Raw genomic sequence first — 72,089 nt, forward strand, 5'->3', positions numbered from 1 at the left:
CAATGAAATGAGCTTACTCAAAACACCCAAGATCTCCTTTAGAAAAAAACAAGGGAAAAATAAAGAGATCAGAAACTTCTAGCCTCAAACATGTATCCAGAATAATCCGGTTCTTACTGATGTTTTCATACCAGAATAGTAGCAATAGTTCAGATTTTCTTTACAGCAAGAAGAGTTCAGTTATTTGAGGCAGTTAGGGAAAATCACAGATCTCATAAGCACTCTGAGTGCTACCGCTGAAAAAGAGAGCAGAAAGCAATATTACTTCGTCACAGCTATTGCAGTGCTGCACATAAAAAAATGTCTGTAGTATAAACGTTATGCTTTGGAGTGGAATTTTCTCCATTAATCATCTGATTATTTTATAATTTTATTAATTATAACTCATCTCAATACAGTGCCTCATTAGAAGAACAGACAATTTGGTGTTATTGACAAACAGTTGTGTGATACATATGGATAATCAATTACAGTAACATCCCATGAAATGACACTGAAGTTAAATGGATTGAAAATACCACCCTTCATGGGCTCCTGCAATCTTCTGCTTTTGAATGCCAACCGCGAAAGAAAACCCTGCCTTCTGACAGGAGCAGTGCTGGGCTTCCACTCCGTCCTGGAGAAGGCAGCGAGAAACGCGTGAGGCAGACAGATGTGTGGCATCCACTTTTAACTTCCTCTATATAAACCAGTCCCCAGGTGATTATATCTACACTCCTGTTGGATTCTTGTCCTATAAATGAGAGACTGTATTGCCTAATGCGAGCTTCCCACCTCAAGGATTTAGCTAACAAACCCCAGGAAACTTATCTATACTTTTTACTATCCCTTTCTTAATTTATTTACTAGTAATTAATTTAATATATTTATTAATTACTATATAGCATTACTAATACTAACAACCTAGAAAAATATGAGAGACAATTAATCACTGTTTTTCTTTAAAAAACAGTACTTATTGATTACATTCTGTGTGACAAAACTTGTTCTGAGCTTGCAATTGAAGGAGCTACTCCAGCATGCGATTTAATATCCTGTGGCCCACAGAGCTCGCTTGGTGCCATGGCAGGGGATGATTTATTTTACAGGGAACTGAAAAACTACATGGTATGATACTGATGTACTTTGAAAATACTTGGAAAACAAAATAATAAGAATGGAAGGGGAAAATACTGGTAAGTTATTAAATCCTGACAAGCTGTTTTTATGAAGGCTTAGTCCTAAGAATGCCACTATATTAAATATGGATATGTATGCATATATACGTTCAATTATAAATTAATAAATGTACTGTTTTAAAAGATACGACTTCTTCCTTTGTAATTCTGCAGATTCTTCTGTGAAATTTGAATCTAAGGAAGGAGCTGTGAGGTTATTTTAAGAATCTTTTTTAGAGATCAGAAAGGAGTAATATTAAAGGGAAGCATGTATACATACAGTGGGTCTGATCCTCCTCTGAGAGGAAATGAGAAAGAACTACAGTGTAAAGCCAGTGTAAATGAGGGGGAGTATCAGGTACTTGAAATCAGAGCCAGACTACTTCCAGAAATGTTAAGACTGGGGGGGAGACAAATACAGATATCACTACTGTATACAACTGAATCTATTATTAATAATGGCTGAAGTAATTTGTATTATTATTTGTGTGCATTACAGTAGTGCCATGAGGCAGTGCACAACATACAGCAACAGATTGTCTTTCATCCCAGCCATGTCCAATCTAAACAAAAGGCCCTTAGCGCAACGGAAGGTAGCGTTGTTACCATCTATCATTTGATGCAGAGGAACGTAAGAAAACAGAGAAGATGATAGTTTGCCAAAGTAGCGCAGGAGATCTGGGGAAGGGCCACGTGGCTCTCTTTCGTTACTGGATACTGTGCTTATCTATAGGCCCTCACTTACGTACGATGTTCAAACTCAGGCTGTATACGGAGCCGTGCCTTCAGTCACGCGCCGTGCACCAGTCAGATAACAGCAGTTGTTTTACTGCTTGGTCAGAGAAGAAATAATTCCATCAATGATTGAATTCTTGCAGCATGAACTGGCAGAAAGACCATATTACAGGAGAGCACACTCATCAGGCGCAGATAGGAGGTCATTATGGACAAGGCTACCTGGTCTTTTGTATAAACGTATATTTTTCTTTTCAGAAGAGAAATGAAAACTGTTGAAAGATTCAATGTTGTCCTGTCTTTTAAGTCTGGATCTCCTTTCAGCCAAAATAATTTATTCCAATTGTCAAAGCTCATCAGACTCTCAGCGTGAGTCTTGCATAAATGGATTTATTCCTGGCTGTTTCATTTGCACACTCCATGAAAATTTTTTCCACCTATTTAATTTCATCAAGGATTTCTTCATAGAGACTAGTAAACTTGCTGCAAGAGCACTGTAATGTAAAAGACACTCTTTCTTTCCTATATTCCTGTGGAAAAAAATAGGAGAAACCACAATATACTTTAATAATTAATATATTTGGAAAAATTCCCATTTTAAGATTCTGTTCCTGAAATGGGAACAATAAGGAAGCATATGATAAATAAAGCAATAAAGCCATGCTTATGGGTAATGGATAATAAAGTGCTGCCAACTTGGATACACAGTTTCTGTTTAAAATCTCCCATGGTAAAATTCATAATAGTCTGTAATCTACAGTAGTGGTGTAAAATCCTCCCATGAAACTGCAGCATCTGTGAATATTACTATGGCATCGTTGTTGTTATTTTTCTAAATAAAGTGCCTCTTTGTTGCAAGAAAACTCATCAAGTGGAGAATGTGATGAACACGTTATTGCAAAGGCAAAGGGTCTGGGGAACCTTGTTGTGTTTTCCTTTGCCTAGTTTGCATTGAACGCAGCCGTATAGGGCAGGTCCTACACAGGGAGTCTTGTCTTTGTCCGTGTTTCTGTAGGGCAGCCATACCAACTTCAGCAGCAGTAGATCCTCCAAAGCCTTCCTGGCTTTAAGACCACAGCAAGGGAAGAGCTTTAAGTCCAGAGAAAACAAGCAGGGCCAATGCGATCCTCTCCTGCTGTTACGCACATTTGTTTATTCATTTAAGAAATTTATTTATTTGAGAAGTTTTCACCTCAGGGAAACAACCAACTAGAAAATATGAAGAATTAATAAATGAAGACTAAAGTTTAATTCCACGAAGTAGATTACAGCCCACGGCGCATGCTGTATATCATTTGTATTTGCTTGAAAAAAAGAAGATTGTTTCTGTAATAGCCTGATCCTGAAGCACATGCAGGAGGGGGATGGAAGCAGAGCTGCCTCAGAAGCTGACACAGTCAGACAGATATTTTAAAAAGCCTACAAAGATTTTACACCCTCTGGTAGGCTGAGGCTAAACAGGATTTGTCAGAAGCGGGAGCAGGTAGCAAGATAGGCTTTGTCGACAGGAGCAACTGATGGTGTAGTGGTATTGGTCAAAAACATTAGTCTTTAGTCAGTTCCTGTCAGTATTACGCCTTTGAAATAGCCAGACTTCAAATTAATGTTTTCCAACGAGCTGGCCTTTGGGAGTCAAAGAAACAAACAAATTAATCTGAAAGAACGAGACACTGCCTGAGACACTGATAAATCTGTTATGACAATGTAAGGCTTATTAAACACTGAGAAATGTATTTCCCTAGCCTCTGGGTCAGATGCAAGTTTTAAGGTTAATAGAGAAAATCAACATTTAAAAAAATGTCACATGAACTACTTTTTTCATATTCTGCTTTTGACAAGAAATACATGATTCAATACACTTAACTCAAAAATACAATGCATGTAGCAAGGTGCTATCCAAATAACACAATATTCTGAGTTGTATGGACATAACTAAAATGGGATAATGTAGATGGTGTTAAAATATGAGAAACAAGGGAGTCCCAGGTCTTCTCATGTATTACCGTTCATCTGTTCTTGGACATCAGTGCTGGCTTGCCTTCATGAACTCCGTCAGAGTCACACACATGATCTTTGCTCTGACTGTATGGAGGTGAAATTTAGGTTAGCTGAAGCGTATTGCCGAGGAAATAACTCAGTCTTGATAAAAGGAGTGCTTTGCAGAACAGAAACGCTGAACAGTGCTATTGATTATCATCACGTATGCTACAGCGAAAGAGGGTGGAAACACAGGGGCTGCCTACACACAGCTTTTCCTCTCAGTAGCAGTCACAGTTTCAGTAGGGATTTTTCTTGCAATTTATAGTGTTAGAGAAGCATTCCTCTGAGTTGAAAGGTTTTTGCAGGGGGCAGTGGTACAGCAACTTGACATGCTATACCCAGGATGGATTCTTGGGCCCAAAAAGCTCTTGAGTTTTCTTCCTCAAGTGAAAAATGACCCCCGCTGTGGATATTCATAGAATAGAAAGAAACAGGCACACACAGATATATATGAAAAACCAATACTATCCACTGCCACAGCCTGAAGGACTCATCAGGTGGAAAACAGTTATCCAAAACCTTTTCCTTTCTACTCCACAGTCCCCATACTTCTTCCTTTCAAAGTATGTCATGTGGCTTAACCAACTGCCTAGTGGGATAGAAACTCTTAGCAACCCCCATTGCCTTACAGGTTGTTTTCCATCACTGTATAAATCATACTTTCAAGCAATAAGGGGAAAGACCATTAATTTTCTTGTACTAAAAGACGTGTGCTTAATGTACTTGCTGTCTCTGCATGATAGCTAATGGTGCCAGACAGACTTGAGATTTACCTCAATACTCCAAAGAAGAGTTGCCTAACAAGCTTGAAGGTCCTTCAAATACCTTCCCTGTTTGGAGGGAGTCAGTCAATGCTGTTCTCCAGAACCCTGATAAGCACTGACATGTTGAGAAACACTATGCTGAAAAGCAATCAGTGCCCCTCAAAACTAGGACTGATGTCTGTGGACAATCTGGAAGCCAAAAAAGACTTTTGTAGTCTTAGTCTCATTAGTCTCACTGGTTTCTTTAGTCTCATTATTCATTTAAAAATTTACGATCTACTATCCACTATTAAGAGTTAGAGACTTTAAACAGAATGGCTATTTTAAAATGTAAAAGGGATAGTCTTATGACCTAGACTCAGAGGCAACTTCATTCTTGTTCAGGTGGGCGAATCCAGCTTATTCTTTTACACGTGCATTGGTTTGGGAAAACGAGTTTCATTTTTGGCACTACTGGTGAACGCTCTTGTCAGTACACAAAATTAAATATGGCAGAAGTGCTGCATGTCATGAAGACCCAAAGAGAGAACATTTTACAGTGGCATCTTTCACATCACCAGTGGGAAAAAAAATAATGCAGTTCTAGCACACAGTGTGTCATACAGCGTACATCAACATTTTGCAGACACGGGCTGATAAACACCCACATGAGCTAACTTTAAACCAACTATCTGAGCGTAATAGCCAAGGCAGCATAAAGCTTTGTGGGGGTTAACGCCAAAGTACATTTTCTCGTTTCCTACGCCAGCAGGTAGGCTTCCCAGCCGGAGCTCGCCGTTACCATGGCTACCTTGCCAGCCCTCCCCAAGTCAGCTAGTTTAAAGCTAATTTGGATAAACCTGCATTAGCTGCAGACATTTTAGTGAACGCAGTGTAGACATATTCATAGCAATGGAGGGTTTTCACAAAGATTTCAAAATAGCCATGCAATTTTTTTTTTAAATATCTGCTGACACTATTACCACTGATGGAATGAGTACAGGTGCTGGGAGGTAGAGGGGCAGACAACTTTCCTGAGTAAGTCAAAATGCCAGGGAGTGCTGCAAGCAGCCCAGATTCATTGGGATTTATTTGATACAATGGTATAGACAAAACCACAACAATGAGAACTTTATGTCTTTAAAACTGTATTTTGTTTTCTGTATGTTCCATTGTTTATTCAAGTGTAGAGCCTCCTATGCAAAGAACTAGTTTCTGTATTTTTCTGGCACCACAGATGAGCTTAATTTTTCTTTTTTTTTAGTAATTCTTTATATTTATATAAAAAGCAGCTAACTGTCATAGCATATTATTACTATACAGAGCAATTAAATATTTAGACACAATTAAATTGAATTGTACACAAACCCAAAACTATTATTCAATCTCTGTGTATCTGAATTTCTTTTTCTTTTCTCATTATCTTTCCTAATCCCAGAATTAGTACACCAAAGCATCAAGTGATGGTGTCCTATCATTCCCTTATCTGCTACACACCGCATTTGTACTCATTTCAGCACTGAACGATCTCTATAGCCTGAAAAATCACTTGACATTGCATATACTCAGGTTGCACTCCCTTGGAAATAAATAATTTATTGTTATCTATTCTAGGAATATCCTCAGCACAAGTCATCCAGTAACCATAACAGTAAGCTGCTTTCATTGAAGAAGAGACCAATGGTCTTAGCTGTATTATAATGTCTCTTTAATAGATTGCCTTAAAAGCTATGACAGACTGCTTAAGTAAGTTACTGTCTCTCTTCAGAGTGAAATATTTTGAAATAAAGATTACTTGTAAGTGCATTTCCTTCAAAATGATGATACAGTCAGATCAATCTCTGTGGGTCATGCTCACTGAAACTACCCCAAAATGCAGTGTTACTTCTTTGCCTTTAATGGGTAATAGGGCACTGAAGATGCTCTCCCTTTACCCACACATTTCCCTTTACTAAGTCCAAATTAATTTGAGGACTCTGAAGAATGAACGCTGCTCGGCAATGTTTCCAAGTGGTCAATCTTCTGTACATTGCTCTTACAGAAATAAACTCTCTTCCTTACTCAAAAGACAGACTGCTCACATGCACCATCTCAGCTAGAATTAATGTGAGACTGAAAAAAAGAGGTGCCCAAGAAACACTACAGAGCTGCTCCTAACACTGACTGTCAAATATGAGTCGAACTAGCATGAGAAAGTAAGGTGTGGACTACTCCACACCATCCATTTCACACATCCTAACAGAGAATTAGCACATAGCAGCTGCTACACTTTTCAAGTCACATCCTTGCTTATTGCGTAGCTTAAATTTTCAGATGCAGTTAAGCAATGAATTAATTTGTCTCCATGGAAATCCCTGCTGCAGTGTTTGAATAGAAAGATATCTAAAGGGCCACAACACTTTGAAAGAAAGGAATGAACTATTTGAATGCTACCCCTCGATGCTTAAGACCCCAGAAAATACTGAGGGTTTTTAAGGGTAAAACAAAAATTTGTAACTCTCCTGCCAGTAGAGAGGAGAACTTAAAGTAAATGTCAGCTGAAACACAGATGGTCTCTCCCTCAGAAACAGATTTTGCTGTCATGCAGTTTGTTCAGACATCATGACTAATTAATCTGGTTACTAATGTGTACTTCATGTGCCTCACCTTTGCTAGTATTGGAATGTCCTTATTTCTACCATTTTAAATTCATACTGCATGGCAAGTTTCTATAGCTGTCCATTGATTCTATGTCCATTTATTTTTAATTTATTAATATTTTTCCCTTCATATTATCACTATCAAATAATATCCTATACTGCCTATACAGTTTTATATTTGCACCTTGTTCTGGAAGCAAGTCAAGAGGCAAAGTTTTACAACTAGAGGGTGCTGGAGGACCATAATGTGATATGGTACACAAAACTCTCACTGACCTTTAGTGGAAAGAAGAAAAATAAAATAAATCAATTATTACTGCTCAGTCAGACAAGTTAATATATTCTGAGGTAATACAAACACCGCAATATTATCTAGTCTAAGTAAAAACAAAATTAATACTTTATAGCTGATACTGGTTTGTTTTAAATTTTGTTTCAAATTTGCTGTTAAACTTTGCTTCTGTCCTTAGTTTTTGTGCTGTAATGAATGAAAAGCCTTTATCTTAACAACACACATTCTTTTTGCTTCCTTTTGTGTGAGTGGGAAAGCAATTACAGTGTATTATTGATTACATGTTTTATGATAAAACACAAAAGCCATCAAGTAAGCAGGAAAGCAAGAAGGAACAAAGATTAATTTAACAATAAAATCTATAATTGAGATTATACAGATAGAATGTGGACATTAATTACAGATAAATCATTTAATAACAGTTCTAACAAGAAAATTATCTTCCAAAATTCAAATAATTTCTAACACAGGGTAATTATTTTCTTGCCTTCCAGTACTGTAAGAAAAAATAGAAGTATGAGAATAAATATTATCTATAAATATAGCGCTCTGATTGTACATAGAAAAATTACTCCTCCCTTCCTTCCCCTCTTTGACTTATCCTTATTGCTTCTTAGAGTCTCTGACAATTCCGTAAATACCTTCAACAGACAGAAATACTGAAACTTTGAACTAAACCTTAAAGATATCATTTCTTCCCACCCCGGTTCAACACAGTTCAGTAACATCTGGAATTTCCCTTCCATTTCCTCAGATGACAACGAAATCCAAAGGACAAACTGTGGCCGCTTGGTAAATTGGCTCCCTGAAATCTCCACGAGAAAGTGGCCAGGAAGATGGCAAAAAGCGCATGACCATATTCTGAAGAGCAGATCTCTTCAACCCCAACACAAATTGTAGCAACCAGGCTGTTGATCACAAAGTGGCAGTGGTTAGAAAAAAAACCCTGGGCATGTGCAGATCAGTCAGATACCCAGTGAAGCCAGCGTGGTGGGCTTCACTCTTTTCATATTCCCACTTTTGACCTTCTGGTTGTGCAGGCTGGATGTACGTGGATGACATTCATGTGGTGGGCAATACCCAAGTGATTTGACAGTCCACTTGTGGCCTGCATTGGCTCAACATATCCTGGATGAGCTAGAAATGTAGCACAACAAGTGGGATTGTGTCTGTTTCTGTGTTATGGAAGGTTTCACAAGTTTAATTCAGTCCCTCCCTAGCCTGCAAGGAGCCAATAATCCGTACTTCCTTTTATGAATTGCCAGTTAGTGAGAACTATCTTATTTTCACATTTTAACTAACTGTGGTGTCCCAGCTTTACAAGTGGAGACATGTTTCTCTACAGCACGCTCCCAAGGTCTGAGGCCCAGTCCCTATGCGTTCCCAGGGAACACACGCTACTCGGATGCCTACATACAAGCAGCTTTCTTTTGGCTGCATTTCATCTCATGACTTGCCCTTACTAAGGGATGTGCCCTGGCACTCACAGGGGACCACAGGTCCTGCCCTATGCACCCCGAGGAGATCGTGTTTAGGTAGTCTCCATGTCATAGGGTTTCCTCTGGAAATGGAGAGCAGTCTCCTATCAGAACTGTTTCACATGTAGGACCTTATTCTCCAAAAAGTAGCAGCCAAATCAATGAGTTGGTGAGTGAAGCCATTAATTAACACATAGGCACAAAGGCTCATGATATATTTAAGAGTCTCAGCCCCTTAGATCTTTGGACACGTCTTCACTTCTACCGGTGGCTAGGTGTTAGCTTTGGTCATCTGTGCTATGAAAGGCAAACAAAAAAAAATGGAATAAGACGTATTCCATGCAACAACAAAAAATTGTGACTTACCGCAGGCTTGCCAGATGCTACAGAGTAATATAAAAAAGTGTAACATAACCTGATACTGAACTGTATCTTGTGATGTTTCCCCAAAACTCCTGATATCTTTAGTCTAGAAAGTGGCCTGTTTGTTTTTGACATATTGTACCTAGTTTGTGCCTCAAGAAACAGCAGTCGAAATTTGGCCCAATGTTTTATTGTCAGCATATTCTCACACACTTAAGTGTGCCTGCTTGATGGATACAATTGTTTTTTTTCCTAAATGAGCTGAATTTACAAAATTAGTAATCCTCTGATCTTTATTTTTCCACATAGACCAGATCAGCTTATTCAGCGCTGCCTTCACTTACAAAGTGCAAATAATATGAATTACATCTTAGCTTTTTCTTCAACAGTGCCATCTAAAATTATACAAGAACAAGATGTTTGGGTTTTTTTTTCCTCTGGAAGTCAGCAGAAAAGCTGTTAAATACTACATATACTAGAATACTGATTTTAATAATACTCAACGTGCACATCGGTTTCATTGTCAGAAACACTTTAAATCTCTGTACGTTACTAATAACTGAAGAGCGTTATTCAGCTTTATAATGTAGTATGCATTGTCCTTCATATATATTCCTAAAGCAGGATGTATGCTGTACATTTATATACAATGTTGGCTGGAGCACAGACATTGCAGTGTCATGCTTTCATTCAGATTTCAGATGCCATAAATTCAGTACAATCGCATGGCATCAAAATGCAACGTATCGCTTTGCAAATACGCAAATAATTTCACACAGTGGCCTTCATGACTGGGAAAGGTTAATGAAATGGGATATATTTTACACATATGAAAAAAATAAATAAAAGATTTATCATAAGTATATGGACCAGTATATGACATTGAAGAACAAGAAGCAAAAAGGGAACAGTGCTCTTGCATAGAGATCAATCCTCTTTGCTGCTGATGGAATGACAGGCTTGGGAGGAGGAGGCTTCTTGTTGTTCTTGGCTTGAGATTTCCCGAGCCCATTGTTGACTTCAATGGGCTTCCCATAACAGTCATAATTTGATAATTCAAAATCCCTTGGCAAGCTTCCAACGATGCTGAAATCATTGGATCTCAGATCAGATTTCGAAGTGCAAACTTTTTTGCATCTGGTCTCACCAACCTATGAAATAAAGAGTGAGGGGAATCATGAATACTCACCATATTTCATTTACAAACTTAATGCAGCTGCTAGAGAACACTGCAAACAAACATATAGGAAATTACTTGTTGATAGGGATACACTACATCAGCCTAATTTGCTGAATGGTTGCATTATAAAGTACTTAAGGATGATCAGTCAATTATATAAACTAATCCAAACATTCATAATTGTGTAATTTTTCATGCACAAGGTGCCTCATGCTGTGCAACCCGCTATAGTTAGACTCCTTCATTTTAAGATGATAGAAGGGGAGAGAATATTTCTGTAGAGAGTATCTTCGGAAATTGGTTCTGTGCTGATGAACCTGCAGGACAGATACTATTCAATACTTATATTTTTCGGAGGCCTGGAAGCTATAGTCAGAGTTCACCCTAAAATTCAGTGTTTGATGAAACAATTAAAATCTGTTCTGGTTCTACAGAGTAGCCAGCTCAAGATCCTATATCTCATTCTAGGGTGACCACCTTCCATGATGGGAAGGCACTTTCTTTGTACCTGCAGTCCTTGGTGCCTCTCTAAAGACAGGTAACAAAGATGCGACACTGTTCTCAGCACTTCCCATCCGTATACTGGACAACTGTATAACTGGGAAATACAAATCCAGCAACTGAATACTTGTCTTTCCTACAGCTCTGTTAGTGCTCTTAGGGATCAAGTACTACTGTGCTATGGGGTAACCCCAGGTGAATCATTCTCTTTTACAGACCAGACAATCGTACTGGCACAGACAATGAACATTTAAAAGAAAAAAGTATTTTTTCTTTTACTGAAGTGTTTTGGGGTGTGGGGGGGAAGTTCCTATACTCCCTTCCTTGGATTTTATAAAGTTTATATTTCAGGTACAACAAATCTCTAGAACAACCATCCTCACACTGTTCAGGGAGCTTGAAGGGATTTGGAGACTACTTGCAAGGCACTGTGCTTTGCGACTCAGGTAAATCTCTCCCAAGGTTTCATTTCAACCGGACTACACAGTAAAGCAGGGAAAAAAAAAAACAACAAAAAAGAAGGAAAAAGAATACAGGTTATGAAACTTAACTGCATTATCAATAATGCTCTTTTTTCACATATATAACCTGAGAGTGAGTTGGAAAAAATGCTGGTTCACAAATCAGGTTATACACATGGGCAACTGACATTAACATAATTTTCCCTAGGGCTTCCTGGAGCCACCGATCCACTAAAACTTGGTTCTTCCAAAAGCTGATTGTCCCCACTTCCCAGTAGCCTCTCTCTCCTCCACAACACCTTCAGGCACTTTACTCTCAGCCCTCGGCACCTCTGGTCTTCTGCAGTCTTAGGCTGATAATTCGGGATATTTGCATCATCACATTTTGGAACTAAAATAAAAATAGTGAAATACAGTACCAGCCTTACAGATGAATCAAAAACATTCTGGAGAATATTATTAGTTTCTCTGTGACAACTGACAAGGTATCCTGGATGAAATGAACTGAGGTAGTCAGGAAGAGACCTAAACTTTGACTGGGGCTTTTATTGACATTACTGACAATGCAGATTGTGGCACAAGGTGGAAGAGAAGCAGAGCACTATTCCCTCAGCAAAGACTGGATACACCTCCCCAGATCTGTCAGACTTACATTTCTCAGGAAAACAGTACATTTTGAAACCAATGCACTACAACTGAGGTGCAAGTTACACAGCAAAATCAAGATTACAGCTTATAAAAAAGAAAAGCAACATAGGTATTCCATGATGGTAAGGCAAAACTATACACACAAATTTCCTGCAACTGTTTCCCAGTCATCAAAGAGCTGACAGCCTGGGATAGTGTTCATTATTGGAGTAGCAGGGGTAAACTGTCAAGTAAGGTGGTGACTGAGACACGTATGAACATGATTATGTGACCCTGCGTGACATGGGGACTGTCAGTCAGTGATCCAAGAGGTTCCTTCCAACCGGATCATACCCAGTGATATGGGACATAAAGATATAAAGCAGACCCTTGTGCAATGAAAGGGTAACTTGCATGACTGGGGAGCATGTTAACTGAAGAGTCACAGGAATATTACTTTTTTTCCATGGTCAAGACGGTAAGATTTAGTAAGGCCATTATAAGAAATAGAATCATGTATGAAATTACAAGCCTCCTTTTGGATTTGCAAACTTGTAGTCCATTCCTCATACTACCAGGGATATATTGTAAAACTCAGTGACACTAATTGTAGCCTAAGTGCTCTCATTTACAATACAGAATATTCCTGTTCCAACTGCATTATCTAGAGAGTTCTCCCCTAAAGGCTGCTACAAGTTGATTCTCATTCACTTGCAGGACACAGAACTGAGAGAATGGCTTCTAGGTCACCTGTGCCTTATAAGCAGAGGACTGTTTGTAGCATGTTCACACAGAACTCTGCTTAGTTTAGTGTCAGCTGTAGTACTGATTTATCAGGGTGACACAATTTCCATTGTAAGAACAACCTGGCCCAAATTTTTCTTTAGTAAGTTTATGTTACTTTTAAAAATAATTTCTTTCATTTCCCTGGCTTTACAAATATAATGTGTTTCTATTTTCTACATTCAGTTGCTGCCTAGACATATTTTTAAATTTATTTTCATGCTTCTCTTCGACTCTTCAATATTTCTGTTGTTTTAACCTAAATTTGCTTCAGTTGACCTACAGCTTTCCCTAAACAAAGTGAGATAATATATATTAAAAGTAGTTTATCTGCTTTTTATTCATCCTGTCTTGGTTTCTGCTAGAAGTGTAATGATATTCCTGACACCACAGGCTACAGGAACCATTTCTGTGGAAAATGATACCACAGGACTTTATTTTAGAGCACTACACTGAAGACTTGTAAAAAAAAGTAAAACATCGTTAGATGTTATACACTTTTGACTTCACCCTGACACAGAACTTCATCCTGGAAAATTTTTGATGTCTTTTGCCTTATCTTGCCCCAGCATCATGATCCGTGGGCCAGATCCAGCCTGCAGGATGCTTCCACCAGATCTATGGCTTTGCCCCCACAGGGGATGGAGAGCAGCTGTTTGGGAAGGGAAGGCTGCTGGAATAGTGCAGGGCCTCCCCACGTCCCTGATGGAGCCAGGCAGCTGCTCCTTGTCCCTCCAGCACGGAGGCGGGGGGGCTGAAGAGGGCATGGGAAGGTGACATGGCTCTGGGGGCTTGGCTGAAAACACAGACCTAGTTCCTGTTTCTCCCAGGACTGGGCCACCTTGGCTAGGTTTGGTATGTCGGACAGGACACCTGCCTTTTGATGAACAGCTCAGAAATATCTAAAAATTACTCCTAGAAGCCAGAAGGCCGCTTGTGATGATCCTTTCTCACCTTTTACAAAATTCAGGCTGCTGGGTGCCCACTGCCAAGCTCAGCACCTGCCGCTACCCTGGATGCCACAGCGTCTGGAGCTGCGCCGTGCGTGCCGCTGTGGCAGAGCCATACCTGGCTCAAAAAGCCTTTGTTTGCAGAGTTAGGGGAATAATGTGATAAGAAAGTGGGGAAAGAGAAGACGAAATAAGTGCTACCTGTGCACACAGACCAGCAGGGAGGGGGAACCAGTTCCCCATCGCTGCCTCTGCTGCTTCTGGTGGTCCTCATTACTCTCACATTCACTGCCCAAACTACTTATACCAGATTTTCCTTTAAAAACATCCAGAATGAAGAATTTTTTCCATGACCTTGCTCCTCACAAACATATGTACCTTATTTCTAACCTGAATTTATTTGGCTTCAATTTTCAGTCACGAGGCATGACTATAGTTAGTCTGATTAACTGCTGGTACTTACAGGCGGTAAGAAATCTAACCTTGATTTTGCATAATTCAGATGATGTAACCAGGCCAACATATGAAGCCAAGTCAAATGTTCTTCAGAGTTTCTTACCTCCATATCATTACTTCTGTCAACCTAATTGAAAATCTTTTAAAAAATTATATTCAGTTTGATTAAATCAATAAACAGACAGATCAGCTATAATTTCACTGACCCATTTAAATTTATTAGCTAACATGGGGCTGAATTATGAATAATATTAATGATAATTAATACTTATGAATAATAATTATCAGTCAGCCCTCTGTTAGGGCTGCAATATTTTCCCCTGATTGACGTCAGGCTTATAATTATTCCTGTTATGCCACTTAGCCTTTAAACGTATTGGCACGATGTTAGCTTCTTGCTGTCTTTTGGAACCCTCCCAGTTTTAAAGGATTTATTAAAAAATAAACATTAATGTTCCACAGCACTCATGGACCAGCTCTTTAAAAAATCCTAAATGCAACTTAAGCTGAAATCTCGATTGTAAAATGTCTAACTTTAATAGCTACTGTTTAACATCCTCATTAGCTGCTGTCAATGAAAGCTATTTCATCATCTGATTGAATATATCTGGCTTTTCCTCAAACACAGAGCAGAATATTTGTTCAACACTTTCGCCTTTTGTGCTGATTCTTGATACTTACAGCATCTCTGTCTAGTATTGGACCAATAGTCCTGTTACTGGTTTTTGTATTTTTGCTATACATGCAAAGTAACTTCCTATTGCCCTCAGTTATGCTAACCATATATCCCTTTTGTTACCTACACCTGTTATCTACACCTGTTTTCTGGATTTCAGCTTATATTAATTGCTATCAACTTCTCCATTTGCCAGCTAGAAGAAAAGAGAAATGCTTGAGGCTGAGTTAGTTTTCAGTCTTTGGGGAGTTTGTTTTAAATTGTGCTGTTTGTTGTTTTTTTAAAAAATTAGTATAGCTTCCCTTCTGCTCTGTAGCTGTTTTGAACATTGTTAGATAGCTCACCAGCATCATTCATATTTTTTGTTAAAATTCTTCAACCTAGATGAGAAAAAATAGTTTTCAAATTTATGCAATCTGTCCTTTCACAGCACTAAAAATACCAGGACTCGACTAGATTTGTTTTGTGCAAATAGAATGAAGATCCTTTTCAATTGACTGTTCATCCTGTGATCAAGTCCTCTTTATCCATCTGGATGAAGTGTAATATAAAATGCCATCATTTTGGATTCAAGAATTTTTGAGAGCAGAAATGTATTGTCCATAATTTCTAGCAAAGCTTTGAACATGCTACAGCACTGGCAGCCTCTCAAGCTCAGCATGCATCCCTCAGGCTGAAGTGCCTCCCTACTGTAATGCAGCATTCTCTGCCCTACACAGCACCTTTTCTCTGCCATAAAATCATTTCTTCTGCTGCATCCAACCTCTTTTGGCATGCAGATCTGTCACTCATGCTGCCAGTTGTGTAAGAGTCTTCCATGCAAGATGGAGTAGTTCTAACAAACTCTGTTATTAATCTTTCTTCCACTTGTTTTGTGCTCTTCTCTTGCTCTTGCCATAATGATAGATGTAGACCATCAATAAAGTAATGGTTGTTTAGCATTTGTGTGTATTCAGACTGAATATGTTTTCTGGTGCAGCTCAGCAGGAATTTGCTATCACATTCCAAATATATTCCTTGCAAATTCTTATCACCCCACTAACTGTAAAGTACAGCATAAAAAATATTCATACATAAAATATCACAGAATCACAGCATAGCTGAGGTTGGCAGGGACGTCTGGAGATCATCTAGTCCAACCCCCTGCTCAAAGCAGATTGCTTGGGGCCTTTTTACAGTCGTGTTCTGAATTATCTCCAAGGATGGATACGTGAGTCACTAGAGCAGAAAGTACCTACCCTGTACCTGAAATGCTGTCAGGAACTATTAAAACAGATTGCAGTCTGTGGTTTTGTGTACAAGATAAAATGTAAGCTGGGTTTCTGGTGGTTCTATAAGAAAAATCGGAGTCTGGAGTGCCACTTGAGGGGAAAAGACAATATGGGAAGATCAGGTCACCACAAGTCACCACCAGTGATCAGGTATATTATAAATCAGCAGAGATGAACATAACCCATACCAGGTTTCAGAGTTTAGATGCAGCTCTGACAAGATAAGGCAAGCAATAGCACCACTTCTCTTCAAAAATAACTGCGTTTAGAGCTGTTACCACCACTTGCATAGCAGTATTCATCATCTGCCAGAGCCATTCTTCTAGCAAATGTTCTCTCCAGTCATCAGCACATTATCTGTGGGGGACAGCTTCTATAAATGGGCTGGATGAAAATGCGAGTTTTCAAATCGAGGGGTGTTGTTATAGTTAACAGTGCAATCTCCCTGTAATCACGTCACCAGTGAAAGCAAAAAGAAACTGATTCATCTTCAAAACATCTCCCTTGTTGCTTGTTTTTCTCACTGTATGATATTACATTGCTAGGAAACACACGCAAACTCCTGCTGAGGATTCCCAATAAAAAGCCAGTGCCAGCAGTTACTACCGGGTTGCATAATTTTCTCCTCTGCTTAGAATAGCATCTACTTGCAGCCACTATGAGCTAAAGGAGCCAAACTGTTCTTTCTCATGGCTTCTTGCCTGTAAATGCATAGCCATTGCAGGTCCTAGCAAACACAGCAGTGCTTGTGTTGAATTGTCTCTTTTTCCTACAGATTCAGGCTGATCTTGCCAGATGCACTGCTTGGCTTTAATCAGACAGTCATATTGATAAACCTGGGGGCTTAAAATGGCGCTGACCTTTCAAGGGGTTTTGTCAGAGGGGTCATGAGTCATAAAGCATGGACCCGGGGGTTTGGCATATGCTGACAACATACAGCTTTTACATCAGCCAGTACCCAGGATTTGGTGGAAAGGAGAAGCAGCTGTGCATCCATGGAAGGCTTTCTCCATCTTTGGCTGATTCTCAGATTGTGAGCATTGTTTTCATCCTGCCATCTTCACTGTTGCTGTTGGTGACTATCAGCTGTGAGCACTGACTTTACTGACACAGGTGTGCTTTCTACTGAAAACTTCCAGGTGGACCCTTACAGGTTCTGCTACAGGGGATCTCTTCTCCTCACCTTCAATTATGAATGGCATCAAGCTTTTAATTTTTAGGATATATTGAAAAGTTTATCCCTTTACCCAATTTCTTGTCATAAAAAATGAACAATAGCCTCTTGTATTTTTAAGTATGATCATGTGTTTTTGTTATGGCTTGTTTTGTACTAACATCAAACATGCCATATCTCCAGACCAGATGCCATTTTTATCTTTCACAAACGGAGCAAGCACAGGAAAGCAAGTTGTTCCATGAGGGCTGGAACCAGGGATGCCTGACCACCCCACCTGCTTCCCTGTGCTCCCTCCGATCCTCCCCACGGCTGGGACGTTCTCCCCCAACAACCCTGCTGTACCTTACTTACTGGCCTCTTACCCAAATCTCCTGCAGAGACATCACTGCTGCAATGTGCACTGCTGCAAGAGGCAGCAAGAGTGCAACTTGCTGCTCGGGTAAAGCTGGCAAACTGGCCTGGCATCGGGATCAGGGGCATTTTAAAGTGAAATAAAGCAATTTCTCTTTTTAAACTTGATTCCCCTCTAATAACTTACAGATATGTATCAGCACCATTCAGTTAATGTCTCATAATAAAGAATTGCTTCATTTAAGCTGGAGAAAGATTTATAAATGCAATTATTCATCTGCTCTCTTTTTCCCCACTTGGAATCTTCTGCTTCCAGGTCTTTCCTGTTGGCTTTACCTTTGAGACCCATCTGGTCTATCCACTGCTTCAAGCCTAGCTATGGAGAGATTTCCAGCTATACCGTCAGTCACTTTTGCCTGTATCACCTCCTATGTGGAAAGAGAACATCCTCGAACATTTCTGTATTTCTATGACGCACACTCATGTCAGGGATGCAGCTCCAAGTTGTCCTCCTTTTCTCCTAAAGCTATACATTGGTTTGCCTAAGTCTTTCCAGACATTTAGCACAGTATTTGCTCTCTCTTCACACACAATCCTACACAACCCTGATGAGAAACAGCTCCTGAAGTTTTGGGACAGCACTCTGGCCTCTTTTTGTTTCATATTCTTTATGCCTTTCAACATACAGTTTTTTTCCATTACCTGTTTCTTTAATGTTTCCCTCCCTCGCATATTTGCCATATGAGAAATGCATTCCCTACTTGATCATTATTAGGTCTGTATGGGAGCGATTTTGTGGGGCAGGCCTAGTTTTGGATTAGGAGCCAGAGCTACCGAAAGATTTAGACCTGTTCTGATTTAGGAGTTTAGTACAGGCTTCTCCAAGGCTGAGAACTTTAAAAGTACTCCTGTGCGGTAGATGGTTCAGAAAGGGAGTTTTCAGCTAGGCAGATTTATAGCATTCAAATATATAGAATCTAGCATCACTGTCCTACCACATCCTTATGTCAAATGATTAATCAGTCTGGGACCTTTTTCTGTTTCAGCCTGCTGATCTTCCCATAAATTACCAGCCCAGGACACCCTTCCTCAGGTAGACTATATTTCAAAGCAGGTGGCTGGATACAAGCTGGATCACAAGCCAGGAGGGGAGATGACCACTCAGGCACAGCACGAGCTTTTACAGCAATGAATACGTATTTCCAATATGTCTTGGTAAACGAATGTTTTGTAACTCCGTGTATAAAGATCATCAGAAGATACTCATGTCTAAGACTCCATATAAATCCAATACAGATTATTGTTGCAGAGATTACAGATATTGGAATGTTAAAGGTCTCTGATAACAAATTGGGAAGACCCTGAAAAGTGCAGGTCAAACATGAGATGCTGGATCTGACATTGCAAGATTGTGGAGAGGAGATACTGCAAGATCTTGGAGGGTAGACTGAGGTCTGAATCCTAAAAACCTTCAGCCTACTGCTAGATACCATTGATGGGGAATGTTGCTTAATTTTTGTGGACAATGACTCTCCGTCCTTTAACTCTTAAAATGCACTGTGCACCCAAACTTGCCTTCTTGAAAAAATTTATTAAGAGATTAAAGGATAGCATAGGTGATAAAATTTATTATATTATTCTCCTTATGGCTATGGCAAGCACCTTAAAGGGTGTACACACCGAGGAGAGTCAGTAATTTAGCAATTTGGTTTTGTTCACACTACTGGAAAAATGTAGTTTTTTGTTAATCTTGTCGTTGATCAAGTGGTACACTTACACTTGTTAAATACTTGAAATAGGAATAAATAGATTTTATGCTGCTTTGCTGGACTGTTGCAACTATTTTTTCACAAGAAACAGCTGAATTTGGGACCTGCAAATTGCTGAACACAAAAATATCCCGTTCAGTTCAGGGGAAGAAAAACTGTAGCAGAGCCATCTTTCTTTCTACTCAGCTCCCACGTTGCCTGTGCTTCGGGAATTACTTGTGACACAAGTCAAAGCAGACATGGGGTTGCTCTAAGCTGAGTCTGGTTGCCTGCCAAAAGAGTTCCCAGGAGACTTCTACCGGGTGAGAATTATGGTAGTCAAATGCACTGCTCTGCGATATCTACAGCTCCTCTGGGCTGGGGGTAATTAGTTATGGGGCAATGCCAGCTTGATACTAGGACAGGGTTTCTGCCTTTCTGGCATAAACTACTCCCTCCTTAAAGCAGCTTTACGGTCATATTGTACTCTCCCGATGTTATCACTTGGTTCTGGCCTAATAGCTTTATTTTACACATCTAAACTGCCAAGTCATTGAAAACTACAAGCCAAATTCGTATTCCATATATTGTAGCATAATGTATTTTCTTCTGTGGAATAAATGTCATTTAAATATCACTCAGGACTGAGGGCAGTTGGCCTGGGATGTCTGATAACTCTGGGAGCACAAAGTGAGAGTTATACAACACCAGGAAGCTACCATCATGATGGAAAACTTTGGCCTAAGCTGAGAGGTACATCTCATCTTTATCCATATAATGAGATCTGACCAATTTACCCATAAACTCTATCTGGCAACACAGGAAATGCGGAACTGTTTGACAGACAAACAGACTTATCTTTTGTTTACAAATGCCAAGACTTCTGGATCCCTGGCTTCAGAGATGCTTGACATGCAATGTGGTGCAGCTGTGGCCACCCCGGGGAAAGCAATGAGATGGGTGTTATTTGAATACGCTCTCAGCAAATACTGACTGAGAGTCCTGTCCTCTGAATAGTTACAGCTTGACAGCTGCTATTTATAAGGAGAAAAATAGCAACTGTAAAGCTGCTTGCTACTTTATTTACCTGAAGCTCAGCAGCAGGCATGGCGCTAGGATATTAAAAGACAAATTTTTCATTTAGTACCTCTGACCCCAAATCACTAGGGACCAACTGGTCAGATTGCTAGCCATTAATTACCAGCATGTTTTTAATGACTTGGCTACTTCTAAGATTAAGTACTATCCAAAACTATTACAACAGTATATTCCTGGAATTGCGTTAAGAGAGAATAATGCTGATTTTGCGTACACAGCTTCGCAGCTCCTACCTGTAAAGTGCTGATGTGGACAGGAGTCCCTGTGCCATTCACTGTGTTCTTCTTGGCAGCATTTCCACCCTTCCCTTCCGCTTGCTCTGCCTTGGCAATCTTTGCTTTTTCAGCTTCAATTCTCTTTGGATTGTTTAGCATTACCTGAACCACCGCATACTCCACCAGGGATGCAAACCCAAAGAGAAGGCAAACAATCAGCCAGACATCTAAGGCCTTCACGTAAGACACTTTGGGAAGTTCAGCGGCAAGAGTGGTACATTCAGATGCCAAGCTGAGCACTGAGAAAATACCTACGGAAAGAAGAACAATATATTAATTACAGAAAACTTACCCTTATTGACACTGGCTGCGCTCTTCCTCTGAAACAGGCAACACTGAATGATGTTTTGTAACAGCGAATGGGACTTCACAATGCGGTCGGTGTGTTTTGCAGCAGGTAGACAAAGTGCACATGCCTTCGGTTAATGAACAGGTTAAACTGAATACTCATGTAGGATACTGCAGTTAGTGATGAATTATTAATAATGAGTACCTTCATTTTAAAAATGGAGAAAGAAATAAGTGAGGCTAGACTGGTTGCTGTGGTTTTCCTGCTTCATCACACATCACACAACTGGGAAATGGGCTTTCCAGAGGCTTATGCTACAATGTGCATCTAAGTCTGGCAAAATGGAAGCAAAACATATGATACTTAAATCAAAAGACTCCAAGTCCTTTAAATTAGACTTGAAGAGTTACTGTTGCCCTGAAATCTGAATTGTGCTACAGCAGGGGCAATTCTCTGAATGACTTGTCCACAAGTGTGATATGCAAAACCTCTTAGGTGAATATTTTGCTAAAAAGCAAAACTGTACCAGCACATTAAAAAGGCTGTATTCCCAATTCACCGTGAATATGAAAACACTGAGGTGATTGAGGGTCTACAATCATTCTCTATTTCATCTTCCGATCTAGGGGAAGCTTTCTAGATAACGGGCTTTTCAGGAAGCCCTTATCATGAAAAAAGAATACATCTGCAAAGGCTGTTGAAAGGTCACACTCATTGTCAAAATAGGTTTCAACAAGCACTGCTCCTTACAAGGCTTCCAAATGTCACCATCAACACAGGGCTCCTTACTAGGCTTCCAAATGTCACCATCAACACAGGGCTCACGTTGCAAGAAACAATATACAAGCCTGATCCCAAAGATGCTCCTATGAAATGGTAAAAGTAGCAAGAACAGCTACATTTGGAAAAAGATAACTTTAGAAGTGGCTGTCATGTGGGGAAAACTTGTTTCACCCTCCCAGTTCAGAATGTCCCATTTTGTTTTTGTGAACGCTAATGACAAAAATATTTTTTAGTTATGAGTGGGTGGCTTCATTAAATGTAATTGATGTCTATAGAAAAGCTGGCCAAAAGGAGATACTCAGTCTTAACTATGTTTCTTATATTGGTCATGTGTGCTATTCAAAGCATGAAAAACATTGTAATTCATAGAGAGATCATTTTCTTCAGATCCATTTTAAGTAACTGAGGATGTGAAGACTGATAAAACTGGAAGTACCTGTATTGGCCTATGAAAGTATTACATTCTAGTTGATTATAAATAACATATCATTATTTTGCTGCTGTTCCCATTTGGATTTCAATAAGATTGATAAGATAATTTATTTGGTATTAATCTCAAATGGGCAAATTATTAGCTGCTAAAACAGTGAAGAACAACTATAAAGAAATCATTACAGTTATATGATTTTAAAATACTAAATCTTATGGTGTTTTATTTTGAAATGTGTAATAACAACGTATCACTGCAGAGCTGGATTTTTTTGTCCACTGGGTTAATACAGAATGGCTAGATGTGCTATGTCAGATCATAATGACATGGCAAATACTGAACAAACAAACCTCAGTGTCCACTCTGGCTTATTTTCGATCTAGTGTATCTGAAACATTCCAGTATAAACAGGCCCATAAGGATAGCAAGTCAGCATAGAATAGTCTCCTTTTTTGTAAATTTATTTTCACTGACCAACACTGTCTTGGGCTGAACACTAATTATGGATCATAATGTACTGAAATAACAAGTACCAATAAGGCTGTATTGCCTCTTAACTTATAAAGGACACCCCTGCCTATGCCCAGCTTTCTGTTTGTTCTCTAACAGTGTACCATATCAAGTACTGTGCCATATCTGTGCTAGACTTCTGAAAGGCAGGCTCTACCCTTACCGTGAATAACCAAATTAGCCAATGACATGGACTGGCTCAACATCTTGGATATTGTCATTTTTTTCCTACTAACTTCAAAAGTGTTTACTATCTTAGTATGCGAGTATTATTATCATACCTGGTGTTTAAAACATTTGTATAACCACTTTATAGAGCTTAAAATACTAGATCTTTCAATCTTAGATTTAATTCTACAAAACTAACTTATAAATTCCACTAGCTGAAAAGATTTTAGTGGCGCTTTTATCAATTTGTTCAGTAGAGCAATTGAGGTCATGGTGACCCACTGCTAATTTTCATTTGCCTCCATTCCTAGGATGAAAAGTTAATTCTCAGAGTCTGAGAAACTTCTAGGTTTTCAAGGTAACAATAAAATGAGATCAAAGCACAGAAATATTCCATTAAGCAACTCTTTGCTGCCAGATCAGAGTTGGCATGGCCTTGGAGACCCTAGGACCAGAGCTGTAAGTTGCACCTCTGGCAGCGGCTGCACTGGGTACCTACCTAACACAGTCCAAAGCCTAGGGCTCAAACTGAGTGAGGAGAATGAATAAATAAACTGCAAAAAAAAATCCCCTTTTCTTCTCAGGGAGCACTAAAGAGAAGGGATAGAGCTCCTTCCTCTACAGTTGCAAAGTAAAGGGAAAGTTGGCATTTTCGCCCCCACTGTGGCAACCCTCTTGATGGCGAAGTTTAGTTTATCAGTAAGGTTAGTTAGCTCCCAGCCTAAAGCATGATTGTAGAACTGCCTAAGGTTACATGTGGATAATATTAGAAAGTGCCAACCCAGCCAAGCACTTCAGCACGTGCTGCCAGATACATAAATCTCCCTTTTTTGAATCCATCAAAATTACTGGCCTCAACACTATCTCCTGGCAGTGCATTCCACAGGTTAATCATATGCTGCATAAAACAGTATTTTCTGGTTTATATTACTGCTTTAAAAATGTCTGGCTTCATCTCACTAGTGTTGTTGGAAAAGGTAATATTCTGTCTTCCTTTCCTTTTAATTTGATATCTCTAATACATTCTCTTCTCTCATTAAACTTCATAAACTAAAAGACATACTCTTGCCAATCCTTCCTCATACTACAGTTCTAACATATATCTTTATGTCTTCCTCTGAGGCTCTACATTTGTTACGATTTTATGACTAGAACTAAGACAGATCTGAGGACAGGAGTGGTGGGGCAGGGGCATGCCTGTTCTCAGATGTAGCTGTCCTTTGTATGTGTGGAATATATAATCACTGCCCCAAGCCTTCAGTTACCCTGTTGCACCCCAACCTGCACTCTGCACTAATGCTCCATGCTGTCAGGCTGCTGTGTGTGTACAGAAGTCCAATGTCGCTCAGATCCCTACGGCTCCAGGAAAGACCTTACTCCCTTTGGGAATCACATGGCAGTGAAGGAAAGGAATTTCTTAAACCGATGCTGGCACACTGTCCACCTGTAAAGAACTGGAAAGTCCTCTGTTGGGCTCATTAAAAGGTGAAACACCAGCATTTAATTAGAAAGAAGCATTCAGTAATATCAGTCTTTACGTCACTTAGCCACAGCTGTCCAGGTACCAGTCCTTTGTGGACTTCCCTACCACCAGATGATCTAACTGGGTCCTGCACGTGGGTCGGGGCAATCCCGAGCACAAATACAGGCTGGGTGGACAATGGATCAAGAGCAGCCCTGAGGAGAAGGACTTGGGGGTGATGGTTGACAAGAAGCTCAATGTGAGCCGGCAGTGCATGCTTGCAGCCCAGAAAGCCAACCATATCCTGGGCTGCATCAAAAGAAGCGTGGCCAGCAGGTCAAGGGAGGTGATTCTGCCCCTTTACTCCGCTCTCTTGAGACCCCACCTGGAGTACTGAGTCCAGCTCTGGGGCCCCAACATAAGAAGGACATGGAGCTGTTGGAATAAGTCCAGAGGAGGGCCACGAAGATGATCAGAGGGCTGGAGCACCTCTCCTATGAAGACAGGCTGAGAGAATTGGAGCTGTTCAGCCTGGAGAAAAGAAGGCTCCAGGGAGACCTTCTAGCAGCCTTCCAGTACCTGAAGGGGGCCTACAGGGAAGCAGGAGAGGGACTTTTTACAAGGGCATGTAGTGATAGGACAAGGGGTAATGGTTTTAAACTGAAAGAGGGTAGATTTAGATTAGATCTTAGGAAACAGGTTTCCCAGAGAAGTTGTGGATGCCCCCTCCCTAGCAGTGTTTAATGTCAGATTGGATGGGACTTTGAGCAACCTGGTCTAGTGGAAGGTGTCCCTGCCCATGGCAGGGGGCTTGGAACTAGATGATCTTTAAGGTCCTTTCCAACTCAAACCATTCAATGATGATTCTATGATACTATGAAATGTTACAGGGCTTGCAACTTTTTTAGTTCCTACATGGACAAAGGCTTTTTCTTCAAACAAACATACATTCTTCTCCCAGAACATTAATCAGTCTAGAAAAACATATTGTGCTTACTGGTTTGCAAAGTATCTTGTACCCCTACATCACCTGGAAACTTCTGAGATGCCTAGCCATGGGGAGCAGTAGCCAACCATACTTAATTCTAAGGATGACTGTATTAAGATATTCGTAAGTAAATCTGAAATGGCTTCTCATCTGATGAGATCTGTATCTAGTCATTGAGAGTGTAGTGGCCACTGGTAACACTTTTTTGGGATTAGATATCGTCCACTTGACATAGAAATATTAATCTTGTTAGATTTCCAGGTCAACTATCTTCAAGGATGTAGCTAGAAGAGTTAGTTTGTCTCCCCTTTGCAAACTAGAGAAAAACTTACCCCAGTGACAGTGCTATCAACTTGTGTTACTAAGTGCTGACTCATGACTAAAGGATGGTCAGATTAGTGATTTTTGCTTCTCTGGGGAGTCAGCAAAGGTCACATAACCAGGCCAATGGTTAGTATCTTTGAAAATGCACTATTTCAGAAATGCTAATACATAAAAGGAGCCAATAAACACTTGTAATAAATGAAAACAAATATACAATAAATCAGTATGCATGTTTAGTCACAAAGACATCCATGTAACATAAAACAGCACTATACTTCTTATAAATCTAATATACAATTAATAAGGCCTTCTGGTCAGCTATTTGAAGCGTAGGATTAAAAAGGAGAAATACAGCTCAGGTTTTGATCATATTGGAGCTCACTACATGAAAAATATTTCCAGTTCTTGTTTCTGTCTTTTTAATTTAAGGCATGCTACATTTTCCCCACACTTTTTTTTTTTTTTCTTAAAATGTCTTATGTTTCACATAGGGAATGCATCCTTGCTACTTTTCAAGGTAAGAGCTTACATTTGTTACTTGCTATCAAAGTGATTGTGACTCCTCCCCAAGTAACTATTAATATTTTTAAAGGTCAAGAAAAAGAAGCTGATTTGTATTCTGAAACAGATCCCTAGGAAAAAAGATACAATAAATATAATTAAATAGTGGCTTTGTTACATTTAATTGGAGCAATGTAGCCAACACTGACTAGGAGGCCAAAAGTAGTACTCCAGTCATTGTTCTCCAGACTTTTTACAGCTCTTAGTTTATTTTGCCCATCATATCACTGGAGGAGGAAAAGGCATGGTAGATGACCTGAGATGAGAGCAGTGGGGCTCAGGCCAGGGGGTATGTGAACACTTTTCAACATAACAAAATTCAGCAGGCCCCCTTCCTGCTCCAGATGGCTCTTAACACAGGGATTTCAGCTGCCCACTACTGCAAGACTCTACTGATCACAGACATGGACTGGTATGGTGATGTGGCAGGTCCTGACTCCAAGGGTCTCCAGTGCTTATTGACACATGTGAGGCTGCACAGGACTCATGTGCTGTGGAGATGTGGAGGTTCAAGTGTGGGTGAGAGGTTTCCGAGGAAGGCAGGGGAATGGAGGGATTCTGCAATTGCACCCCTGGGGTCTTGAAAACAGGTGTGCTGAACCTCCTGGGACGTGGAAAAGATTTGGAAAATAAAGGGTATGGACTTGTGGAGGAGTGCCAGGGAAAAGGAGAGCATGGGGAGGCCAGAGCATGGGGAAGGAGAGGTCATGGCATGGAGATGGGAATCCAAATAGGAGAAGTGTCAGGGTGCAAGAGCCTGGCTCTGCATTTCATTGAGCTCCTGGTGTCAGCAGGCTTGGCCACCTCAGAGCTGGAGTCCCATGTACAATCCAATTAGTCAAGTTAATGTTGTTTTGATTAACTCTGTGTCCTACTATCTCATAATAAGTGAAGGGCCTGCCTACTACACTGTGCCGAGCAGCATGAAAGCATGAGCCTGAGGTACTCTCATGAACTGAGCCTCTAATGAGACAAAACCAATCAGGTAACAAGGATGCTCATTCTCTTCCAGATACCATTCTGTTTCTATTACTCTTCAGAAAAACTGCTCCAAGAGGTAGCTATTTAGAGCCTTACTCATCTTCCTGCTTTCTTAATGATTATTCAGATGTTCAAATTCCTATAAACTGCATATTGCCCCAATGTCTGCAGTGTAACCTGTACATGGATAATATCAGATTTGTCTGGGTTAAGAGGAACAGAGACAGTGTGCTTATCACATAAGTGCTGGAACCATTATCAAGCAAAGTCTCAACGTGGAGGTGGACTTTACAGACTAGGAATGAGGAGGTTTCAATGAAAATGATGAGCAGGTAATGGAAGTGAAGTTGCTTTCAGTGTCCACTGTCATGTTGTCAAAGCAACTGAGAATGGCTCAATGGCGTTAAAGTGGATTGTGACAGTACGTGTAAATGCAGGTTACCCAGCGGGACTCTTGCAGCACTTGCATCAGGATTGATCCAAAATGACAGCCAGGATAGAACAACAATTAGCAGTGTAGGAGCATAAACACCCATCATGTAAAATCCAACTTGTCTTCTTAAAGTGAAGATTACTTCTACACAAGTGTAATAGCCTTTAAAGAAATAAATGTATTTATTAATGTTTAGTGTGCTTTGCATGTCAACCTCTTCAGATCCGTATCTTCTAGGCCTTTTTCTATTTAAGTTAAGAGCAAAAGTTCAATGATTTGATTGTCTTTATAAAGGCAAAGACTTCACTTCTTTCTTTGAAAAAAAAAAATGCTCAAAACACAGAACTATATAACCACCAAGTGTGGTCAGGCATGTGGTACTCTGTGTGCTCTATAAGGCACCCTCTGTCTTTTCACAGTGCATCAGTAACAGGCAGTTAAAGTGACTCTCACCTTGATGCTGGCTTCAAGCTGCAGTCCAGCTAAAATCAATGTGGTCTAGCAGTCATACTAGCGTAAGCTCATCTGCAAATCCTACTTAGCACTAATGTGTGCAAAAGATTGAATTAAGAAATATTAGTGTAGAAATTTTAGAATGGAAAGAGGTTATCATCTGAATGTGGCTCTAAGCAGAGATTCCCCCAGTACTGAAAGGTGGTACAGGTGACTTCTAAAATTGGTATAGACTTTTTAAAAAAGACTCTAAAAAACACTGTAAATTTTGAAAACAAGGCATACTGCCTCAAATCTTTTAAAATGAGGATCTAAGTCACCCAAACATTTAAGATATCTGTTAAGATGAATTCAATAAAAAAACAAAGCTGCAGATACTAGAGGTTTTTCTGGAGATAACAGGTGGATCAGGAAGTCCAATAACCAGAAACCAAACTCTGTTCATATTTTCACTCAATTAGCAGAACTGGCATTTTTATGTTAATAGTAACACAATAGCATTGTAAAAACAACTTCATAAACTATGCTATCACAAGGAAAATGCATTCCTACATTATATTACAGCAATTTCAAAATTCAGATCAGTCTATATCTATAAATAAAGTTGGTGCAAAGCTTATTTAGAAGATAGATAGAAACTGTCAAAAATATATGTAATTCTCTTCTATATTTTATCAATTAAGTGTTGTAGAATGATAAGTCACCTTAAAAGTGCTGTTTGGGCATGCAATAACCAAAACAACAAAACAATAAAACATTAAGGAAAAATTTCCTTGTGTAGAAGACACTATACAGTATTTCATAGTTCATTCTATCCTCTTCAGTGACCTTTTGCCTGACAAATTTTCCCTCTATAATTTCTGAATAGTTTCCAGATACTTTTAGGTTTTATTTTCAAATGAGGAATGACCAGCAAAATCATTATTTGTTTGCTTTGTGCCAGAAATGCATTCTGTATGGCTTTGTATCATCTTTCATCAGGCAGAGAATAGTATCTATTGCCCTCACCATGCAGCTCTCGAGGACCTATTTGGATCTGTCATACATTTTGATAAACAAAGAATAGGCAATTTGCAAATTTAAGTATTCAATTTATTGCCACAGAAAGTCACCCCAAATTTGTTGACCCTCTTTCTACTTAGGTAGGTATGATAAAACATCAGTTGACGTAAATAGTCAGTAAAGATTAAGTTCTTTGCAATTGGCAAGAATCTCCTACATAAGACATAATTTTGAAAATTTGCTTACGTGCAACACTGCCTCTTGATTACCTGACAAAATCCTTAACTAAATTAATTTTAACTATGTGTGCAAAATCTGCTTTTTTAAATACCTTCAATATAAGAATTTAAAGTAAATCAAACAACTAGTGATTACTGAAAACACCCTTTAAAAATACTTCAGAGTACTAAAATATTCCATTCACGTTAATGAAGTATTAATTCTAGTCTTGATTATGAGATCAACATATATGTTCTTAATTTTTAAACAAAAAGGATTTGGAATAAAAGAATTAGGAAAACTTTTAAAAGTTTCATGTTATCACTCCACCCACTCTGATGGTTCTCTCCTGTTCTTTCTTTAATATTCAAATCACATACATATACACAAAATGTGACCATTATACTGAGCATTTTGCACAGTGTCATTTCAACTTGTGATCACAAGGTGCTGAAACTTGAGAGAACACTACTGATTTTCTTTCCTGTTTAATGGTAAAGTGTACCATTCTTAGATTTTTCTTTAAGGTTCCTAAAAATACCGAAAATATCTAAAGATTTTAGATTTAGGGCAAAACTCAAAATGATCATGATAACTTCAATAACAAGATAGCAATCTTGAGTAAGTATTTCCTTTTTCCCTCAATTAGAATGTAAGTTTTCCGATTTTCCCATTTGTATGATTTGCAAGATTCATTCCTTTAATTTTTCACTACTTTATAGCTTTTTTTTTAAATAAGTTCATTGTTTAATTAAAAATAAAATATTTTTCTCACTGCTAAGTAAGCTTCTACCATATCCTGACTTAGATTTGAATGCAATCACAGCCAGTTATTGGTTGTGCTTTCACAAATGCAGAATTTTCCTGAGGAGAGCTAATTTCGTATTATTTAAAAATGGTAAATCACCTGAGATGTTGAATTATGTAGTCAGGCTAAGAGCTCACTCATTTTATAGTTAAAATCAAACACCATTTCAATTTTCATTATCTTTTTCAAGTTAAATTCCTTAACTCTGAGATCTACTAAGGTTACCTGAGATCTCTCCAGACTTGGGATCTAGCTCAGGAGGAACTGCAAGTAACACATAGTCAACAAGTTACTTGCAGAGGATCCTCAGAAGCTGCAGCACCACATCCGTCCTCATTGAGTTTTAATGGGAGATTTATTCATATAATGCAAGAGCACTGACTAAAACACACCCTGCTGACTTCTGTTGTTGTAGAAAGTCTTGCGGTTGCCACCATATGTGAGTAGTTTGGATATAATTGTAGGCAGGAATCAATCAAGGTAGAAAAGATAAATCATGAAAAGCCAGAGTACAGAAACCATTGGATAAATTTGTGCCCACACTCAGAAAATAATCATAGGATTAAATAAATACAGGGCTGAGGATTGTAAGCAGCTTTTTACAATGACAGACTTTCCAGAACACTTACAGAAAGGAAGAACCTGCAGGGCGAAGCATTCAAAGTTACACTCAAATACTATTCACTTCTGGAACAAGAGTCGAACCAGAAAACCAAAATTATCCTACTTTGCTGAAACTGGAATAATTCTACGTGAACATCCTTTCAGAAAAGTTAAGACACTTAAAGCATAAATGGGTATTAGGACTATAGAAACAAAATGGTGACAGTAAGATCACAAAACATGTAAGCAAAACCAAGACAAACATTTAATCTCATCATCAACCTAGATGTTTCTATATTTGAATTAGTTTGCAGTAATCACATATGATAGTTACTATTATATGAACTACTTATTAGTTAAAAGTAATCTATTTTATCCCATGAAATGTAAGACACGAACTGGAATATTAACCACTAACTATGAACTGTAATTGAAGGAAGCTTAAAGTTTTTCACCAAAGAAATGACTTACATTACCTACCTGTGCCTTTATAATACTTGGTACAGTTACCATACTCGATATCCTCCTTTTTAATATCAAATTGAGGCAGAGCAATTTTCTCTAGCTGTACAGGATCTCCAGACTGCCAGATAAACCGTAAGTCATCAGTTGTGTAACCAACTACAAGAAGAAAATAATAATAATCATTTAAAGAACCACCTCAATCAGAGAAAACTCTGCAAGAAAATCTAGCATATATGTATTGTATTTCTTTCACTCTTTTTCTTTCTATTTCCTGTTCAAAGAATTAAATACAAAAATGAAATAATCCACAACTGAATTTTTATGTAGGCCTAAATTAGGACTTGGTGGGTGGAACATTACATTATCAGCAATATTACACTGATTAAGAGGTGTTTGTTATGGTGCTTACTGTTTAAACAAAGAAAGCAAAGCTGTATTCTCCACAGCTTTGAAGCCTCCATATTCATTCATATTCTACTTCAGCATGAAAAATATACTGAAATTTAACAGCAGTCACAAGTCCTAGTAACTTCAAAAGAATTTAACAACTCAGTTACTGTGATGAATCTTGGTTTTTATGTAAAACAACCTTTCTGCTTAGTTGTTCAGATTAAAGGCCCTGATTCCTGAAAGCACTGCCATTCAGGAAATACTTGACCAGGAATTTAAGTAGATGTGTAGTCCTACTGAAATCATTCAGTGCCTTCATGATCTCCTGAGTATGGACAGACTTCAGCATACACCTGAGTGTCTAAATCATGATATATACAACACCACCAAGTGAGGGGCAGTGGAAGTTAGGCTCACGATATTCATGCATAAAGCCATATTCGTTAAATATGCATAATCATAATCATGATTTTACATGCCATTTTTCTGCCACCTTCTGTTTATTAAGGATTAACTTAATTCAAGCAGAGGTAATGTGTGTTAAATGGGAACAGAGACGGTGAAACATAAAAAAGATGGAGTTGGAATGCAGTGTTTTGCAATTTAAAGCCTCTGGAAAATGTTTAAAGAACCATTATTTTTCTGAAGGCATTAGACAGATTTATTTTATCATTGAAAAACAGCTGTGATTAAAAAAACGTAAACTGTTCATAAGCTAACTTCTCTAAGATTCACAACAACTAAATAAAAATCACAATGTCTCAAAGCTCCATGATAGGAGACAATATGAAAAAAAAATTAGTTGTTTTAATGCTTCATTCATAAAATCAGTCTCACCCCCTTACAACATACAGCAAATCACAAAACTGCCAAGATCCTTTATGATAACAATTACTGAACAGTGAAAATTTTGTCTATAGGGAATTCGTAGAACTGGGGATTATAACTGCAGATATGAGAACAGCTTAGTAAAAACTGGTGCCCTTTTTAGTTTTGGAAATCTAGCAACTAAAAACAAAATATTGATTCGAAAATAACTTAAGTGGAATAAAACTATCAATGGCTAACAGGGAAAGCAAGCCCACTGTTGGAACTGGATGGACAGACAGGAGATCATGGGTACCATTCTTACTTTTGACAACTGAATTAAAAGGTAGAAGAAAGTTTAATGCACACTGTCTTTCCAAAGGAGCAAATTCCTCCTGCATTTGAATATATCAGCTTAGCATGGAGAGAGACAATAAGGTTGTTTAAATAAAGTTATTGAGAATTTATTTATGAGTAGTTCTTCCTTGAATAACTATAGCTTGCAATGCTTGTAAAGCAACCCAGACTGAGAAAGCTTGAGCAAACTTCCACTAATATTACTGTCTAATTCCAGTTTAACCTCAAACTGATTTGTGTTTACCATAAGAGTTTACTTGAGTTAATGTATATACATACTAGTGATGGGCAAGACTATATGGACATACTACAATCCTAAAGATAAATGCTGGCAATCAAACACTAAATTGTAAAGCTCTGATATCTTTATTATTATTACCCTTGCCCCCCCCGGGATGCCCTGCTCAACTTTGATTAACCTTGCTCTTTCTTCGCTTTTGTCTTCCCCCTCCTAACCTCACATTTCCCACCAGACCTGGTGGAGTAATAACTGAACAAAATTTTTGTATTATAGCAGGAACAGGCTGGAGCAAGCCACATTCCTTCTCTCTGCTTCACACTTGTCCTTACTCAAGAAAAAAGATTATCATGAAAGTGGGATCACCAGGGATCGGAGTATTGGGAAAAGGCTGTAGTTGAGTAGGCACCCTTGTACTTGGGGAGCAGGAAAGAAGAGGGTTTCAGAAATGTTTTGGCTGCAACTTCCAGCATGGCATGAAGCCCTTCAGAGATGAGACCTGGCTGCCTCTTGATAAGATAAAATCACCTAGAGACCAGGGAAGGATTGGTAAGGGAGAGATGCCTGACTACATCCACAACACATCTTGAAACCACTTTCAAAAGTTTTCATACTAAATGCTCTCAATGTATTGGCATCAAATACTATATCAAAAGAGTTCCAAACAATACCATGCATCATCAATGCAAGGGGATAAATTGGACCCCCGCAACCTACGAAGCAGCATAGGTTGTGGAAGTCAAAACTACCTGCGGAAACCATGGATTCTTTTTTCCAAATGATATGTGTTTCTATTTTACTAAGTTTATTTTAAATGTTGTTGTAAAACTCATCAATTGTCATTATGTTTGACAGCAAAAGCTAAAAACACCGTGCATGGTGCCATAACCGTAAGAAACATTTTTGATAGGAAATGTACGTTAGTAGGAACCAGCGAATATTAATTTTGAGTCTCATTAAAAATGTTGACATGAACAATACAGAATTGATAAGTTTTTGTTTGATTCTCAGGCATGCCTAGAAAGCAACTGCTTTTATGCACAGATTGATTTACATACAGCTTTCCAATTGCATCTTGCAGCGCTGTGTATCCATAGGAAACAAGGTCAAGTCCAAAGGGCATGACAGAGTAATAGACAATCTGAAAATACAGAAATTAAATTTAAAAACAGTGTGAGCTGCCATGGAAGTAGTAGATGTCAATAAGAAAAAAAAATCACAAGTATTTGATTTTCAGCATCTAAAATAGCAGAAAAATTTAATTAAAGTTATAAGTAGTAGTTTGAAATTGAGCTATCTCTAGTAGTCCGAGAATAAAATTTTACAGAGTTTTACACATATAATAGTTCACAAATTAGAGACCTACTAATACATGACAAAATACATACAAGTCATAAGAATAATTAAACCAAAGGTTCATACAGAACAGGATCCTGGCTCCAGCAGTAGATAATAGCAGACTCCTGAAGAAGAATATGAGACTACAGCAATCAGGAAATGATATTTTGCTGGATATCCAGCAGCCTCACAAAAGTTGCACTTCAAGGACTTCCTAAACCAGAAGTGATACTTCAGTATTTAAGGGCCCCCGACAGATGTTTTTTCCCTCCAAGAAGCTACTTTGCCTCCAGTTGCTTTCTGGAATCCATGTAAACTTTAATCATGCACAGCATCCTGCAGCAAGGAATGCCATAGCTAAGCTGCACACACTGTAATCATCTCCTTTTATCTATCTTGAGCCTGTCTCACAGTTCTTTCACTGGAAAAGAAGGTGAAAAATCAGTGTCCATCCATTCTCTCTGTGCCATTCATGATTTAGAGACCTCTATGCCACCACCTTAATTATCTTGTTTTTTCCAGTGTGAAAAGTTCTCCCTTGCTTAGCTGTTCTTTATAAAGGATGCTGTTCCATGCCTTTGACCATCCTTGACTCCCTTCTTGCAGTGGGAAGACCAGAACTGAACCTTGTATTCAAGATGCAACTATAGCATGAATTTTTACAGTGGTATGATGTTCTCTTTAATCTTTAATACTTCCTAGAATACAATTCACTTTCTCAATCAGTACTGAGCCGTTAGCTGACATTTTCAGAGAACTAGCCGTTATTACCCAAAGTTTGTTTTCCTAGCTGGTAATAACCACCTCAAAACCAATCAGTTTTTATGTAAAGTTAAAATATTTCTTTTCCACGTGCATCATTTTCAGTTATTTACATTGAATTTCATCTCATACTTTGTTGCCTAGTCATTAGATTAATTCGTAATTCTCAGTGTTGTCTCTTATCTTCACTATCCTGAATATTTTGGCATCAGCAAAAGCGCCTGCCAATTCACAGTTTTCCAGAAGATTTATGTTGAACAGCGCAGGACCCAGAAGTGATTTTTCTGAGGGACTCTATTGCTTACTTCCCCTCATGTGAGCACTAGCTGTTCATTCCTACATTCAGTTTCCTAATTCTTAACTACTTATGCAGGCAAGAGCTTTTTCTCACATGCATTTCATCATACGTATTTTGATAACTGGAGATTCATTCATTTATATGTGACAATATCTCTGTAATCTAAACATACGCAGCATAGCAATTCTATATTTTAAAAAATGAAAAACTTAGTGGCATGTCACCAAACTACAGTGCCTCAAAAAATTAATCCTACCTGCATACATATCATTTATGAACATAGTGTATTATTAAAATCAACAGAAAATTTTTAGAAGATGACATTAATTTCAAACTTTATTGAATTTTGTTTTGTTATTTGGAAGTTTTCAGAGAAGAATTTTTCTATCATCAGAAACACTTCTGTTAGTATTCACTCAATATTCACTATTTGCTAACCTAATCTATTGACTAAAATAAGCACATTTATGAAGAGCTGCAACCTGGAAAAATATTTGAAAAAAGTTTTGATGTTTCATTTAACATTTGCTATTTCAAATGGGAAGCTTCTTTTATAGCTGAAAGTGATTTTCTATTTTGAAATATTAATTTCTACAGACTTCAAAACCTGCTACAGAAACAACTGAAATTAGAACCAGGACCTTCAGAGTTATCCAAATGGAATGCCTTGATTGCCCAACATATTTTCTTTTCTGATCACTGTCGGCAAAAGCCTTGAGATTGAGTTTTCTCATCCTGATTTGGAATGTGCAAAAAAAAAATCCAGACTCTCCCATCTTCTTTCTTTTTTCTAGCCACTTCTACTTCAGGAAGAAATAGCTCATGTGACCATAATTTCAGAAGTGATTCCCTCTTAATGGTAAAGTTGCAGTATATTCAGGTAATCGTTTTTTCCTCTATCAGGGCAGTATGTCACCGTTCACACCAGAAGAAAATTCACTCACTGTTAAGAAATTGAGCCTAATCTCTACAAATCATTGTGTCTATAAACTCTCCAGATCTGTAATTCACTATGAGATCCTTTTTAATCAACCAATTTGCCATTTTCAGTGGATGGTTATTTTTATGGCATGGTGTATACACTTGATAAACCAAATCAAACCACAAAAAAGCATTTATTAATTGCAATGAAATTAAACAATATTTTTGTGTCTTCTGAAAAAATCTGTATCCAGTAAGGCATAGAACTTAATCGGGAGTATGTCTCAGTACTTTTACAAAACACTTATATGCATAAATTTTGTAACTTCTACTTTTCCCTATATCATTAATAAGTAATCATAATTTTCTTTAGTTGATGTAGAAATTCAAGTGGTGTGCAAATTATATTGTTTCGCTGAAGGCTTTACTTCAGATATCTTATCTGTTTCATTATGCTTCCAGGAATCTAAGCAGCTATCAAAAGGGTTTAAATTTTGTTTCCAATAATACTAGTTTACTTAATGTGTTAGCTTAACATGACATACAAACATACATACACCTCCAATTTCTCGTACCTGCTGTGCTATCAACTGACATGCTTTAAAACATCTTCATCTGATCTCCTTACACACATTTAATTTATTATAGTATTGTTTACAAAATGTCATATAAATTTAAATATTAGTCATAAACTGTATTACGTTACTAAGTCTAACACAGCATATATATTTCTTATCAAGTCATTTTGAAAAAGAGCAGACATATATCAATAAAATACCTCATGCTGACTAGGACATCTCCATCCCGAAATATAAAAAGAAGGATATTTTCTTGTGTGACGTCATGGAAGTTAGCATTTTTTTCATTTGCAAAGAATAAGTCCGGCTTCCAAAGACATTTAAACATAGTTGGGTCCACTGTCAGCGTATCTGAACCTCTCCAGTCATTGGGCAGTTTGAGTCTGGGGTCGTTCCACTTCTGTCTTAGAAAGATGTTGACTCTATAATCCTGATGGGAAGAATACATAAATATTAGACTAGCCAAAAGTCTAGCCAAAAACCCACAGAGAAAGAAAACCATTCTATCAGACTCTGAAGAGAAAAACAATTTATGCCCTGATTTTTCTATCACAAAGATAGTAATCACTATTCAAATAACATTAATGTGTTAAGTTTAATAGACTTTACTACAAATAGGTAGATTATACTTTGAATATAGTAACTTTCTTTAAAAAAGAACCAAATTGTTCCCCCTTGAATTTTTTTTGCATCCCCTTGATAGTAGCCCCCTGTTACCTAGGCACAGAGAAAAGCATGCAGCAGGGCAGAGGGAGGCCATAGCTTGACTACACTAAATTGCTGCAGGCAGCAGGCACGATATCACTTCTATCAGGATATCCTGTGAGTGTAAATTCCAGCTTATTCTCCTTTTGGTTAAGTGGCACACTGATGGCAAAATATCACACTATAAAAGCAGAAAACAGACCAGGTTGATAATAGATTTTACACTACACACCCAGAACACAGCCTCAGACCTTGTAACAGTGATTTGGGCCTATTTTGGTAACTGAGGAAAACTGATGCCAGCTTGCAACACAAGTACTGAGGTAGAATGTACAAAAGTGGAAACAGAGTAGGTCTCAAAGAGACAAAATCAAGACTTTACACAGGGGAAACTTCCCTCTGAATTCAGCAGGTCTCTTGCTCAAGGATGGACAGTAGTAGAGCCATGCTCAATGAGAATTTAATTTCGCCTTCGGGAATTGGAGTAGCATGTGTCTCAGGGCAAAATGATACCCACACGCATTCTGTCTTTAGTGAAAGCTGTGTGCATCCAAAGGAAAAATCTGAACCAGTATGTCAGTTATGATTTTTCAGTCTCCCCTCTAAGTCTTTTTGCTTTTTACATTTACATTTAAGCCAGTGCCTCTTTTTTACATATATTTAAAATGGGCAGATCACATACAGACAAAGAATAAAAGTATTGTTGAAATAAAGCTTAGAAAAACTCAAAACAAACCAAAATTCTATATGTAAGATAACTTCTATCTCCAATCTTCCTATTTTTCTTCTATTGTGTGTTTTGTTTTTTCATAATTGTCTATTAGGTACAAAGCATCCTGAGATAAGGGCTGCGCCTTTTACAGCAGTGAAAACACTGCTACTGCTTTACAATTATAGCAAAATGCTAGAAATCTGTGACTGAAGGTTCTCAACATATTTTTGGTTTGTCAATGTATTCTGCATAACAAGCTAATTTTATAAAGTTGGTTTTTTTACACCTTAATGCCCTCTCACACATATTTCTGTTGACACAGCGTGAGTTCTCTTCTGTTTTACTTACTAAGTGTACATTTACAGTCCAAAGCAAGTGCCATGTTGAGACAGTCGTGCTAACTCCAACAGGAAGGAGTTCACTTGGCTAAGACCTCATGCCGAAGACCACAATTTACCTGTTGATTTACCCTGTTAGGTGGAATACAGTGCCCACTTTCCCATGTCCAGTCCACCAGTCAGATCAGCCCAGGTATTTCTTTATTACACTATACTGTGCAATATTTTTTCTTACTGCATTGTAAGGAAAAGCAAAGCATCAAAACTAAGTAGAAAGAGCTGAGGCAATATTTATTAATATGCATAGCTCTGAGAGATATGTTACTTGTTTGCAGTCTGTTTTTGAAAAAATATATGTAGTTTGACTCTTATTTATACAAAGACCTATATTATCTTGTCAAAGTAAAGAAATAATATAAAATAATAGTTGATATGAAGTGACTTTTTACTGGAAGGCTCTCATAGCGAAGCTTCAGAACAGGAGGGAATTCAGGTCATTATCTCAGAAAGCATCTTTTCAATTATATGTATATAATTGAAAATTTACTTTACTTGTTTCCTCCCGAAGTTCCCATTCCATATGCACTTCTTGTCTCAGTGAAAACAATTACTTTAAACCATATGAGATAAATACTGCATACCGTTCATGCTCACAAGCATTAGACTATTCATTATACCAAAATTAATTGCCCCATAAACAAGTGCATTACCCTAACTCTAACAAAATCAAATGCCTTCTCAAAGCCATAGGCAAATGATAAGCAGTGTCAACGCTTACATTCAGCTTACCCTTTCAGAAGATGATGTTTACATCACTGAAAAGCAGAATGCACTGGCAAAATAAGAATTGGAAGTAAGATCAGGTGGATGCTATTTTATTTCCCTCCCTGCCCTAGTACAAATGAACTTAAATATAACAACAACAGGATGTTGTGACGTTTTAAGAACTTGATTCTGTTCCCATTTAAGTCAATGGGAGAAAAATCCCATTAGCCTAAAATAGGTAGGTTCAGACCTACCTAAATGACTAGAAACTTGTGACAGGGGGTACGTGGAGGGGAAGACCACCAACATACTTGAGGCAATATAGAAAATGCAGAAGGAAGCAAAGAGATGTCAGGATAAAAAAAACTGTGGCTAGACAGAAAATGATGTGCAGAAGGGCTTCTTTTTAGAAGAATATGGTCTGTTACAGCATCTGGCAGCAGTATACAATATGATCTGGTATAAATCTATTTTGTAAGAAGTCTGCAACCAGTCGTCTCAAATTTGGACAACAAATTTTAAGATTCAGTATGTGCACTACAAGTAGGTTCAATAGGGGCTGAAGAAGTGGTCGGCCTGAAGCACAGGGTCTTCCTCCTATACATTTTACAAGCATTCTTTAAATATTGCAGAATGATAGTCATTTTATAAAAAAGGAGAGTCAAATAGCAATTAAAAAGCTTGAAACTAGGGGAAGGTGTAAGAGATATTCATCAGCATTAGAGCTAGGAGGACCTAGTAGGTAAAAGTAAACACAGAAGTATTCTACAGGGCTTTGTTTTCCCATGAAACTTCAACAGAAGGCAAGCTGTTTTCAGGGAGGTTGAAAGGGGAAGCATTCTAGGAAATATTTCAAATGCAACCTACTAAACAGTGGGCATCTGGCCAGAAAAACTCCCCAGGCCAGAAACCAGGCATAGCCAATACATCTCCTTCTGCAAACTGGAGCACATAGAAGATCTTGAAAGGCTTCTTCTGTATGAACTGCACTCATATAAGGAAAGGAAGCATAATAGCACTGTCTGTTAATAAAGTAGAAAATGTCATTTTTAAGATTAAAATAAGGAAACCGAATATTCCTTTGTATACATACATATTAAAAAGACCTTTCTGCAAGGTTTTAAAGTAAAGGAGGAGAAGGAAGTGGTATTTTGCCATTTCAATCACACTGCAAGTACAAACCTTGAATATAGATTCTATAGACAAAGGGTCAGATCATCAGCACATCTAAAATATTATAGACCTACGGGTATTTGTACTAGAAAGGATCTGTCCCTAGGAATCCTTGACTGGTCATCCAGTCTATAACAGTTTCTAAATGTGACATAATCACCGTATTATCCCACAAATCTCCAGTCTAAAAATAATCTGAAAAATCAGAAGCAGAGTTAGCATGGGGATCCCAGAAAAGTAATCTAATGAGCTAGAAGGAAACAAGTTACAGGATTCAAGATAAAGGGAACTTACTGGAACATAGCAGTTCTGGTATAAGCTCTGCTCCATTTTAGCTGTACAAATTCTTATTCACTCTGTAGTTAACTAATTTTTTTGTTTAGTTTTTCCAGGTATCTTGTTTGATACATGTGTGAAAACGTCACAATTCTCTCAAATATTCAACAACACAACATGAACACTACTCTTTCTACATACAGAGCAAACATTTGCCCTTCAGTTTCTTCACAAGAGCTCGATTAAAGCAATGCAGGCTTCTGGGTATAGGGTCCACACTATGGGTCCCGTCTTGATTCAAACCACTATTACTTCAAACCTGTCAATGCTTTTCTATAAAGAAATTCCCTTCTCTCTTAAAACTAGGTAGGCTCTGTCTCAGAGGGTGGTAATCTATTCTTTTTTGTTGAGGTTGAGCCAACTGCATATCTAAGAATGCAATCATCATGGGACCAGAAAGACAGCAAGGAAACAAAGAATGAAAATAATTTTGTGGGATTCCTGAAATATATAAGGAACCATCAGAACTAGCCACCATGATGTCAAGGTGAGGGACACTGTGGGAGCCTGTTGACTAGTTAGAAGTTCCAGACATTAATCCCAGAGTTGGCTATTTCAGAGAGGGGTCTAAGAGTGGGATACAGGACATCTTGTTGAAGATATTTCCTTCTGCATCTCTTTTCACATCCTTCTAAATTAAAGGAGATCAGCATGCCAAATGGCTTTTTCTCACTGGCAATTTGTTTGTTGAGCCTTCTACCACTTCCAATTACCTGGTACCCATGGTTATTTTTGTCTCCCTTGCATCACCCAAAAGAAGGCACTGCCCCTTTAGCACGGCTAAAGCAGGACTCTTTACCCCCACACAGATTTTGTGAAAACCTATGAATTCAGCTATTACAGCCAGAAGTGGCTACAGAGCCAAGAATCATCATGATACTTCATCTACTGAAATACTCAAAAGTACATTATTTCACAGATTTTGGCATCAGTAATGATACCACTCTGGTTTAGTAGCTTCTGGTAACTTTAGAGAGTCAAGAAATCAATATTCCTCGTGATTCACACCAATGCCTGAGGCAGTAGAGATGCAGACAGCCACTCGCTTCTCCAATACTGAGGAACCTTTTTCAGCAGTTCTGTTACTTCCTGTGAATGTGTCTCCTTTCTGAATGCAAGATGACCCTTTGGTCCTTCACAGACTTGGTGCCTCAGGTCCAGAAACACTTTTCCTGTGATTCTGGAGTTACAAGTTTTTTCCTAGTCTAAGAGACTTGCTTCTACTGCCTGGGGCATTACCCAAAGCATCTGAAGACAAGTACCAGCCTATCCCCAAGAGACCAGTGGCTCCTGAAAGTCTACAGGACCCAATGCCCACTGCAGCAGGAAGAGTTTCCCAAGTGACATATGGAAGAACAGATTGACTGTTTCTTTTGTCAGTGCTTCCTGTGATACATTAAGGCAACCAAGAAGTAATCCAAACTTCACATACACATGCTTAGCTATCATGGTGATCGGCTGGATGCAGAAATCTAAATAAAAGCATAAATTAAAGTAAGGATGGTGTCTGAAATTCTGAAATATGCAGGAGAGCATGAGTTATCTTACAGAACATCCTAGTAAACTTGTGAGTGACCATATCAGGAATTCAAAAGCATACTTAATTTTTTTGGGGGGAGCACATCCCTTACATTCATGTTTTGTTACTATTTGGATCTGGGTGAATTGTAAAAAAGCCTCTGTAAAAGTCACTTTTTAAAGCATGCAATAAATTTCAGAAACTTGAAAGGGCCATCTGGCCTAATATACCTGCCATCTTAGACACTTATCTCACTCCTACTTTCCTGCTCTTCCTCCTTGTTCCTCTCTAAACTTCAGTCCCCTTTTTGTTTTCAGAAATAAATCTCGAGGTATCTTCAGCATACTTACATTCTTTGTTTTAATATCACTTCCCACTAATGCCATTAGTTGACTTACTATTATCTGCAATCAAATCTAAATCTTTATTCACTCCTAGTTAAAGAAACAAAAATTTCTGGCCAAGCTGTTCAAAAGCTGTTTCAGCCATCACATACGTTTAACTTTTAGTGGCTCTGCAGTCCTACTGAAATGTCATTAGGGTATCGTGTAAGCTGGTTCTGAATTTTAAGTGGGTACTTACTTCTACCAACAACAAAAGGTGTTTTATTATTTATTAATTAGCTGTATTAATGTTTATTGCCTCTGTGCCATTATGAGTAGGAATGCTGCCTTAGTCACAGCATTAAAAAGCGCAGCCTGGTTTTGGGAACTGTCTCAATGCTTTGGGTGCAGCAGACCACCAAAGTTACTTCTAAATGGGATGCTTGGGGAGCACCTCAGAACTCCCACGCTGAGTGTATGCCCTGGCTGTGGCTTCCCACATACTGGTAAGACACGGTGTGCCCCCCTCTTTTTTACATTAAAAAAACCCCTGATCATGTCAGAACGTTTTCAACAATTAAATGTCGTATTTTTTGCAATATTTTTGACAGTATGTATTTTGAAATACCATTGCAAAAAAGATCTTCAAGTCCCAAAACATTTGGAATGGCTTTGCTGAAATTACTTTTTATTTTGAAATTGATATTATTTCCTATAGAAACAAAATAGTCAAAATTGTAATGAGGATTATTTGGTGGTGTTATTGACATGTTGAAGTTTTCTGACTGAACTGGAAACACATTTTTAGAAACTTCACTCCTCAGTTTCTCTCTCTCACACAGTAAATAAACAGGAGTAAGAGTATGGTCATTGATGATCTACTCCTTTACTCCTTCTCATTTTATTCCTCCATGATTTAGTCCTGTCCTCAGAACTACATTAAACAGAGAACCTGTATGCTTCAGTCTTATGCATGTATTTTCTTTTTCTCTCATATACAGTCCTAGTATTTTCTTTAGTAATACACCAATCAACCTATATATTAACTGTCAGGAAGATTACTTAATTACCCTGAACTTAATAGCTTATGGAAATAAGTGTAATTCTTGCATCTTAGAAACCACGGATTTCCTTTCACGTACATCAGATTCTAAAAGCTATGACAATGTGTGGACAAATATGCAGTGAAACAGGGTAATAGGTTTATGACATAAAGCACAGTGAGTCTGCCACTAACCCCATTAACCCAGTTCTCAGTGCCTACAATCATCAACAATTATTTCTACTTTATAGTTCGTAATCCTCAGCCTGAAATTTAATTTAATAATAAGAAAATTTCCATGTATCCTACGTTAATTTCATTTCAGTCTTACCATAGTTGTCTCTTGAATTGACCCAAAGCTGTTAATAAAGATGTTGACTGCTACATCGACTGGAATTCCTTTAAAAAACAAAAAAGATTTCTAGTGAACTGCACAATCCAGTAAAGGTACATTATCCTTCATTTAAAGTTCCTTTATACTGGTATCACAATGTGAAATGTTTTTTTACAGGGTCATACAACTTTATCTTTTCAAGTTAGTATACACACAGTTTTCAAAAGCTGTGGTTTAATATATTTATTTCCATTGAAAGCCAATAGAAATCACAAAAACTCTTTTCAACCTAATGATAAGAAAGCAGAAAAAAAATTCCTTAGTCCAGAGTGCTAAGCTTAAAGCATTTCACAGATCATAAATATGAATGATTTTCAAATTCCATGATTTTCTTTTATCACAGAATGCACAATCCAGTATTACTTTTGCACACAGTGTAATTGTAATGTATAGAGGTGATTCCCATTTCTAGTGGCGGACACTTTTAACTGTCAAGGTCATAATGATGATCTATCATTCCAAATTACCTGTTTATGATTTACGTTGACACATCTATTTACATTGTAAGAAGATACTTTGTGCAAATCAAGTACATAACTGTAAAGTATAAATACAGGCAGATAAAAATTGTTGCATGCAGCTTTCACAGCTACCTAGCCTTGGTGCAAGAGAAAGCTGCTCCATTTTCCAATGGTTATCAATTTGCCAAGAAAAATTTCTAGAAGATGGACTGGATTTTTTTTCCTTTTTTCCACAGCCAGGATTCCTGTAGTTGAAGAGGGATGGTGTGACAGCTGCTACATCTGCCCTCTGTCACCCTGCGGGAACTGATTGGCAGTCATCTAATCTGGTGTTAACAGGGAGTTATCGCGAAGCAGGGAGAAGTGGCCTGATGGTTGTGAGAACTAATTATGGTCCACTGGTTTTATTTAGCACCTATATGTTGAGAGTGTCAGTATGTACACTAGATGCATGTATCTGATCTTCTTTAGAGTGTTACAAATATTTAATTCAGTGGAATTCTTCCTATTTTCGGCAGTAAGAGATATAACAATATATAAAGACTATTTTGACAAAGTAAGCAAATACAAAGTAATGTATGCCCATCTAATAGTTTGCTTGTCTGCATATAATATTTCAGTGTACATTTAATACATAAATTCAAACTTGTTCTCTTGGTTCACCAGAAAATCACTACGATAAAATTTCACTTTTTTCAGTTAAACCAGTTTGTCGGGATTTTTAAAAAATCAGACCAGTTAAACGAGCTGCTTTGGTTTATGCAATAAGCATAATATTTTGTTTAGCCCCTGACACATGTGACAGAGCACCCACCACACCACTAGTAGCCAAGAGCATCCTATTTCTTCCAGATTTGAACAGGAAGTGCCGTCCAAGAAAATCACTCATATATGAGGAATGTTTGACATGGGCAAACAACTTGCCAGAAAACATTCGTTTTTTCCACCTCCCTGTGAGTTAACGTTGCGTGTCCTCCCTTTTTCTTCCATCCTGATTCTTACCAAACTGCCAGCAGGGTTATCAAAAATACAAAGAAAACTGCAATATGCCTTGTGATTTATCATGCTGAAGAACAGGTAGAACAGAGGCTGGACATTTATTCTTTGTGACAAGGCTCAGTGCTGAAAACATATAAATAAGATTCTACCGAGAATGAGAAAAAAAGCAGGTCACTTGCTGAGAACTGAGTATAATACATTTATAAAACTTACTTAAACAGAACATCTGAAAATGTTCTCTTCAAAAGCATGATAAAGATTATAGATTTCCAAATTTATCATACTATTGAAATGCATGTTGAAGTATCTCTTAATGTACATATAATCAAATATAAGTTTTAAAAAGAAAGAACTGACTTATGTCAACTGCAGTGTCTGTAATGTAATAAAATTGTCTATGTGTTTTTCCAGCAGGGAAATAATCTAATTCCTAGAAAGTGTAATTTACAGCTGCATGATTCGTTAGAGGTTTTGCAGAGAATATGTATTCCAATCTTTTCCGCATATGTAAGGAAATCACATTTGCCTATATGGAAGACTACTACATTTGACTACCAGGCAGATGTTTTAAAGTCAGAGAATGTATTTAAATTCATTACCTAGTTGAAATCCCAAAGTGTGTAAGCTGTGTTACTAACATATCTTTAAAGGGTTTAATAACTGTATGGTTTCCAAATAGTGATACTGCGGATCCCAAGTTTTATAAAGTCATCTTAAAGGATCTCTATAGAGAATTTTGGTGTTTTAAAATACTGTAAAGCGGAGATACTACTAAAGACTAAGTAAAATGTAGGGATAAAAAGACATTTAAAAAACTTATTCTATAAAATCTAATTCTACTTAAAAAAACTCTTATAAAGTAATAATAATAATAATGGTAATAATAATTATAAAACATCACATACTATTATGATCATGAAATCCTAACATACATATTATCTTACAGCTCAAAAAGGTAAGTATCTTCTGTGGTTTCACACTATCTAGGGAAATTTCCATTTGAGAAAAAAAAACAACCCACAACAGAAATTTAGGTTGTGCATATTATCTCTATATAAATTTCCTATGTGTGAAAAGACCAGAAGTTAAATTCCAAGGATTAAAAAAAAGGTTGAAATATCTGACGAACCTTTGAAATTAGGCCTTATCCTGGGATCATAACTGAGCAATAGCCTATTCAATATATTGCTGGTAGAATTAACTGGCACTCTTGCAAGGTCTTCAGCTGATTGTTGGCTGTAAGAAAAAGTGCATCAGTTACTATTAAGACAGAAATAACTGTGTGCTTAAACTTAAGTCATTTTAAAGTTACGCCATAAATGTCATTTCACAAGCAAATTATGTTCAGTACTTTTAGGTTCCATAGTCTATAGTCTTTCTTTCTTTGTGATGTTTCAGCATTTTTCAAAAAACTATAACAAAAGTCAAAGCTCTCCTATATACTCTTAACTGCAGACTTGAGAAAATAAATAAACCACAATTCACTAATTGTTCCCTTCCCTCTTAACACAAATATCCAGAGGTACATCATTTCTTCCTTGGTAGAAAGCAGCCACCTGAACTATTTTTAGTGACTGTCAGATTAGAAGCAAAAGTAAACTGACAGGCACTTCGTAGGTGCCAAACCACACAGAGGCTTTTGGCAGTCCCCTGCTCTCGTGTGCCAGCACCAGCTATTCCACCTAGACGGAGCCATTGCATAACCTCCTTGTCAAGTGCTAATAAAAGCTTTGTTATGGAAAACGAGGCCTTGGACTCTCCTCTGGTTTTGCAGGGGGAATTTAAACATCTCCATTTACCTTGCTGTTATTGTGTTGGGTGTTAAATTAAAACCATCGCTAAAATTAAAAAGAACCTCTGACAGGTAAATGTAGCTACAAGAGTAACATGAAATTGAGTGTAGTAAAAAGCAACAAGGGTGCATCAGTCCCCACCCCATGTACTTTATGCACCTAGCAGGCTGATAATGTAATGTAAATTCATTTATATGTTGTCTGTAGAACCTGTCCAGTGATGTTTTCCAATTTTGAATCCTGTCTTGTAATCACTTTTCCATCCATTTTATAACAACTACTCTGCTGACTTTCTGTCATTATAATTTACTAACCAAGATGCCATGTAAAAATAAGACAAACACCCTACAGAGGCATAAGTCATATGCATCAACCCTATTACCTCTAGCAAACAAATGTATGAACATATTTTTAAAAATGATCCAGTTTATTTCCTAAATGTTTTCCATAATCAGTATCAGCTGTCGTTGCCTCCTTTACCCTGCTTAATTTCTTTTTTTCATTATTCTTCTCCATGTCAATGTCAGCTTGACAGACCTATGGTTTATTCTTTATAACATCTCAGTTCACTGCTAGTTTTCTTCTCACCCTTTAGTTTCCTTCATGTCGTCTGAGACTTCTGCATTATTCAAACACTTATTCAAGAAAATATTAACTCTCCAAAAGGCTTTCGGTCAGTTTTAAAAAAAAAAAGTTGTATGAATGTATCAGACCTCCTGATTTTAAGATGTCCAGTTATAGTAGCTCCTGTTCAGCATCTTCCTTAATGACTTCTGGGAAATTAATTAATTAATAAATAACTGTCACCACTGCATGATACCACTATTTGATTGAAAACTGGAGATGAGACCAGATCCTAGCCCTTGCAGAGCTTTTATGAATAAACCCACCTTTAAAATCAACTGTTTTAACTCAAACCATAAGGGAAACAATAGGAGCAACCGAACAAGATCTGCTGACTTGGTAGCACTTACTATGCTTTCACAATGAGATTTAATCTCCTCAGTTAACATTTAACAGCTAAAATGTTTATAAATAAAACTATGCAGGAGTTTCCTATTATTAAAAACATGTTAACCATTTATGATACCAGAACTGCATTTTATTCTATCGTAGTCCCCTTGATACACTTTGAGCATTTTATCCTTCAGAAACAAAACAATCAGATTTCTGTTTTCCCTGTTGTATTCAGGATATTTCTGAAACCTAAAGCTGCATATCTGTTTAACTATTTGCTTCTATTTGTTTGACGTTATACATGAGAGAGAAAAGTACACCAACTCAGCTAAAACAGCAAATAACCACCCAATTCTCCTTGAAATTTCAGACTGCTCACCAGTTGCTAGCAGGATTAGTATGAATTCTGAAGGCTACCCAAAGATGTAGCTACCAAAAAGTGTGTATCCATAAGTATAGCTTAAACTATAACATACAGGATGAGAAAAAATTGTGGAGCAGCTTTAGGTGGCTGCAGTACATAATTCCCCACTCATCTCTTACAAATGCACTAAAACTGCTGCCACATTTAACAACCACAGAGGTGAACTACTTGTTCTATCAGCACTCATCCAGAGAATAAATGGTCCACTAATAAAACAAGGAATTTTTTACTTTGAGTAACATACGTTAACTTCCACTAGTATGTCCTTATTCTGCGTACAACAAACCTCTGCTAATTTACTATTAGAGCAATTAAATAGCAATAGGTCTTCTAACTCCTTTGAATAATTGATAAACTCACTGTCAAACAATTCTCCCAGGGTTGTGTTTATGGCTTTGTACATTTGATTTGGATCTGGATCATTATGCAAAAGAACTAATTTATTTCTGTCATTTTGAGATTTGTGTTCAGTTTTCAGTGATGACCTTTACCAATGAACAGGTTGCTACAGAAATATCATAAACCAGCTTTGTATGCTTTTTTTTTTCAGTTACCACTAATTGGACAATAGGAAAACATAAAGTTAAATGTTAAGATGTTTTTCCATTTTGTAGCAGGAACAAGACAGAAAAGAATGTTCATTTAACTATTTAAAAGGCAAGCAAACACTCTGTACACTGTGTTCCATCTGATACGAAAAGGTTCACGGCATTGCTTCCTTGCAAGTTGCACATCTTAACATCTAAAACATCTACATCAGATGCCTACAGAAATTAGAAATCTATAAAAGGAGGGTCTCCCTAACACAAGCAATAGGATTTCTTTCTAAATCATATACACCCAGTATTAATGAAATATTAAAACCACACAACAACTAATGAACAAACTTAGATCTTATTTTTTTTTAAATTTCTGCCATGGATTATACAAAGAAGTTCATTAAATAGTGATGATGGTAATCTGAACCACACAGGATAACATGGACACATAAATTAAATGCAGATGCTCATAAAATGCAATGAGGAAAAGAGGAAAAAAGTCTGAGAAATTAAATGAGTGAGCATCAAACAGCAAAAGAACGCCAAATACAGCTGACAGGTTTATTTGTCTCTTCAAGTAAGAGGAGTAAGGTGGTAGTTTTGTGAGATCTGAGTTGCACTGCAGAAGCATGTTAATATAAATATCTGTTCAGGCTGTTTGTTCAAAGGTCAACCATGAATTAAGCAAAGGAGATGTACTGCGCTGGGAAGACAGTGATGGGATGAAGAACGGGGGGCAGCACTGCTTTCTAGTAAAGAACATCACAATCACATCTTCTGTAAGCTGTTGGGTAGTGTTTGGAAATTATAGAAGTGCAATGCGCACACATTTGTCCTCATTTATGTAAGAACCAAGTGAAATACAACAGCATTGGCTGTTTTGAATGGGGAGAAGCAACAGAGAGTCAGTAATCACTATTTTTTAAAGGTGACTTTGAACTAAGTGGTTGGAACAGCTACTGGAAAAAAAGCTCTGCTGAGTATCAGTTATATTTTCACCGTGGCCTTTTACAGCATGCTGTCATTGAACTACAGTCACTGAATAGCACTCATGTGACTAAACATGGTCACAAGGACTGGTTTTCCTTCAGAGAGCCTTGCTGATCAAAATGCCTAAATTTCACCTGCAAATCAATAAATCATATGTGTAGCTTTTCATGAGTTAAGAGGTTATGCCACTGTCAGAGTGACTGATGAGCAGAATGACTTAACGAAACAGTGAATGGGATGGGTTAGGCACTTGGAGAAACAGGCTGGGACTATTCGTGCCACTAAGATACTTACCTAAAGCCACTACCACCCCTGCTTAATTGGCCATTCTGGAATGAATTAATGGTGGCCAAATGTGTAGACTACATGACAGAAAAAGAATTTGACCTGAGATTTCTCTTCCTAAAAGAAGCAGTATTTCAATTTGCTAAAGGTTATCTTTTCCCATATAACAACACTTGTACCAATTGAGAAGTTACTACTTTTTCTTATTCAACCTACAGTTTTCACACTTGTGAAAAGCTGATAACTAGCCTAAGATTTCCCTTAGATTCCCACCAGTTGTGGCATGTGTTGTAATTTTAATACATTTATTTCAACTTGCGTTGAATGTATGTGGAGCTGCTGGAAAGCATTAGGAAATGGAAATGCAGCAGTATTCTTCACAGTAATTGATGAGTTCTAATCAAGATACGGTGAATACCAAAGGGTAAGGTAACAAAAGTCTCACAGTTGCTATAAAGGGAATTTAAAAGCAAGTAAGAGTAAAGCTAGAAATTGCCTTAACAAGAATTTTTCCTAAATAAAAATTCTGGGAAAAAAAAAAAACACCACAAAAAACTCAAACCCAAAGTATGTTTTCTCTTTTTCTGAAACAAAAGAGAAGACAAACAGTATTCTTAAAAGTAGTCTCACTTCTACAAAGTGTCCTCAAAAGCCAGAAAGAAAACAAAGTACAGTTAGTCTTCCGGCATAATATCTCTGTGTGATATGACTGGCCTCTCTCTGGTCTTTAGGAGCTTACTTCTGGTATCACTGATGAATAAAAGCATGACTAAATAATGTATCTCACAGGATATGCAGTAAGGTGTCCATCTCCTCTTCCACTGCAGCTCTACACATTTTATCACTGTATTTGAAGAACATTATTAACATTTTCAATTGATGGCAATAGATAATTATTTTCATAATTCACTGAACAAAATCCAAAAGTTTAGATAAGCAGATATGCATGGCAAAAGGAAGTATATATTTCACTTGGTTTGAAATTTATATAGCTTCCTTAGTTTATGTTAAGCAAATGTGTCAGAAGACATATCTCTCTACAGGTTATCATGACATTTAGTCTCTCAAAGCTCACTGAAGTTACAAGGAGTCCTTATCACACGCATTGCTACAGGAAGATGACTGGAGAAAAGAATATAGACAATATTCTACACAAGTGGTAAGAAGAATCTTTGCTGTTGTATTAAATCACCTACTGCCCTGATCCCTAGTCTTAAGATCCCATTACGCTGAAGAATCTCCAATTTTGGAAGATAACATGAATATACTTTTTACTTATGTCATGATAATCAGGGAAAAAAAAAGACATGTCACAGAGACATATTCACATGCCATCTTAGAATACACTGCAGTCCAGGTAGCATGCTTATTCTACTGTTGGTGTTTGCTTAGAGTGCATAGCTTGGATAATCTAGCATTAAGCTTTGGCTTTGCATAGTTCTAGATTACTGTCTGACAGATAAAAATATATATTCCAACTCACACTGTTCAGTGATCTCCAGCAAAATTTCCCGTATAATGCTGGAACAACAGATTTTAGTACAGTTTATCTAATCTCTGTGATGGAAACTGACATTTCAGTCATATAACAGAGCAGTGTGTATCTGAGACTGATAAAAAGAGTTTTGGGAAACACAGTATCTGTCATCTCACCCTTTATTGTAAGTACTATTTCCTTGGTATAAACTATCAGTGTTCTGATTTGCAGGCATTTGATTTTCTGAGCGCAATAACTCAAAGCATAAAAACGGGTTAATACAAATCAACAAGATACTATATAATTCTTCTAAGTGATCTCTATGATCTCTAGTATGCTTAATAGCTACATTTTCAAATTGTACTGGGTGACATCTCTATTACTAGGAAGAATAATTACAATGCCTCCAATGCAAAGTGATATCACTCAAATTACTTTAAAACTATGGAACTCGGAATAACTGTTTATGCGTCCTCACAAACGCAGTTAACACCTAAACACATAAAATTTGATATGTAACTTCAGTACCTAAATTTGGAGGTAATGCAGTGTGATGAACAAAGAGAAAGTGGAATTTGAAGCCCAGATTGGGCACCCCAAATTGTGAACCCTGAATTGTGGGAGTGAAATAACTCATCTTTCATCTCCTATTGTAGATAGACCAAAGAGCATCATCTCCTAATGTGGGCATATAAGCAACCTTCCTGAAGTTGGGTTCAGGAAGTAAACAAAATTTAGTCCTATGGTTTTCCTTACACTTACGTTTAGGGGGTGTAATTTCACCTGCAGACCCAAGTATTTTCTCAGTCTGGACGTAGTATATAAAATACAAAATCTGTAACTTTACCGCATGACTGTAGTGTCTCATCACTACAGTGTTCAGAATAGAGTAAATGCTGCTCACTAAGAGGGAGAATTAATGAACGAGAACCAGCCTACCATGCTTAATTACTGTTTTACAAGAGAACTTAGGTTTTACTTATACAGCTTTATCTTTTACTCCCCAGCACATTTATCCACTCTGAAAACAAATTCCCAAACCTCCTGGAACGTGGCCCTAGCTGTCCGGATCACCGCTTTCCATGAGAGCTACATGCTACAGAATAGTTAAACCATTGACCAACTGCTGTTACTATGGGGCAAAAGAATTTTTATAGGAACCAGACCTGGGCTGTGTAATGTATTTATCTTCAGAATGACTGTGTAACTGCCTCCACAACCAAATTCAGGCTTTTCTTTTAACTTCATTCCATCTTCTCCCACAAACTGTATCAACCCTCCCATCATACCTACAAATGAAAATGTTCACAAACTATCAACGGTGCCTTCTACAAGATGGGAATGAAGACACAGATGATTCTGCTTTCCAACCATTGACATTTTGGGGATGATCACATACTACAGACAGAGAGGCCACATATACACAAACGCTTGATTGATAGAATTAAAAAAAGTCCTTGTCCATGAGAAGGTGGAAAGGATGCAAGATACAAATACAATTTGAACTTCTACTTTAGTCTTCATGGGAAGAGCATGTCAGAAGCTGACAGCTAACCAACAGAAATTTTAGGACACACTTTCATACAACTCTATGTTTTAAACATACCAATGTTTTTTTTTCCCTAGTTCCACTGTCTTCTGTTGTTATTTTTTAAAAGAAGCTGTTTATTGAACCTTGGCATCTGTGACCTTTCTAAGCTTCTGCCCTGGCAGATGGCACAAGCCATGTTTTCTGGAGGGCTTAGAGGGCCATTTCACAGTTTCTGAAGTAGCTGATATGCTTTATTGAATACAAACCAAAATATGATTTGTACTTCAGCTTTGAGGGTAAAAAAAGTCTTTATAGATATCATACAGTATTTAGTTAATCATCTACATGGATATAAATCTCCATGTAGAAAAATGCATAAAGGTGAGGATGGATGCTATTTTAAAAGCACAGTCTTGATATCCAGACAAAAGAATGAAATTTAGTGATTGAGGTTATACTCTTAGCATTGCCGTGGCATTAGAGACGCTGTGGGATCTTCAGAAATGAACACTGTGCAAGCGAACAGCTGAGTCATACTAAAACTATAATTAACAGGGATAGTTGTGATTATGAGCACAATCATAACCGATTTTGTTAGCTGCTATTTGACACTCTCAATCTCTATGCCTTCTATAACACTGTCATAAGCAAAATTCCCTTTCCTTATAATTACATTTGTCTAGAGATCTTGCAAGTAGTTTTGAGGAGAAACTTTCTGGGCTACTAAGGATTGTGGGGATAATAGCAGCAGCTCACACATCATAAAATAAATGAAGTATTTATTATGACATAACAAAGGAAAAACATTTTTCATCAGTGCTCTCAGAAAAAGTCACAGCTAAGAGTCCAACATGTTTACCAGAAAGTTGTATTATGAGGAATTATGAAGAAGTTAATAAGAAGTAAGTAACAGAGGTAATACAGCTGATGGGTAGCCTACAATCAAGAGATCAAGTGACTAAATCCATCTGTAGCTATATTGAAATCATCTGTATTCAGTACAGTGAATTTCAAAATAAGCTTTGTAAACAGAAGACTCTAATCCACAAGATTCTTAATTTTTTTCTTGAAGAGGTGGACCTGTTTGGTTTTTTTTTAATTTAATATTTTCCATGGAGACAAAAGGCAAGAGTTTTGTCACACTAAAGCTTTATATTTTATTGCACTATGCATCTGTGGAAGCCAGCTTCTCAGATTTATGCTGCAAAACTCCCTATTATAGGACTTTAGGCCTAATATATCAATTTCTTTGTTAATCAACGAACATTCAGGAATCAGACACAAGTATAATTACCCTATGTTTCATTTGGAAAGCCTGAGGTAAGAAGGAAAATGATCTAAATGTAAGATGTGAAATCTCACATCTGTTCTGAGCAAGCATTAAACTAAAATAAGAACCAAGTGATTAAGCACCAGCTTCATGAAATCCCTTGATAAAAAAGCTGGGAAAAACAGTTTCAGAAATAAATGAAAATAAGATGGCCAATCAAGCCACTATCACACGATGCACTGTGAACAACAGCATTATGAACAATCACAAGAGGTTTTGCTCTAAGATACAAAATAGAATTTTCCTAATTGAAGGAAGTAAATATCTGTTCATGAGGCAATAATGAACTTTTTATGGGGTTTCTAATCAGCTTGTTTTCAGCTTATCCTTATAGTAGTTAATTTCATGCCAGAGGGGCACATTTGACGAAAGGCTTGTATTCTAGAGAGCCATAAAAGGAAAAGTTCAAGTATGCTCAGTTTTCATATAAACAAATTCATGCTAAAGTCCCAAACCAGTCTTATAACCATCTATTTCTTAATGTCAAACTCAGGAACTCAAGCAATAACATCAGATTCAGCATAAATCTTTCCTGGAAAATTATTTGCATACATTTGTATTTCATTATAAAGTCTGTAAAGAGAAGTCTGTTCCTTGTATAATTACTAGCATGGTTTTTTGTTGTCTTGAGGAGGTAAAATTTAGCTTTTCACATGTTGTAAGGAAACAAAAGGCAATAATTTGTTACAATTAAGCTTTAAATTTTATTGCACCAGTAACCAATGCAAATTAAAGGTAGATTAAGATTTTAACTTATAAATGTGTGTTTTCATTAGGAATTTGTAGTATTCAATTTTATAAGTGACACAAAATCCTATTTATTTTATTTAAAAAAGATACGATGCATTCTTCTAAAACATTTCTCTTGTGCTCTACTAGTAAATTTTTTATTCAACCTCCTTTGAGACTATTTTTGGTTATAGAGTCATTTAACTCCCACTCCACTGCATTGTGTTTTGGATTGCTTCTGAGGAAAGATTCCTTACTTTTTTTCTCCACAGGAAAAAAAATTATTAAGAGTAGGCAGCCTTTTTTATAATGCAGTGTCACCAAGTAAAGGAGTTTTGTGAAAGATTATAAAAAACATGCTGATGTTGAAAGCTTGCCATCAGTAGCCTGAGTTAAGAGAACATTAGATAATTTCTCAAGACAGAACTGACTTTCATTGCTCATTCACATCAGAGGTCTTCTAGACACCAGCCACAAAAACAGCAGTCCTGCAACCCCACTACTTCAAGTGGTTGTCTCTCAAGCTGTGAACTTCAGCCAAGTAAGATACAGACAACTTGTTCATTATTCAGAAAATCCGGTAGGGCTTAGTGCTATGGCAATTAATTCTAGCTAGCAATGCTGCACGTGATACATCAGACAAATACTGGATTCCACTAGTATTTTTGCAGAAAGCTTCAACTGGCTGGATTGTAAAAGCATCACTTCAAAAATTATAGTATTTATTCAATGCTTTTCAAGTATATTGCTGACAAATGACACCATATTTAATGGCTGTAATGTCAACTGGTATCAAAAAAGAACAGGGTACCAAGAAATACTGTGCTTAAGAGAAAAACAAAAAAAAATCTGCCAACTTATCAAGACAAAATGACATCAATATTTTGAACTTTAATTAAGACCAAGTCGAGAACAGGGGGAAAATGCTGGCTGCTTCGATGAGACCATGGAAGACCTGGATTCAGTTCCCAGCTGTGTATTCACTTTCTGAGGACTTCAGAGCTTACGCCTGTCCTGGGAACTACGACCTTTCTCTCCTCGCTACAAACCCTCATGGGGTCTTCTTCTTTTATGGTCAAAGAAGAAATGTGTTTTAAATTTGTCTACACAATTTTATCATTTCAGGCATAGTGCTTTACTACGCTTATTGGCAACTTACTATATTCCATCAATCTTTTTCTCAGATATTTACACAATAACACTAAAAAGATGAGCAAGGCTGGCCAAGAAAATGACAGAAGAGGCCCTCACAAATAAAACTTCTGTATTGTCCTATGGATCACAACCTAAAACTTGTTGATATTAGAAAGAGGGAGTATTTTTAACATCAAGTAATTGTAGGTGTCCAGAATACATTCTCCGTTCAGCTGGGCAATCAGATTTTAATTTCTATATTTTTACAGAGAGATTATTCCATAAGGCCATGCTTTATAGCAACAATCAATCCACCTCCATAAACGTTTCAGTATGACAGTTCTGCATCCTCCTTGCTTTTCTCGGTATACCTGTGCCACAGTGCTAGACAGGAGAGCACTATGGGACTACATTACTCTGTCCCCATAAATAGCAAGACACTGGGTTGGAACCCCCACACAGAAAGAAATTATTTACTATGGCCTAGATTTTTCCTTTCATTAAAACAGAGGACCTGCTGCAGAAGAAATGTACTCATTGACAGAACTTAGCTATGATGCTGGTCAAACCCTCTTCCTCCCATTCCCACCCCAAACCCCATTCTTTCAGCAGAAAGCATCAGCTTCTACTTCAATTGCCATGTAATTTCCACTGTTAAAAATATGGCAGGATTGCCATCATACAAAAGCATAAAAGAAACAAGGAACATACGATGGACATAGATATTGCTTCTTTTTCCCTTTTCCTTTCTTTGAAGACTTCTCTTTGGAACAGACTTCTTCAACCCATAAGGAGAACAAGAAGAAAAAGAAAACCACTAGTAAGAACTTCATCTTGAAGAATAAGCTTCAGAGAAACCTTCAGTCTGTGGCAAAAGAAAAGAAAGAGGTTTACGTTCGTAGGGCTAGATATGGCAAATGGGAACACATACCTATGAAAAGTAAACAAATGTGTTTGGTTTATTTTTTAAAAAAGATTGATCTTAGTTGCCTTGGGAAAGAGAGTCTGTTAAGATGTACCTCTGATATGGAACCAACGTAGGCAATTTTCTGAGACTCAAGTAGTTTCCCAAAGCTAAGAGACTGACAGTGAGGAACAGATTTAAGTGCAAGTTTGCTCCAGTGTGTTTAAAAAATAAACGTGATGTCCTTCAAATGCTGCCTAACTCCAAATCCTCAGAAACTTGGCAAAGGAATTCCTCAACAAATATGTCATGTATCAACTGCATTAAATATGGTTAAATGTGACCAACCAGTCACCTAGCAAGGCAGAGAACTGCAAGCCCTCTATGACCTTGCACAGATAAAATAGCAATCATTTCAACGCTAGTTAAGAGAAAGGGTTGCAAATTCAGTTTTACCTACAGAACTTAAACATAAATGACTATTTTGCATGAAGTTTTTTTGCTGCAGAGCTGGCACTGAAAAGGCCTCACAAAGATGACTAAACACAATCCACCACACTCTGCTTTATTACATTGTGTTCAGATCAATATTTTAACTTCTCATGGGCAAAAGCGCATACCCCAAAGGCCAGGAGATGAGCCTTTGTGTGGCCAGACACAGCCCCACCTGCCCGCAGCCGCGCATCACCCCCGGAATTTTGCATTTGTTTCCTGTCCCACAGACACTTCCCAGGCGGTTTCCTTGGGCCAGCGGGAACCTCGCGGATCCCTCAGCACCAGCTGCATTTCCCACTTCTATTTTATTTATTTAGTTTTAATTCTTCTGAAGGAGCAGTGGCTGCCTCTCCTCTCTCCCTCCCCCTCACCCCCCCACCTCCGGGAGGCACCGGGATGCTTCAGTCCACCCCGGAGACCCGCAGCCCCCACCCTCCCCCGGCCGGTAACGATCGCGGAGCTGTCCCCGCCGCCCCCCCAGCACGGCCCGAGGCCTCCCGCCAGCCCTAGCACCGGGCAGAGAGCGGCCTCCGCGCTGCCCAGGCGCACCGGGAGGAGAGAATGAGCGAAGCTCCCCGCACTCCCCGCTACCCCCGCAGCGGCGGGACGGGCCCGGCGCTACCCTCGGGGCAGCACCCCCGAGCCAGCCGGTGCCCGCCCCGGCCCCACCGCCGCGGCCCGGCCCCGCCGCCACCGGCGCTGGCCGAGGTGCTGACGGGGCCTGGGAGGCTGCAGCCCGGCGGGGACGGGGCTCTCGGGCCGGACCCTCGCTCCTCCGCGGACCCCTCCCCGCCCGCCTCACCGGGGGCACGGGCCCCGCGCCCAACACGCAGCCCCGCCATCGCCGGTGCCTCACCGCCAGACGCTCCGCTGCGGTCCCCGCCCCCCCCGCGCTGCGATTAGGGCCGGCGGCCACCAGAGAACGGGCAGCGGGCCATACTGCGGCCCGGTCGGAGCAAAAGCACGGCTCCTCCGGTGGCGGAGCGAGCCCCTACCTCCGACGGTGCCCTCTGCGGCCAGTGAGCATGTGCGGTAGCCGCGGTGCGGTGCCATCCCAGTGAGCATGTCCCAGCCGCCCGCCCGCACATGGGCAATGCGCGAGCGGCGTCGCCAGCGGCGGGAGGGCCGGGGGCGGGCGGCTCCGCTGCCCGGGCGGCACCCTCCGCTCCCCGCCCCCGGCCCTCCCGCCGCCGGCGACGGGGCAGCGATGGGAGGTGTGATGGAGAGAAGCATCCTCCGGTCTCTGGAGGGAGGAGGCTGCATTCAATGATGTTGCCGAAAGATGTCTAATGGAGTTAGCAGCAATCAGGGAAGAGGGGCTGAGTAGGGTGGGAGCAAGGCATGGTTCAATGCTGCATAGATTTTATATATATATACACACATACATATTTAGTCAATAGTTATCGTCGCTGCATTTGAAACGGCAGACTTTCCCTCTGAAAAAGCAAGATGGTTCGCTTTGGGGATAGGCGCGTATCCTTGTCACGGAGGATGTTGGGTTTCCTATTGTTATTTTTTTCCTATTGACTCTAACGGCATGTCTCCCTTTCGCCCGCACCCAGGGCTAAACAATAACCAGTTGTTCTATCATCCAGTGTCCCCTCCCTGACTGGGAAAGAGAATTAGGAAAAGTAGGGAGACTTGTGGGTTAAAATTTAAACAAATTTAATAAAATAAGGAAACCAATATCGATGCCAATACAAAAGACATAAAATTATACTTAGCCCACAGAGTGGTGACAAGTCATTCCAGGGGACAGCAATCATTGAGAAGGAGAGAAGGGAGAAAAGATCAAAGAGCTCCCCCCCACCCCCAGCAGCTTTCCCATTTATAGTGAACGTGACGTTAATGTTACAGAATACACCTGTGGGCCAGCCTGGGTCAGCTGCCCTGGCTGTCACTGCTAATGGTCTTGATCACCATTCCACAGCTGGCCACAAACTGAAACTAAATGTAACAGAAAAGTGTTCTATAAATTTTATCCCCATGAAACCAGGGCAGTGCATTATAAATAGAGACCTAACGGAATGGAAATTTGATACATAAAATTCTTTCTGGAGTTCCTTGTATCTCACACGTACAGAAATACACTTATGTGCTGAACTTCTTGCTTACATCAGCTATTTGGCCTAAATTTTGGAAATGGACAGACATCGTTATACAGCCGAGTAGTCTTAGGTTAGCAAATACTCACCCTCCCATTACAGTTCAAAGGCCTCATCTCCCATTTGTTCTTTTTAGCGAACAAGTCACTGAAAATCATGACCGTTCCCAAGTCTTCTTTATCTTCCAGCCTTATTTCTTGTCACTCCTAGCATACACTGCCAGAGCTTCAGTCTGCAGTATGATAAAAGAGCAGCATCACTTGAAGAATGCTTTTTATTCATCAGAATGGATCCAATGATTACATGTAATACATCAATGGACACTTTCTGCAACATCCTGTAATCCTCATCATGCTGCTTTGTGAAGCTTTGTTGGGGTTTGGACTATAATATAACGACAGATAAAAAGTGAAGTCACCTGTTAGGCAAATGAGAAGCAAGTGGGCATGTGACGCGGTGAGCATGCCATGGCAGGGAGCAAGTAGTGTGTAGATTCTGTAACACCTGAATGTCGGGTACCCTCATCTCCACCTTCTGAGCAATGTTCCTGTCCTAACTGAATTATAGACACACTCTGAAAATAATTCCATGCCCTTCAGAATTTGCTGCCATGTGGTCTACGTAACCTGCCATATACATATATACATGCATATGTGTGTACACATACATGCATGCTGATGAAAAAGATCTACTGCCATGGGTCAGTGTAAGGCCACAGGTCTCTCAAGACATGATTTTCCAGCTCAAACACAGGAACCTGCAAAATTCAACAAAGCAAAGTTGTTTCCTGAAACAGAAAGCAAAGCCCAGAGGCTTCCTGTAACACTGTCTACGTGTGGAAAAAAAAGGTAAGCTTATTTTTTTAAAACCCTTCTGAACTGTATCTCAGGAATAGAAACCAAGATGCTGTAGTTGTTCTAGAAGGACTGGTGTAAACGTATTCGAGACCAGGTACCCACTGATCGCAATTTCCATTTTTCTGCATTTTTGTTGTGTTACTGGGGATAGGGGCATGAAAAAGAAGACGGCAATACGCTTAAGACATGAGGACAGACGTGCCCCTTCTTTGTGTTGAGAAAGCCTTAACACAGTAGAGCAGAACAAGCATCTACAACGTGCCATAGTAGCAGCAGCAGAGGAGCAAATGACTGTCAGCACCAGCAGCCTGAGCCACTGCATCCACAGCAGGCTCCGCTTTCTGCATGCTGCTCCCGGCATCCACCCAGCCCCGCTGCACGTTACCTCCTCTGGTACACAAAGCACCGAATTGCCTCCTTTGGGCTGTTGGCAAATCCTCTGGTATTTGCAAGTGCTTCCTGATGCAGCTATGGTTGTAAACACCTAAGGATAGATGAACATTTGTGGTAACTCAACAGGACAATGCATAAAATAGAAATTAATACCATCTACCCCTCAGGTTCACATTAAATAAGAGCATACAGCTAATATCTTTCTATAGCTAGTAAAAGTGAGATACATGTGACAAAGACAAGAAAAGGGAGCTGCTTCGGTAAGGTATCTATGTAGTATCTTTAGGTGTCTTTCTTACACCTCACAAATAATACCAAATATTACAAGAAATATTTCAATAACCCTTGATGTTTTTTAAAATGCACTCAAATGGAATAGGTGTCAGCTCTCAAGCAAGTGCTGTCAGTGAAGGGTCTGTGGGAAAAGGCCTCTTCTCCCTGCTCTCACTGTACAAAAGCTGGCCAAGGTCACAGACAACTCCTTTCTTTCCTGGCAGCACCTTCCTGGCAGTCCAGCAGGGACAGAATAATCACGCTGCTCACGCCACCCCCTCGCTTGGCACTTGCCAGCAGAAGCCAGAGCTGTCACACGTGCAGGACTTTGAAGGACAGCCCGCTTGCCATATCCTATTGCAGAGTCAGCAGACCTGGCAACGCCCAAATGGGAAGGACTGGGGGCAAAAGCCTCCTATAAAAGCCTTGTACCAGCAAGCCAGTTGATCATGAGTAATGAACAGGGTTCTGTTGACTGTTTTTGGTGATGTTCTGTATTTCAGAGATTCTCTTACTACTGAATGAATGTATAAGGGCAGACCTACCTCTGCCTCAGCATTCATTGTATTTCAGAGTGCAGGAGTGGACTTTTAGCTGTCTTTCTGCTGCTTGCAACTGCTGCTGTGTCCACTGTTGGGAATATCTAACCACGTTCATTCTGATTCAGGAATAGTTCCCAGGAATTCCTGATCTTAAACATTATCCTTATCACTAAAAAGTAGTTGTGTAACTATAGGCAAAATATAACAAGATCGTTCCTAAGGATCAGCCCAGGGACATTAGTCCTTTCTTTAGTTTGCAGTAGTGGAACGTGGAGATCTGAAGATCCAGCAGTCTCACTCTGCTGTTCAATCACACAAAAAATACTTCATAGCTGTATAAGATAGAAATTCTTTGGTTTTATTGCTCTTTTTAGTCTATTTTCTTAAGGTAATGAGTTTTGTGTAATAACACTCCATATGTGTGCACGTTTCAAACAGCTTGTCGCCAACTTTTGATTTTTTCAACTGATTGATTGACATAACATTTGGAAAAAAAAAAAGCAGCGAGCTCAGAGATATTAAGTCCTGCATATTTTGTAAAGACAACTGGCTGGGAAGACAGATGGAGCTAATGTTCCTGCAGAAGGAAAAAAAGTGAGAAAGAAAGCAGACTGCCATGAGTGATTACTAGACATCAGAAAATCCACCTGGGAGAAAGCTATTATAAATTCTTTAAACACAAACATAGCTGATTCATAAAGTATCTGCTTTACTAGAGGAGGAATTACGACTGAAAAACAGAACTTCTAATGTCAAATAGCTGAACAAAATTTTATTAAATCCTTTACCAAGCTTTTTTCAGAAAAGTGAATGTGTATTTTAAAATTTCTAATAAAAGGAGAACCCATGCTGTAGCTTTCAGATTAATTCAGTTAAAAGCCAGGCAACCGCAAGACCCGCATCGACTGGAAATCAGATTTCATTAGTTTCAATGCTCACCAAACTAGTTTTCTTATAAACTGAGTTGAATTAATTCACACAATTACAGAATCAATCAGGTTGGAAGAGATCTCAGGGATCATCGAGTCCAACCGTTGCCCTGACACCACCCTGTCAACTAGATCATGGCACTAAGTGCCATGTCCAGTCTTTTCTTAAACACATCCAGAGATGGTGACTCCACCACCTCCCTGGGCAGCCTGTTCCAATGTCTAATAACCCTTTCTGTAAAGAAATTCTTCCTGATGTCCAACCTGAACCTCCCTTGGAGAAGTTTGAGGCTGTGTCCTCTTGTCCTATCGCTAGTTGCCCGGGAGAAGAGGCCGACTCCCACTTTGCTACAACCTCCCTTCAGGTAGCTGTAGACTGCAATAAGGTCACCTCTGAGCCTCCTCTTCTCCAGGCTAAACAACCCCAGCTCCCTCAGCCGTTCCTCGTAGGTCAGACCCTCCAGACCCTTCACCAGCTTGGTTGCCCTCCTCTGGACTCGCTCCAACACCTCAACATCTTTCTTGAAGTGCGGGGCCCAGAACTGGACACAGTATTCAAGGTGCGGCCTCACCAGTGCCGAGTACAGAGGGACGATCACTTCCCTGGACCGGCTGGTTACACTATTCTTAATAGAGGCCAGGATGCCATTGGCCTTCTTGGCCACCTGGGCACACTGCTGGCTCATGTTTAGCCGGCTGTCGATCAGCACCCCAAAGTCTCTTTCCACTGGGCCGCTCTCTAACCACTCTTCCCCGAGCCTGTAGCACTGCATGGGGTTGTTGTGGCCAAAGTGTAAGAATTGTTATGTATTAGAAAACATAATTTCAAAAAGGATTTCCTGTTCTGTAACCTTTGTAATTACACGTTTTTGATTTCAATCACCTGTCACATCTTGATGGCTTTGGCAATCATCCAGAACGTGTAGAGGTTTACAGGGCTCCTAGGAAAGACTAATTTCTGAAGGATGCTGAAAGCTCTTTGTTCTTCTTTCCTTTTCTGCTGTTGTAAAGAGGTATATATCCTCAGGTCAGGAAATGGGGACAAAACAGGTTTTTGGTATAAAAGGCTTTTCCCTTCTGGTGCCAATGACCAGAACTGTGGAAGGTACCTGATTTCCTTCCTTCTGAAAAGACTCATGATTTTCATTCCATTTTAAAATACATAAACTTAAAGTAAGAAACCCAGCAGCAAACAAAATAACAAACAGATGAACCATCAGATGAAGAAAATTATAGTGTGTCCTCCTTAATGTTTCAGGTCTGTCATCTCTCTCTCCTTTACAGATACCGAGTGTGATAGATGATCCTCACAGGGTCGATCTGAATGATGGCAAATTCAGATTATTATGCTTTGGTGGGGGCTCTAATCTGAAGAATTTTGAGAAAGCTGCATGCACAATAATGAACTGACTCATTTGTTAAAATTAAACGAGAAAGTGGTTAGAAAGGTGTGCACCTTCAAACATGGTATTGCTGATAAGTATAATAAGCCTGGACTATATTAGGCTTTATGTACTTGATTGATAGATAAATAGCTTGTCAAAACAGCAATGGCATATATTGATCATAATGGACATAATCATATTAATAATGCCTGTACTTCACGGGAAGCAGCCACACGTCTTATCGCTGTCATGGATACACGGAAAATTGGGATCGTACAAGATGCCCAAAACATATGTTCCTTGCAGGCTTATACATTTTATTACTTGCATTTCCTATGGAGCTGTGCCTTTGCTGACAGAACTCCACATGCAAAGCGCTGTCCAGCTGTGTGTATAACTTCAAGAGTTTTTTTCCTCTGCTTTATTATTGCTGAAATGAAAGTACTGGAGCAATGACCCCACAGCTGAGAAAAAACCCCAACAGAACAGAGTACATGTCCTGTAATCCTTGAAAGGACAGATCAATATGGAAAGCAGAGGTATCCATATTAAAATACAGATATCCCTATATTGTATGGAAAGACCAAGGAGGGCAGTGCATGTGAACAGGACTTCATTCTACTGTTCTCTGATGTCATTGCCAAAGAGATTAAAAATTTAATCCCAGGTCACTGAAGCCAATAAAATTTGCATTGCCGGTGTCTGTGGGTGAAAAACTCTTACAGAGTTTTGAACCTAAAAAACAGTCTCCAAAGTGATTAAATTCATAGTTCCTGTTGTTATGCAAATAAGCCTAGGACCTACTATTAATAATATTGCTAATGTGAAGTTCTGTGTGTTCCTAAAAGACAGCTTAATCAGCTTGACAAATGTATTAACTGTCAAAAAATGTGTTCTCTCATCTGAAACACCTCTCCTTGTGTTGGAGTATTTTACTAGTGACATTGAAGTAACTTTAACCTTGTTGCACCTTGTAACACCCATGGTCAGCATAGTACCTTAAAAAACGTTTTGCACACAATCATAGTAGTTAAAAGACTAACTAAACCTCTCTTTAAAATGACTCAGGCTCATTTTCTACCTGTAACATAATCTTTCGGAAAGTGTAGAAAGATAGTCACACAAGTTTTGGGGGGAAAAAAAAATCAAAAGATGCCTATTTGTATGCATCCACATGAAACCTGTATGCTCACATTTAATCCCTATGTTTCAATAAAACTGTATGACTGTGTAATTAATTGGCAGAACACATTTAGTGCCAGTGTCGTTTCTTTTGTGGATTATGCTGTCATTTAAGACTTGAGACACAAGTCAGTGGTGAAAAGGATTAGCCAGCTTCAAAGTTCTTAGAGGCAGTGTTTGTTCATGCATAAATGGTAGATGTAAATGACTTGTGAAGAGTTAATGCATGATTAGTAATTGTTATCAACATGCTACAGGCATGAACTGCATGCCTCATGAATAACTAACTGTACTGCAGCTGTATCCATACAAATCAATAAAGAATATAGCTGTGCATTGAAAAGAATCAGGAAGACAGTTATTATTGAAATGTCATTCAACAACACATTCTATACGTTCTGCAACATAAACACTTTCTAAAGGCAGTTATTGCATGCAAAGTGTTACGCAGGATTAAGTACCTGTCTTTATTTCCTCTACTTACATAATGAAAAGAAGAGACAGATGCCTTCTTGTGCAAGTCAAGGCAATTCCAGATAATAAGAGTTTTAAGTATGATTTGGGATTCCTCCTGGCTGACTGCTTTGGAAAGGTACCTAGATGTTCCTGAGGACAGAAGTGAGGACAGCCTGCAATGTCACATTCACGTTTCCTTTTTGCCCACCATAGTGCATGCATTCTGCCTAAATCACACTGCTGATGTGCTTTACTGTAGTAGCTGCTCTTTACTTAAATTTTTCTTCATTTGCACTCATTCTGAACAGCTGTCAACTACCTGCTAGGTATATGGTGCCGAAGGCCTGCAGGGCAAATTTCTTACAACCCACAAGATGCTCATTCTCAGTCTTTGGAACACTTCTACCACACTGTCATGGTGTTTTAAGCAATTGTGCCTATCCCAGGCTCCAACTGCATACTAGACATGAGCCCCAACATTCATCATCTGCCTGCTGCCTGCAGAAAAGGGATCCTTTTTGTCTTTCAGACAGCTGTTTCAGCAGAATCTCTGTAAAAGGTCTTGGTTTGGTTCTTAGTCTAAGAAACTGATATTCTTTACATTTGTGCTATAATAAGTCTTAACTTTAGGATCTGTTTCCTCATCCAGATTTAGCAATTCAGAAAAGGGACACCACCATAATAAATGCAGTTTCCAGGAGAATGTCTGGATGTTCACACTTAACACCTGTGTGAAGGATCCATGCAGGTTAAAGGATCTGCCTTCGAACATCCCAAAAGGCACTATTAAATTTACCCTGAAATTAAAGTTCTGCTACTTTTCTTTCAGAAAACCCAAAGAGCTGGTGATGCCTGACTGCTGATTCTTTGGGTAAGGAGTGAAATGAAGACTGTGAAATGCAGCAGAACCATCATGTACACAGCAGTGGAAGTCCTGGAGAATGAAAGCTCTCAGCTAGAACAGGTGCCTGAGGCACAAACGCAGGTATGTGACACACTATTTAAAGAGATATTTTTCAAGAATAGGGGATGTAGGAGAAAATTAGGGGTTGGAGTAATCACTGTTATAAGAACCCTCTTGACTGAACATACTTCTGAGAGGTTTGAATACAACTAAGCATGCAAGGAAGCCCGTGTCCTCCTAGTTTGAAAAACATGTTTCAGAGTAGTCATAATTATATACTTGGTGCCTAGTTATTACACTACATGGTTTCTCAGAAACTATAATAGCAATTAATAATTTCCAAAATAGAAACTTCCAAAAATATGTTACTCAGAAATCCCTGTAGAAATCCCAGTAATTCTACAATGACAGCTTGTTATGGAAACAAGTATTTTACACCTTATGCCTGAAATGTACAGTGTAAATTACATACCTTACATCAACATTAAAAATAAGTCTAGCACTGAAAGTTCACGAAGCTGTGCTGAAAGCTCTTGTGCTGATAATTCTTTTTTTTTTACATCTATCTGTAAACAGAGATGCCAGAGGTTTTAGCATTTGTGGTCATTTGGTGTTAAAGAATGTACTGATCTTTTACTGCATCCTTAGCATAATTTTCTCTCCTCTAAGACATTACCCTTCCTGTCTTGAACTAGGAGAGACTCATACATGCTAATGGATCTGACGTCAGTGCTGGCAGAGAGAACTATTTTTATGCTGGAAACAACCTGGTTGTTTATCACCTTTTCAGGTGATATCTGATTATTGTTATATTTTTGCCTTTACATAGGTTAACTATGATATCAACTTAGGCCAGTCAGCAGAGCCATCACCTTTAATACAACTATTCATGTCCTTAAGTGTGATTTGAAATGCTTTGGTTAGGGATCTGTATTTTATGTTAATGCTTATCTTGAACGTAGTAGCTAAAATCATAGACCCTGCAGTCACTCTGAATGCAGAACTCAATGGAAATACTCTGGTTTTGAACATCTAGAGGACTAGGACTGGGATTTGGCGGCCCAGAGAGATATATTGTGTCAAAGCACCATTCTGTATTCTGTATGCAATATAATTGCAGTACTGTTCGTATGAAGACCATGCAGTCATTGAATATTTGATGAAGATTGTCAAATGACAGCATAAAAGCAGCCATGCTACTTCAGACCACTGGACCCCATAGCACAATATTCTGTCTGCAACAGTGGCCACAGGCAGATGCCTAGGGAGGAGTGTGAACAGGACCAGCAGATGTTATACTTTACCAGAATACCTTTCCAAACTCCAACCATTTTCAACTCAGGGGATTTCTTAATACCGTTGTGAAAGTACATAGACCTTAGTATATTAGAACAAGGCACATATCAAGCGTATTGCTGCCCTGCCCCTCCAAGATTAGAAAAAGAAGAATATGGGGCAGCCTAGGTGCACAGAGGAACTGTCAGACTGTGAGAAATAGACTGATACTAGCTGTCACAGCCGTCAAGTCTGGCATGATGGCTTAGCTCCAAGGACCAAATTCCTGCTGCTGTAAGGCAGAGGAACTGGGTAAATAAGAGCCAGAAGCTGCAGGCTATTTCTCTCGTTGCTTTGCTTTGGCTAGCACTATACATGCGCAGGTATTTGCCCCAGAGTGCACAGGAACACAGTTTTTTTCTGATTTTCCCCATTTTCCCTGTTTTATAAAATCAAAATCACTGAGGCTTGCAAGTAGAAGCGATTTTCCAATCTTTATCCAATTCCTTCCCTGCTTAACTCCTGATCTGCCCAATCACAGTTTGTGAAGAAAGGTCTTAGGTTAGCATGCCAGTGTCTGGATCCAAACATATAGGCTTCCAGTGAAAATCTGTCTGAAGACAGATTGGACAGTGACTATTTCTGGTTTCCAGTCCAACGTCTAGGAGAATGTGACTGTGTAGCTGCCCTGAGTACCTCTCAGAGATCAGCCTTCAGAGGCTGTTTTCTGTCTCATTAGAGTGCCTTGTTGCTAGGAGTGCAGCTGACCAGCAGAAGGCCACAGAGACTGCTGAGACTACACTTACAAAGGACCTGGCCAATCTCTTTGTGGCTGGCGTGTGAACCAGAAGCTGAGACCAAGTCACAGTATCATATACTGACATAACAAGCTGGGTAAAGATGTCAGCAAACTGTACAGTGACATTAGGGACAGCCACCATGTCTTTATATAAATCTGCTGGCAGCAATGATGGCAGAAGTGTATCTCTAATGGGCTTTACAGCATTTATAAGTCCCATCAGCTTTCCCTAATATCCAGGGAGGCCTCTTTTCTGGTGGCTCATCTGGTCTAGCTCCTTACAGTCAGTGAGAATCTGGAGGCTCTGAATTACTGACATCATTCACTGGCCCCTTAATGGCCTAGATGGTGAGGGTAATGTTTCCTGCTGGAAAAGCAATAGCACAAATAAAATGCATTGGAGACAACTGGTCTTACAATCACACAAGGAATACATACTATCAGTGTTGCAGTTACACTCTTCATTTTATAAGTCAGCCATGAAACACAGGAAGACAGATCACAGGAGACATTTTGCTTCCATTCAGCCTCCTCTCAAATGTTTTGCCATGGTTCTTCTCTGCAACAGCATGCCACAGTATGGTGTGACACAAACACAGCAGCCTGCTGTCCAGAGCTGTTTCCAGCCTTTGCAGCCATTTCCACATCTCCACAGCCCAGGCACTCATCCCTAGCCAGACCCTGGTCTGTCTGATGCCAGATTGCCTGGACCTTGTCTACCTCACAATCTGTCCTTACTTTACTCTTTGCTTCAGTCACTATGGTCTCACTATATTCCTCACTCAATTCCTATTATGGAGTTTCCCAGTCCAGTGTCTCAGCACCCACTATAATCTAATCTTAATGACTACTCTCAGCCAGTCCAATCCCACTCTTTGATTCTTGCATGAGGGCCTGGACAGTAACGCAGAGAATGTAGGAGATATCAGGGCTCTCTCACCCATTGCCAGAGCGGGGGACTTGGTTCCAAACTGCCTGGGTGGGCTTATCAGTGAAGCCTTGGCTGGAATTAAGGACCTCTAGATAAAACAGTTTTAGACAACTGTCATAAAGGAGATGAGTAACACTGCTTGGGTTAGATGTTTAGGCTGGCAGTCACAAGCTAGAGACCTTCCCAGCTGAACGGTGGCTGAAGTGCACTGGGCATCAGGAATGCTGCCTAAGGGAGAGGGAACAAATTGTGGTGTTATGTTGAGCTAAGAGCTGATGATAAGCAGGTTAAATCAGCACTAATAAGGTTCCAACTAGACCACGTTTCCTTGTTTGCTTATGCTGAGACAGATGACAAAGTCCAGCCTTACTAAAGTCAAATTATTTCACACCTACTTTATTCACTTACAGAGTAGGCTAGCTGCACTGTCAAAGAATAGTTGACTTGGTGTGTTTTGACAAGCCCATATTGTATGTTTCTTAGCACCTCATCTTTTAGGTGCATACAATTTGACGAAACAAATATGTTATGCCCTTTCCCTTTCTAGAATTTCACATTTCTCCTTTCTTCTGTTTTCATGATGGTTCAATATAATTGAACTGACATTGGGTTCACAGTTCCAGCATTGTATTTAGGCCTCTCCTCTCCTTTCTCTATATTTGTGGCTAACTTCCACAAATATTAATAATCAGGGGATCCTCTGAATTTTCAGATCAGTAGCTAGATTGGTCATTCCAAAAATTGAGTGACTTCCTTTTTTCACGGTCTTCTTAAATCCAGTTCAGGTAGTGTGCTTTTTGCATAAAACGCATCTAAGACCACTGTAAAAATGCTTAACTCTGCTGTTTATTTTATTAAAGACACTAAAACTAACTGAACATTTCCCTTTAATAAATACCTTGGCTTGGAGCTTTACAGAGATACAGATCACAGCAAAACATGGAAATCTTGAGATGCTCATTGTGATTTACTAAGAATGAAAAACCCACATATAACTGATATTTCTCTGTGCGACTTTACTATCATCTCTGAAACATGCCAGTAAACTTTCCTAACAAACGAAACAAAAAAAAGAGACCTGCTGACTAGTTCAAAAGCATGGACAGTCCTTGCTCAGTCACAGTTAATGAAAAAATTCCCTTTTACTTCACGTGAACCAGGATTTTGAGCTCTAGTTATGGAATATCATTGGCAGTGTGGATTAAAGGATTTTTTTATTGTTATTTTTCTTGTCTTTCAAAACAACTTTGTTGCCAGTCAGCTATTTACAACACACATTGAGAGCAGCAGTTTTGTTATTAAAGTGATGGAAAATAAAGAAATGCAAACATAGAAATATAAAGCAGTGTAGCCAAAACCTTTTATTAGATTAACCAGAAAATAGGCCACATAAAAGATCTTTATTTTAAAAATGTATTTTTTCCATAAAACTAGCCACTGATGTTTACTGATGATTCACTCCAAATGAGCTGCATTTAAACTTTGATTGACAAAACACCCAGATCTGGCCCACACCTTGGTCTTCTGTGACCAC

General features: G+C 38.8%; 1 protein-coding gene across 1 annotated transcript; it reads right to left on the minus strand.

The window, feature by feature from the left end:
• Positions 1–10,301: 10,301 nt before the first annotated feature.
• GLRB (glycine receptor beta) lies at positions 10,302–57,958 on the minus strand. Its single transcript, XM_068403497.1, has 9 exons — positions 57,837–57,958; positions 47,066–47,172; positions 44,414–44,481; positions 37,370–37,599; positions 34,331–34,413; positions 31,496–31,636; positions 27,940–28,092; positions 20,960–21,252; positions 10,302–10,598 (listed from the first exon to the last, which is right to left on the minus strand). Exons 1-9 carry the CDS (start codon positions 57,956–57,958, stop codon positions 10,302–10,304), a joined length of 1,494 nt encoding a protein of 497 aa, XP_068259598.1.
• Between the last annotated feature and the right edge of the window lie 14,131 nt (positions 57,959–72,089).

The sequence above is a fragment of the Nyctibius grandis genome, chromosome 6 (genome assembly GCF_013368605.1).
Source record: "Nyctibius grandis isolate bNycGra1 chromosome 6, bNycGra1.pri, whole genome shotgun sequence".
NCBI classification, from domain to species: Eukaryota; Metazoa; Chordata; class Aves; order Nyctibiiformes; family Nyctibiidae; genus Nyctibius; species Nyctibius grandis.

Coding starts and splice junctions, on each gene's coding strand:
- GLRB (XM_068403497.1), bottom strand. CDS start 57,958: ATGAAGTTCTTACTAGTGGTTTTCTTTTTCTTCTTGTTCTCCTTATGG. Junction 28,093..31,495: donor CAAGTATTATAAAGGCACAG/GTAGGTAATGTA, acceptor ATTTCTTTAAAG/GCTATTACACTTGTGTAGAA. Junction 10,599..20,959: donor TCCACATCAGCACTTTACAG/GTAGGAGCTGCG, acceptor TTTATTTCATAG/GTTGGTGAGACCAGATGCAA.